The sequence below is a fragment of the Nicotiana tomentosiformis genome, chromosome 10 (assembly GCF_000390325.3).
Source record: "Nicotiana tomentosiformis chromosome 10, ASM39032v3, whole genome shotgun sequence".
Classification (NCBI taxonomy): Eukaryota; Viridiplantae; Streptophyta; class Magnoliopsida; order Solanales; family Solanaceae; genus Nicotiana; species Nicotiana tomentosiformis.
In genome coordinates, this window is record NC_090821.1 from 29,331,730 (window position 1) to 29,403,818 (window position 72,089).

General features: G+C 39.8%; 2 protein-coding genes and 1 long non-coding RNA gene across 3 annotated transcripts; all 3 read right to left on the reverse strand.

Annotated features, from left to right (window-relative positions):
• Window positions 1-23,570: 23,570 nt before the first annotated feature.
• Window positions 23,571-25,691, reverse strand: LOC138900630 (uncharacterized). Its single transcript, XM_070187733.1, has one exon. It carries the CDS (start codon window positions 24,728-24,730, stop codon window positions 23,702-23,704), a length of 1,029 nt encoding a protein of 342 aa, XP_070043834.1. The 5' UTR covers window positions 24,731-25,691; the 3' UTR covers window positions 23,571-23,701.
• Window positions 25,692-27,620: 1,929 nt separating this feature from the next.
• On the reverse strand, window positions 27,621-48,376 carry LOC108945431 (uncharacterized). The gene is made up of 7 exons (XR_001969571.3): window positions 48,318-48,376; window positions 48,097-48,248; window positions 47,771-47,883; window positions 47,551-47,623; window positions 36,296-36,390; window positions 35,567-35,919; window positions 27,621-27,858 (listed from the first exon to the last, which is right to left on the reverse strand). It is a non-coding gene; the product is annotated as an uncharacterized lncRNA (long non-coding RNA).
• A 12,669-nt stretch (window positions 48,377-61,045) lies between these two features.
• LOC138899936 (uncharacterized) lies at window positions 61,046-61,624 on the reverse strand. Its single transcript, XM_070186637.1, has one exon. The coding sequence runs from the start codon at window positions 61,622-61,624 to the stop codon at window positions 61,046-61,048; it is 579 nt and encodes a 192-aa protein (XP_070042738.1).
• Window positions 61,625-72,089: the final 10,465 nt, after the last annotated feature.

Consider the following 72,089-nt stretch of genomic DNA (forward strand, 5'->3'; position numbering starts at 1 on the left):
TATGTTCGGTGAGTTACTCTTCTATGCTATAAGGGGTTGTGATTCGTTGGTTGTATGCACCCATGGTGCAATTCTATTGGGGCCTTATAGCGAAAATTTGCGCGAGATGAGTATTTGGGTGAGGCATGAGTGGTTGCGCATTGGTTATGTTCTTTCGGGTTTGTGTAGCATGGTGTCATTTTCTTCTCCATGGTTGTGGTAATGCACTTCAAGTACTTGATGCCGGATTGCGCGTGGTTATTGATTTTAAGCATGGTGGCTAAGGTATTTCATGTAGGTCAGTGTTTAGATGGGGTCGCGTATTGCGGCAGACTTATGTTAAGATATGATCCTTGTGTTAGATTCATGTGTTATGGTTCTACGGTGTGTGATGGGTTCTTAGCATTGCGTTGGGGTGGTACCCGTCGGGCTTACGGGACGATTCTCTTGTTTGAGACATTTTCGTGATTGAGTACAATTGGAAGGTTACTTATTGGTGCACGGATTGCATGGGTTGTGGCTTTAGATAGTATTGGTGTGGCATGTCAATAGAGTAGCTGGTAATTGATAAGATGAAGTCATCGGATCTAGGATGGGTGCTATAAGATTTGATTGTGGCATATTTAGAAGGATAATATCGAAAGTCGGCTTAGGAGTTTGCTAGAGTTCTTGTCGAAAGAGAGAGAGCTCCACGACTGTATATCTAGTGAATGGTTACGAGTCTCTGCGTGTTTCTTTCATCATCGGTGGTGTACGAAGCTTTTGGAATGGAGTCTTGTTTGATATGAGGTTTATTACCGGCATGGGGTTGTTTCGAGCAGCTACGGTGATTAGAAATCATTACTTCAATCATTTGAGCTATGTGGTATTTGAAGTTTTGAGAATTTGAACTATGGTTACAGCTTTTGGCACAGCTTGTTCAGACTTATACAGTGTGTAGGTTGCGGGATTCTGCCCTTATAAGAAATTTCGGATGTTAGAAATTGGATTCTAAGGCCTGTGGGCTAGGTAGAACTAATAAATTTCAATTATGTGGTGTTATCAGACCTATATGGGATAGGGTGACATGGGATCACCCCCGGGAACGTGCGTGGTTAGATGGAATAGTGATTTGGTGGCTTAGAAACAACTCTTGGCACGTTCGAGAACGAACATTTGTTTAAGAGGGGGAGGATGTAACGACCCGACCGGTCATTGCGAGAGTTATAGCCCCGTTTCCCCCATTTCTGCTTCTTTCTGTGTCCTTCAGTTATATTGTGTTATACCGGGTTAGTCGGTTCGGGTCCGTAGTGGTTTCGGAGTGGATTGAGACACTTGGTTTCTTAAGTAGAAGCTTAAGTTGGAAAAGTTAACTAGATGTTGACTTATATGTAAACGGTCTCGGATTGGAATTTTTAAGGTTTTGTTAGCTCCGTTAGGTGATTTTGGACTTAGGAGCGCGTCCGGAATGTGAATTGGAGGTCCGTAGTGGAATTAGGATTGAATTGGCAAAAGTTGGAAATTAGGCGATTAGGTCGGCAGGGAAAATTTGATATCGGGGTCGGAATGGATTTCTGGAAGTTGGAATAGGTTCGTGGTGTCATTTGTGACGGGTGTGTAAAAATTGAGGTCATTTGGACGTGGTTCGGTAGGTTTCGGCGTCGTTTGTGGAATTCGGAAGTTTAGAAGTTCTTAGGCTTGAATCTGAGGGTAATTTGGTATTTTGATGTTGTTTTGAGTAATTCGAAGACTCAACTAAGTTTGTATGTTGATATATGACTTGTTGGTATGGTTGGTTGAGGTCCCAAGGGGCTCGGGGTGATTCCGGGTGGTTAACGGATTGGTTGAAGTTGGAAAATGCAGCTGAAGCTGCTGCTACTGGTATTTCTGCACTTGCGGAGGGTGAGCTCATAGGTGCGAGGGCGCAGAAGCGCTTGGAGATGTCGCTGGTGCGGGAAAAGCTAAGGTGGGCTGGAAGCGCATGTGCGAGAAAGTTGTCGCATCTGCGAGGCCGCAAGTGCTAGACCTGGGACGCAGATACGGAAGGGAAGGATGTGACTGGCTTCGCAGATGTGGAGAATTATGCGCAGGTGCGAAAGTTTGGCCGCAGATGCGGAACCTGGGATCTTGAGTGAGTTCCGCACCTGCGATGGAAATTCCACAGGTGCGGCGTCGCAGAAGTGGAAAAAGGGGCCTCAAGTGCGATATTGCTGGGCAGAAAAGCCTCAGCTCGTGGTTTTGTCTTCATTTTCAAATTTTGGATTTGAGAAACTCGGGAGCGAGGCAATTTTTCGAAGGTTTTCAAGGAGCAACGTTGGGGTAAGTGATTCTAAACCATAATGGTATAAATTTCGTGAATCTATGGCTTGTTCATCATTAATTAGTAGGTTTTTGGAGTGAAAATAGGGGGTTAGGGCTTGGGATTTTGGAGAGTTTACATTAAGGATTTAAGGGACCAAATAGTGTCGGATTTGGATAAATTTTGTATGTATGGACTCGTGAGTGAATCGGCTATCTAGTTTTGTAAATTTTGTCGGATTTTGAGACGTGGGCTCGGGGGCCAGGTTTGAGCCAATTTCGGGTTTTGAGTCTAATTTTGGTATTTTTCATATGGAATTGATTCCTTTAGCCCATATTGATCATATTGTATTACTTGTAGCTAGATTCAGGACGTTCGGAGGCCGAATTGAGAGGCAAGGGCATTCCGGAGTAGGACTTTGCTTGAATTGAGGTAAGTAACGCTTTCAAACTCGGTTATGGGGGTTCGAAACCCAAAGTTATGTGTTATGTGATTGGTATTGAGGTGACGCACATGCCAAGTGACGGGCGTGCACCGTGAGAATTGTGACCTGGGTGATTCCATGGCACTATTTAGTGACTCTATCCTGTTGATATCCATGTTTTCATCATGTGATAGAGTAGTTGAACTGTAAATCATGCTAGATATCATGTTTAGGCTTTGTGCCGGTATTGTTTAGACCCGTAGCGGTCGTTTCTTGCTATCATCTCACTAGTTTCCATTTACTATTTCATAGTCAGTCATGATAATGCATTTTTATATCATACCTCGGTCTTAGTTAATTATTGATTCATCATATCATTGTTCCGAGTTGTTTCTATGACATTGTGAGCCCGTGGTGAGACTAGAGAGGTTGATGACTGAGTGAGGCCGAATTCCTGGTTATGAGAGATAATTATGGGATCGGGCTGCACGCCGCAGTGGTTATATTTATGATTATGATAGCGCTTGGGCTGTAGAAGCCCCTCCGGAGTTTGTAACATACCCCCACTGAGCGCGGTTGATATTATTGAGGGATGGATCCTCCCCGGACATGGATCTTGTCCGAAGTACTTGATACCTATAGATGGATCTTCTCCACAGGGCTGGATTGGACTTCCTCGGTACTGGGTGACTTATAGTCAGTGATGTATATGTTCTGGGATGGATCTTCCCTGAGCCATTTGGGCCATATACAGTACCGAGTGGTTGAGCATTCGAGAGTGTGTGCACATGAGGCTGACAGCATGGTGCATCACATACAGTGTGTGCATTGTCATGTTGAGATACCAGAGTTATATTCTTTACACTGTTCGATTCTGCTTCACTTTACTATTTGAATTGCCTATTTAATTTGAAAGCATGCATACGTTTTTGTTCAATTATTTCTATTCTATCTGTATCGGTTGAGTTCGTCACTACCTTTCAGTCTAAAGTTTGGACTTGTTACTTACTGAGTTGGTGTACTCACATTACCTCATGCACCTCGTGTGCAGATCCAGGTGATACCGGTCGTAGCGGCGGTTGCTGATTGAGGATCCTAGAGTTTTGGAGACTATCAAGGTAGTTGCACGGCGTTCGAGGGCCTCGACTCTCCTTTCTTTATCTTTCTCGTATTTTCAGCTTATATCTCTAGACACTGTAATAGACTGTATTTTTGATCAAGACGCTCATGTACTCAGTGACATCCTAGTTTTGGGTTGGATTGTATCACTTTGGGATTTTTATATGTTTTAAACAGTTTTTCTTAAATGTCAAATGCTTCCGTTAACGTTTTCAAACTTATTGTTATTGGCGTTTGGTTGTTGAGTTGAGGCTGGCCTAGTTCCACGATAGGCGCCATCACGACGGTTGATTTTGGGTCGTGGCAATTGGAGTCCTGCATTAAAAGTGAGTAGGGTTAAAAGTGAGAGCCCGTGTGTTAAAAGTAAGCAAGGGTTGAAACTAGAGTCCATAAGCATGGGTTAAAAATGGTTTTTATTTTAAAGATGCAACGGTAGGTATGTTGAAAATATATGATTGAAAGTGTGTCTCCACATGTAGTACTTAGACTATTTTTTTTTGGATAAGAATCTTCTTTATCATCAAATAGTTTATAACTTGATCTGAACCCGCCTTGAACATGTCTTTAATCTCGATCTGAACCATTGGTACAACCATTGAATCTAAACGGTTGGCTCTGATACCACTTGTTGGGATCGAAAATAACAAGCCGTCATGTGAAAGTTAATAAAGCAAACCTTGAAGACGATAAATCAGACGGCATAAAGAAGTATATTAAAAGAGACATAATACTTTAATATGATTTGGTCAATTGACCAATATATGATTAAACTAATATAAAGAAAAAATCTATGGAGAGAAAAATCTCCCCCTAAATAAAGCTCTTTTAAGGACTACATTGTGGATGCTATTGTGTTCTTGTGCATGAAGGAGAGATTCTCAATTTATAAAGGTCACAACCTTTTCCTACAAGTAAGGAATTTGTTAAATATAGAAATGATTTATATTTTCCTTTAAGAAAAAGTAAAAATCAATTATGGTAAACTCTTTTCCATTCCTTCAAGAAAAAGTAAAATTTAATATGGTTAGAAAATCAAGGCAAACTCTAATAGGATGTCCTAAGTGTCTGTGAATTAGGTCTGGGGGATCTATAATTGGACATGTTGTGAAAGGATTGAGTCAATTAAGGTAGTAAGGCCTTGTGGTTCACATCCTGCCAATTGTCTGTCCCATACTGCAGTCCTGCATAACAAAAGAATCATCAATAAAATATATACTATAGTGGAGGGTACGAGTCAAACGACAAACAGATGCAAGATTAATATGGCAACCAGCGACATAAGGAACACAATCTAAAGTGACAGGGGATTAGCTTGTAGAACTACTTTGGCTTTTGTTTGGACTTCATTGACTAAAGTAAAATTGGGAAGAGACTATGAATAAACAATATTTGACAAAAGGGACTTATTACCAGAAATATGATCAAAGGTTCCTCAGTCATGACCAACGGTCTAAGAGTTGTAGATGGGAAATACAAGTAATGGATTTACCAGCAATAAAAGTATCAACAATAGAGACTACTTATGGAGGTGTTTGCTTACTTGCTCGATACTAGAGGAATTCATTATACTCTCTTTCTAATAAATAAAATCCCTAGTTACCTGCAGTGTCGCTCTGAGCAATATGAGCATTTTTAGGTGGCGACCATGCAAAGAGTAACACACCTCACGAGTATGTCCAAGCTTATTATAATAAGAACACTTGGGCCGTGATCTTCCAAAACAACCTCCTCCTCGTCTATTCTCCATAGTCTGAGATGTTCGATTTTCCACTATCTGGGATGCGAGAACTGATGAGTTAGTAGTTAGTGGCGAGACCACTGTGTGACTGGGTGGCGCAGCAAGGCGAAGCAATTGTGAAAATAGTTTATCAACTGTAGGAACACTCGTACTAGCTAAAATCTGGTCACACCGAATAAAGGTCATTAGAAAGTCCAACAAGTGTAAGAACCAGTATTTTGAATAGCATGAGATGACAAATAGCGATGAGGGCCCGCTTCACTGAGGCGAGAGGCGAGAAGTGAAGCGCTCGCCTTTTTTATGTGAAGCAAAAATTTATATAAAAAAATAAAATATTAAATTTGCATATATATAGAGGACAATATCACTAGCGGACTGGGCTGTTATAGATGGTATCAGAGCCACTCTTATGTTAGCCTTGCCGATGGTGGGTCAGAGTTCAACTGAGTTTAGGCAAATTCCAGTTAGGCGAGGCAAACCTCAATGATGAGTCTAGGCGAATCCCATGCGGTGGGGCAAGCCTCAGCGAGGAAGCTATAAGTTAATAAACCTTAGACCCTAGTGACGCGTTTTAAACCCGTGAGGGCCTAGGCCCAGAGAGGACAATATCACTAGCGGGTTGGGCTGTTAAAGATATATATATATATATATATAGCAATAATATATTAAAAAATATATCAATTAAAAACTCAGGTTTGAAGAATTTCTCTGCCTCTGCCCGTGAAGGAATTGAAAACAGAGCAAAAAAAAAAATAAGAGAAGACGAAAAAGGAAGGAAGAAAGGAAGAAAGAAAGAAAAAGAAGAGAAGAAGAAAAAGGAAGAAAGAAAGAGAGGAGAAAGAAATAAAAGTGCAGAAACTCAAAGAAGAAAGGAGGAGAAGAAAGAAGAAAAGAGATGAAGAGAAGCATACTTGATGAACAAACTTGAAGAAGAAAAAAGAATCGCTGATGTGACTGGAACTTGAAGAAGAAAGAAGAAGAAATTGATGAAGCCCTAAATTTTTTCTTTTAATCGCTGGTCTGCTGCGTTTTTCTTTTCTCTTTTCCAAAAAGCGACGCTACATGGTGCCTCTCGCTACACAGGCAGAGGCGCTCGCCTTTTTGAAATCGCCACGCAATAGAGGCAAATAGCGTTGGAGGCTCGCATAGCATCGCTTCACGCTATTAGCATTGAGGCGAGCGCTATTTATAATACTGGTAAGAACTAGAAACATCTTCTATCATTGCTCCCGTTATTTTTCAATACTAGCGGTAAGTGGCATCAACTTCTCAAATTCCTCCATGACTGCTTGCAGCTTTTTCAAATAAGTAGACATATCCAATTCTTGTTTCTTTACGTTAGTCATTCGAGATATTATATCATAAAAATGGGATATCATTAGTGGATAAAGTACGAGCCTTCTCCCGAATTGAATAAAAAGTTTAGAATGGACGAAACAAGCGCATTATCTTGGGATCAATAGATCGCCACAAGAGACTAGACAATTGTGTATCAATTTTCTTCCAGTGTGCTTGGACCTTTTCATCTCCATCATTCACCTTTTTGGTTGGTGATCTTGAACACCTTGACTCTTGCACCAAAACTCAATCGAGGAAGCCAAAGTTAAGTAGTTTAAACTTCTTAACCAAAAAGCCCAAGTTAAGTAGTTTAAACTTCTTAACCAAAAGGCCCAAGTTAATTAGTTTAAACTTCACATTAATTATTCCAAAGTAATCATCACACTTGACTTTCCAGAGCCCGCATTTTTAGAACCAAAAACATCAACTCCAAAGGACATGGTTGTACCAAATAGCAAAGAACAAGTACGAACAACAATAATCTCACCAAAAAAGTGAAGAGAAAAGGCCGAAATCTGGAAATCGCAGGAATCTGAAAAAATAGTTGTCAGAGAAATAGAAAATTGGTCGGAATTTAATTTAAACTGGATGGAAAGGCTTAGAATTGCCTCGCGAGCCAACTGTATTGAAGATTCGTTATCGGAAAATGGCCAGAAGGGGTCTCACACGCCAACGCGTGAGAAAGAATCTCGCAGGAAAATTTTCTTCCGCCAGCGCGTGTAGGCGTGTGAGGAGGTTTCTACCGGAGATATTTTTATGGGTTGGTGTTGGAGGCGTGTGAGGAGGTTTCTACTGGACAACCTTAAGTTGCTAAAAAAATTGCATGGCGACAAATCTTTCTCCCCGATGTTGCTGGATCGATGTTCTTTCACTTCCGCCCTGATACCATGTGATAATTGCACGGAAAAATTATATTATTGATATTAATTTATTATAATACAAGTATCCCTACTTATATAGGGTGTGTACATATACCTAAAACCTTTACTATCAATGTGGGATACTTATACAAACAACACACTCTATACATGAACTAACTCTAAGGTCCTAAATTTGAAATTTTAAGGTACACCTAGAATCCCAAGGATTCATATTCAAATTCCACCCAAAGACCTTAACTTTGGGTTGGCTTTACCTCAATTGTTTTGAAGTCTTCCAAATACTGGCGGGTTTCTTTTCAATCTTTATCCAGTATTTGTTTGCCATCATAAACTAGACAATCCATAACTTATTTCACTTGATTTATAGGGCTCATTCTGAGATTTGTAATAGAACTATGACTTATAGAGTTAGAAGTTACCTTGATTCTCATAAGAGCTTGGGTTTAGTTTAGATTTCATCAAACAACCTTAAATGGGAGATACTGGCGGGTTTCTTTTCAATCTTTATCCAGTATTTATTTTTCATTACAAACTAGACACTCCATAACCTATTTCACCTGATTTACAGGGCTCATGCTGAGATTTGTAATAAAACTATGACTTCTAGAGTTAGAAGTTACCTTGATTCTTATAAGAGCTTGGGTTTAGTTTAGATTTCATCAAATAACCTTCAATGGGAGATAGGTACCAAATTCGTTTGTACATTAAGGTTCTTTATGTTGTTCGGACTCTCAAAAAATATCGTCGGGTGTCTGTCGAATCCTCCAAAAATAGTACATTTTTGGAGGAACCGACACGAGTATGGAAGCATTTTGGAAAGTTCGCGTAATGTAGAAGGTTTAGTTTTATCCCACCGAATACCCTAAAAGATTCATTTTGTATGGAGAATCTGACACATCAGTTGCAACAAAGGTTTTGCATCGTGCTACTATAAGTTTTTCTCGGGTTTGCGCGCCTTTGATAAAATTATTATAATTCTACGTAGAAAAGCTCAAATGAAAACCTGTTTGAACCATTTGAAACTAGACTTAGAGGGTTATAATTTTGCTTCAGGAATCATGACCAAATCACTTCTACATTGAGGCTGTGCAACTTAGGAGTCGGGTTATCTTTTATCCTTTTGAATCTTTTGTTCTTCAACCTTCCTCACTCTTAAATAATATTATATGACCACTACATTCCCATTACAAGTTTATAAGATGCTATAGCTAAGACATGTTAAGAGATTATAGGGTGTTGCATTATGAGGCTAAACCTCTAGTGCATATATTCTACTTAATCCAATTTATCCTAAAATAAAATCCTACTCTTCAGATTACTTCTCCATACTTCTAACTTTTAGTTCACTAAAAAGTACCTTTTCAGGGTTTTAATTGTTGTCGTGGTGTATGATGATCTTGGTCTAAACTGTTTCTCATGATCAACTATGAATTTTTAATATTGTATCGCATGGAAACTTAAATGTGGGTGCCTTGGGTTTGGGATATTATATCAACAGAGGTCATCTAATTGATTTTAAACTATTCATCTGATTGATTTTAAACTATTCTGCTAATGGACTATTAGTGTTGAGATATTGAGAGAGATTCTATTTATATTTAGAAATTTGATCACCCACGATATTCCCCGAGAAATCATTAATCAGAATATTAATTGGTTCCAATTAAAAACATCTTTTTAGTAGGTTCAAAAAATGCTTAGGCACGGGAATCGAGGTGAGTCAGTTAAGCCTAACTTATTCATCGACGGTCGTTTTCGTTATAACTTTCCTTGGGGATTCATAGTTTTTTGATAATTATTTTTAGTGATTAATTAAAAACTAAGTAATATATAATAAGATTTACTTTAGCGGGGTTCGAAATATTTTAATATAGTAGAAACCATAACTTTGGGCGGATACACGGTACGAGTGTGTTGAACAAAGTAAGTACAAGATGCGCACAATGTACTTAAGTAAAAAAAAGACTTTACTTTAGATCTGCCATTTATTACATTTGGCATCGGAAGCAAGAGGTAATACATTTAAGAAGTGAAGATGAAGGAGCACCTGTCCCAACTTTTCTGTTCTCAAAAATTAAATGAATATGGTAGATTCTTCAACATCTTGCAGTACAAGGACAAAGGAGATCAGTGATTATTTTGCCAGAAAATAATTTTAATAAAGGTAGGAATGAGACAACAACTAAAATAAAGAGACTCATCAACAAGAGAGGTCGTGTTTCTCAACCAGTCTTAGCTATTCAAGAGGCCATAATCCCAGAACTCTATTCTTCCTTGGCTGAAAAAATTTGCAAAAGCAAGTGGCCAGCGAACTCTCAGAATTTGGGTATTGAGCAGAATAAAAGAGGGTACATAAAAGTTTCAGGATCATCTGCCTTGACGGACAAAGATCTGTTGAACATATGCTTGGTAAAGGTTTGTGCGCAAAATTTCAAATCTTCTCACTGCTACTGATGTTAGAAAATGGGTTGTTATTAGTAATTGGTACAGGGCTGTAGGAGTTTATGACATGAATGGTCCAGTTTCTCTTTGCGTTCCGACTAGAAGGCTGGCATAACACATTATAGTAGGCGGCTGGAGGTGGCAAGAAGCAAATCTGGAGTTGAGCTGATGATCACTGTCTCCAATTTGCATACTAGAAAATGTAAACTCGACTGGTAATGGATTAGAGTGATGGGTCTTCATCTACATCTATGGACTTAGAAGATTATGAAGGGAATAGGTGATCAGTGTGGGACTTGGTTGGAGACAGAGGAGGAGACTGGTCTAAAAGACCATTTGAGATGGGCTCGTTCAAAGTGGGAGGGGACCCAATCTCGATTGCTGGTGTGATAGATCTGGAACATAACAATTTTGTTTTCTCTCTACCGATTTGGTCTGAGATACCGGCTAGGATAAGATAAATTGAGATTGAGGAGAAGATGGAGAAATTTGATAAGTAGTTGGCATTGTAGCAATCACATAGGAGCTGATAGTGATTCAAATTATACGAGTAAGTCACGTGAGGTGGAAGAGTCTAATAGATGCGAAGATAATAAAGATAAAAGAGGGGGAAAATCTAAAAATTATGTAGGGGCGGACTTGGGTCTTGAAATAATTGTAGACCCAAAAGATAATAATAAAGGTAAAGAGGCTAGTGTGGCTCCTATAGATGAATTAGGCCTAGTTTTAGTGCCCAATAAGATAGATTCGCATAAGGTGGGGTACACAAGTAGAGGGGGAGAAGAATGAGAGGGGGACAACTCAAAAACATATGATGGGGAGGTTCTGGCCTTGAAATTATTTCAGGCCCAAAGGAAAATGATAAAGATAAGGAGATATGTGTGGTTCCTATGGATAAATTAGGCCTAGTCTTAGTGTCCAATAAGAAAAAGAACAAAAACCCAACCATTGAGAAAGATCTGGAGAAGACTACTTTAATATTGGAAGTATTGGGCCCAAGCTTTGAGCCCAAAATCTCCAATATAAATAAAACACACACCTTCGAAACTCTTAAAAGTCGTTTGGTATGATGGATAAGAAAATATAATACTGGCACTGTATGGTAGGCGGTGTAGGTCTCCGGTGCGTTGGTTTGAGCTGGGTGAGGCTATATTATTGGGTACAGACTTGGTTCAGGATGCTCTGGAGAAGGTTAAGATGATTCAGGATAGAATACGCTCAGCCCAGTCCAGACAAAAGAGTTACGCGGATCGGAAGGTTCGCAATATTGCATTTATGGTTGGAGAGAGTGTCTTACTCCGGGTTTCACATATGAAGGGTGTTATGAGGTTCGGAAAGAAGGGCAAGCTGAGCCCGAGTTTTATCGGTCCATTTGAGGTATTGCAGCGTATTGGGAAGGTTACTTATGAGCTTGCCTTGCCTCCCAGTCTAGCAGGAGTTCATCCAGTATTCCATGTTTCTTTGCTACGGAAGTATCACGGCGATCCGTCTCACGTATTGGATTTCAGCTCAGTCCAATTGGACAAGAATTTATCTTATGTTGAGGAGTCGGTGGAGATCTTGGATAGGCAGGTTTGAAAGCTGAGGTCAAAGAATATTGCTTCTGTGAAGGTTCAGTGGAGGGGCCAGCCAGTCGAGGAGGCGACTTGGGAGACCGAGCCTAATATGCGCAGCCGTTATCCTCATCTTTTCACCACTTCAGGTATGTCTCTATGATCGTTCGAGGATGAACGATTATTTTAAGAGGGGGAGGATGTAATAACTCGGTCGGTCATTTTGAGTGTATTAGCCCCGATCCCCTATTTACTATTTTCCCCGTATCTGCTTTTGCTTATGTGACTTGCTGGGAAGTTTTATTTTTGGTTTCGGAGTGTTTTGGGACAATTAGTCCCTAAAACGGAAGCTTAAGTCATAGAATTTTTACTGTAGTCGGAAGTGTGTGAAGACGACTCCGGAATGGAGTTTCGTCGATTCTGTTAACTCTGTTGGGTGATTTTGGACTTAGAAGCGTGTCCGAACTGTGAATTTGAGGTCTGTAGCTAATTTAGGTTTGAAATGGTGAAAGTCAAATTTTTTGGGAAGTTTGACCGGGAGGGTTGACTTTTTGATATCAGGGTCGGATTCCGATTCCGGAAGAATAGGTCCGTAATGTTGAATATGACTTGTGTGCAAAATTTGAGATCAATCGGACGTGGTTTGGTAGGTTTCGGTGTCGTTTGCGGAATTTGAAAGTTTAAAAGTTCTTTAGGCTTGAATCCCGGTGTAATCGGTGTTTTGATGTTGTTTTGAGTGATTCGAAGGTTTGACTAAGTTCGTATTGTATTATATGACTTGTTGGCATGTTTGGTTGATTTCCCGGGTGTCTCGGGGGGAATTCGAGAGGTTTCGGACTTGGTTTGGATATGAAAGGGGCAGCTGAAGTGCTGCTGTTGTTTGTGTAATCGCGCCTACGGAGTGGGAACCGCACGTGCGAGCTCGCAGAAGCGGGGATGGGACCGCAGAAGCGGCCAAGGAGGAGTTGAGCAGAAGCCGCAGGTGCAATGATTTTCCCGTGCCTGCGATGGCCGCAGGTGCGAGTTTTAGCCGCAGATGCGATCGGTTTCCGCACCTGCGATAGGCGCAGATGCGACAATGGGTCCGCAGATGCGAAAAGTCTGGGCAGAAGGTTTAAAAAGTAAGGGTTCGCGATTTTAGTCTTATTTCACCATTTGAGACTCAGACTTAAGCGATTTTGGATAAGCTTTTCCAGGGGATTATTGAGGTAAGCTTCTTGTACTCATTTTTTGATCATAAATCTTGATTCCCTACTGATTTCTCCACCTAATTAGCGAGATTTTGAAGTGCAATTTGGGGGTTTAGGGCTTGAGAATTGGAGAATGGATTTTGGCGATTTGGAGGACCAAATAATGTCGAATTTTGATGAATTTAGTATGGTTAGACTCATGAGTGAATGGGCTTTCGGGTTTTGTAACTTTTATCGGATTTCGAGACGTGGACTCGGGGGTCGGGTTTGAGCTAATTTCAGATTTTGGCTTATAATTTTGTATTTTGCTTGTGGAATTTATTCTTTTAGCCTATATTAATTATATCGTACTACTTGTGGCTAGATTCGGAGTATTTGGAGATTGATTCGAGGGGCAAAGGCATTGCGGAGTAGAATTTTACGCGGTTTGACTTAAGTAACAGTTTTAAATCTGGTCTTGAGGGTATGAAACCCCAAATTATTGGATTATGTGAGTATTTTTGGAGGTGACGCACATGCTAGGTGACGGGCATGTGGGCGTGCACCGTAGGAATTGGGACTAGGTCCATTCCATGAAATTGTAAAGTTGAATAACTTGTTGCTAGCTATATGCTCTCCCTGTGTTATAAAAATTTGGCTGCAAATCATGTTAGAAATCATGCTTAGGCTATGTGATGGTACTGTTAGGACCCGCAGAGGTCACGTACTTATTGAATTACTTGTTGATTGTTGTCTTGTACTCAGTCATGGTTTTACTTGCATATCATATCTCAGCCTCTTCTTGATTCTTGTTGATACACTATGTTATATTTGTTTGGGCCAATCTTTGTGATTTCCGAGAGCCCGAGAGATTAGAGAGGTTGATGACTGAGTGAGGCCGAGGGTGTGTCTATGTGGTATTGATACTGTGGCATGTGAGTTATCCGTGCAGCACGTGAGTTGTTCATGCGGTTTTACATATTGATACTATAGCACGTGAGTTGTCCGTGAAGCACGTGAGTTGTCCGTGCAGTTTCACATATTGATACTATGGCACGTGAGTTGTCCATGAAACACGTGAGTTGTCCGTGCAGTTCCACATATTTATACTATAGCATGTGAGTTGTCCGTGCAGCACGTGAGTTGTCCGTGCGGATATAGCGCTTGGGCTAAAGGAGCCCCTCCGGAGTCTGCACACCCACAGTGAGCGCAGGTCCCTATTGAGTATGAGTACTGAGGGCTGAGAGCCAAGTGATTGAGATGTTGTGACGAGTTGAGTGACTGTTGCCCTGAGAGGCTGTACTTACTTTTTCATTTGTTGATGCACTTAGTTGCTATCTGTCATTGTCGTGAAATTTCTGAAAGATTCTATATCCGAATTTACCTGCACTGTAACTGTATAAAACTTATTTGATTTGAACTGCCGTATTTGAAAGCATGTCTATTCTTTGCTGGAATTATTGAAAATGGACTGTATTTGTATAGCTCGTCACTACCTTCTCTGTTCCTTATTTATTTCTGTTACTTGTTGAGTTGATTGTACCCATGCTACACCCTGCACTTCGTGTGCAGATCCAGGTGTGTTTGATCATGGAGGTCGTTGAGTTCGTGCGCGATCGAGTACCGGAGACTACGAGGTAGCTGCCGGCATCCGCAGACCTTGTCTCTCCTTATATGTTTTCTTTCTTTCCTGTATTGATACTTAGACACTGTTTTTATTAGACTGGATATTTAGATGCTCATGACATTGTGACACCCCGATGTTTGGGTTCCGCATTTTATTTTGAATTCAACTCCGGTTTTTGTAAACATTTCTAGTATGAAAAAGCTTTGAATTATCCTTTTTATGAAATATTGAAGTATTTTGAAAAGTCGGCTTGCCTAGTACCATCGATAGGCGTCATCACGACAGGTTAGAGTATTGGATCGTGACAGTATTTTATCGATCTCTGCGAATCCCGGTAGAGATTGAATCACCTTAGCAGCGGTTGAATTATTCGTACAATAGTCTTCCTACTGGGGGGGGTGGAGGCTCACAAAAGAAGTCTCTCGCCACAACTAAGCCGTCAACAGCAAACTCGGAAAAGTCTTGCCCTCCTAATGCTACAACTACTAAATCAATCTTTCTTAACTACTAAAGCAATCTTCCTCAATTACTAGAGCAATCTTCCTCAACTACTAAAGCAATCTTCCTCAAGTATTAAAGTAATTCGAGACTGTACACTCAAAGATAAACCAACCGTATCCCCATATTTTGGGGGAAGAAACTATAAGAGACTTAGAAAGAAGAAGACATTTTATTACACGAGAGTTTTTACAAGAAAACTAGGTTAGACATAAGATAGGTTGGACATACGATGATCTCCAACTACTACAAAGGATCATATTTATAGGAGATGGAAAGCTAGTACATGTACTACCTTTATTTAATTACATAGAGCAAGTGGCATAAAAAAAGTACAACAAACATAAAAATTCTTACAATGTAAGATTCTTATTTGGCTAATGGACAAAGCATAAAGGCATGATCATGAACTAAAAAACAAATTGAATGGCCTTGGATTTTGGTTTTTGGTTTGGACAAGACATGGATGATGACAAAAGGACCCATGAATAGCATTTGCATGGCATTGGGTTTGGGTAAATATATGACTTGACATGGATGACTTTTCTTTGATTACATGAGACACCCTTGAATAGTACTTGTATGGCCTAGAACTTGAGAAAATTTATGGCTTGACATGAATGACTTTTCTTTGGTGAAATGAGGGGCCCTTGAATAGTTCTTGCATGGCATAGAACTTTGGGAACTTTATAGCAAGTAACATTTGGTGGGTTAAAGTGACTAAAAGGTGAAAGACTTAAGCAGATTGTTTTGCTTTTCCATGGTAATTTCTTATGGGGTAGAGTGATGAAAAGGGAAAAGAAGATGTGCATACTTTTATTTTTTCAAATGGGTACATAAGAGGTGAAAATGATTTAAGACACTTGTGTAAATTTTTATTTTTAGGGAAAAGGGGAATTATGGAAGGGTAGTTGGATAAAAAGGTTTAGAAGACTTATGCAAATTATTTTTTGGCTCATGATTACGCATTATGCTTGTCTTTAACTCTTCTAGCCTTCGCTTTTCAGCTCTTTTGAAATATCTCTTTATATGCATATGATCTTCCATAACCCTTGCTCTTTAACATGTCCTCTTCTGCGACGGAGTATTGTTTTCCCCATTTAAAATAAACTTAGCAATTTTTGCTGGATTAATTTTATATAGGTCTTGTGAGTCTACAAGCAGCGCCATGTATTCTTTGAACTCTGCTTTAATATTTTCCTAAAGAGGGTAGGTGGAAGAATAATTGTAATTCTCTTCTTCTCCTGGCTATATCACCTTTGGAATGTGTCTGTTCTGCTGAAAAATCATCTTTTGGGCTTCAGCAAACTTTGTTTCCCTTGCTTGAATTGTGTCTAGATAATGATAGCAAAGAGAAACTGTAGGGATCACATGAATGGAGCTTTGGACAATGTCAAATGTCCTGTGAAATATAAATATTTTGGCTCTACTAGAATTACAATGATGAACTCAATATTTTTGAGGTTTGAACCACAATAAAAATATTTTTAGGTAGGGCTCAAAATTTTCAAAATCCCGAAAGTCACCACATTTAAATTCCATAAGAATGTAGTATTGATGACATCGATACCAAAATAACCATAAAAGCTCCTTTGGAGAATTCCTAGTATGTGCTATGAAAACTCTGGCAATATGGCTACTCCTGATGGATAATGCCTGCTCTGAAAACTTGGAGTTCATAAAAATTCTTGCTTCCAAGTAAGATGAACGGATCAAGAGGATCCAAAAAATTTAATCGCTCCGACGGGTGATGTGATGACATTGATAAGGAACTTGGCCACGGGGTCTCTGAAAACATGAACATTTGGCTTGTCGACCTCTTCTTCCTGTGTCTGATACCACAAGGGGTGGAACCTTTTTGAAACCTTTTGGAAAATTCACATGGCCTTAAAAGAAAATCAGCAAGAAAATTATATTTTCCTTTCAAGTGCTTGGCCTGAAATTTATAGGGAGAGAACTACTGAGCCATTCTGAGAATTTGTGGATTCGTATTGATCTTTGGATTCAACTGGATCATCCTGGGAAAAGCTTTTATATCTATCTCAATAAGAAACTATGAGTGAATTAGGAAACAATTGAACTTTTTAATCCCATTTTTCACTGCAAGAATCTCATTGAAAGTGGAATGATAATGTTGTTCAGCATCCTTGAATCTTCCACTGATATTCATTGCTGGTATCTGCCTGCAATATTGTTTTCCATTGGAGGGAATGTGCAAAGATTTGACACTTTAGGATATCTCTTTTATTTTGTTATCTGCATCACTTTGCTCCTTGTCCCATCGTTGGGCATTCTTCTTCAACATTTTTGTGAGAGGAGAAATATATATGGAAATATTTTTTTTTATTTTTCTAATCATATGAAAGAAAGATTGCTCATGTCAAGAGCCAAGGAAGAAGTTCAAAAGGTTCAAATTACCAAAATTCTCAGGCGACAAGTCCAAGTTCAGAAGGAAAATAAAATACTTCAGAAGAAGAAGGCCGGGCAATGCAAGGAGAAATAGTGCCTATATTATTTGTAATAAACTAGGACATTTTGCGCGGAACTGCCCGCAGTCCAAAAAGTCTATTAGGCTTCTCTCTAAAATTGCAGATTACACAGGCGTTCATTTCAGTGAGGATGACACGACGACCTTGAATCAGAGTTTCACTTGAAGATGAGCTCACATAACAGACTCTCTTTTCCCTAGATGTTTATGAGGAATATGGTGATGATCAATACCAAATTTCAGAACCAAGGCCAAAGGTAAAAGAGGAGATTCACAGTATCACGGTGATTCCGGAAGCAGAAATCAAGGTGTATGCATCCAAGTGGGACAAACTAACATATGTCATAGCTTTCTTTTACACGGGAGCAGCCTCCTCGCTCATTAATCTTGCGGACTTTCCAGATAAGTATTGGGTGACGTACTTCAAGAAGTTCAACACATCCTCAAATGAAATTCTGGCCACAACTGTCATTACCAAGCACCCGATCACTATCGAATTCTTCCCAGGACTGAAGTACAGGACCAAATTGATTGGGTTAGATGTCCTAAGCAAGGATTTGATTATTGGTTTTGACATTTATAGAGTTTTTTTAGGACAAACTCCAAATCAAAGCCAATGGAATAGCATTCAAAAATCAATTCAAGCCATAATGTGCAGTCCAAGATTGTTCCAGCTCATAGAAGAAGATCAAGTACGGGAAAATGAAGCACAAATCACACAGTACTCCTGTGTAGAATCTCACACTGAATTCTTAACCAACTGTGACAATCCTTTATGGAAAAATGAAGAGTTCTTCATCAAGTTGCCTTTCAAGAAAAATGAGAATATCAATTCTACAAAGGCAAGTCACTCTGGTATGAATCCCGACTACCTTCAGCTTGCAAAAAAAGAGTGCCAAGAAATAGTGAATTTTGATCTCATTGAGCTATTAAATTCACAATGGGCGTGCAAAGCATTTTATGTTAACAAAAGAGACGAGCAAATAAGAGGTAATCTGAGATTGGTAATTAATTACCAACCACTCAATCATTTTCTTTTGGATGATAAATTTCCTATCCCGAACAATCACCCTTTTCTCCCAACTTGCCAAGGCAAAATATTTTTCTAAGTTTGATCTCAAATTAAGATTTTGGTAGTTGGGAATCCACCCGGATGATAGGGAAAAAAATTTACATTCCCGATCACCATTTTAAGTGAAGATCATGCCTTTCGATTTAAAAACTGCTCCATCTTTGTTTCAAAAGGCCATGATAAAAATATTTCAGCCCATCCTCCACACATCACTTGTTTAGATTGATGATATTTTTCTATTCAGTGATACTCGGGAGGAGCACATTAGTTTGCTCAATCATTTTGCTTCTTTAAGTGCGAAAAATGGCATCATGCTTTCAGCCGAAAAAATAATTTTTGCAAAAGTAATACAATTGAGTTTTTTGTCATACATTTACCCATGGAGAATACACTCTAGGTCGTCACATTTCTCAGGAACTTCTCAAGTTCCCCGATATTGGTTTCATGTCGAAGCAAATCCAGTAATTTTTGGGAATAATAATGTCACGACCCAAACCCATGGGCCATGACGAGTGCCCGAGCCTACCTATCGAACACCCCTAAGCATACGTCTAAGATAAAACATGAAATAAGTGTAGGAAATGCATAACGTCTGGTAGCAAACTACTTAATTGTGTGAATAACATACGCAAGAAAATGTGCCCAAAAGATATATGTATGTATATATACGGAATACGGTAGGGCGAGCCGATAAGGCCATATACTATCCAACTATACATGACTATCTACAGACCTCTAATAGAGTGTACATCTATATAAAGGATGGGACTGGGCCACATCATACCCATATATGTATACAAGCATATCGTACCAAAACCTAAAAGAAGCTCCGAATCAAATAGATCACGCCAGCTCTCGCTGAGCAGGATCCTAAGAAGGGAAATCGTTAGCCTGTTTACCTACACCTACGGGCATGAAACGCAGGCCCCAGGAAATAGGTGCGTCAGTACGAATAATGTATTAAGTATGTAAGGCATGAAAATTAGTATAAAATACATAAAGGAAACATGGAGTAGAGGAATCCGCGTGTAAGTCTAAATAACTTTGTGAGTCCTGAAATATTATAAAGTCATGCATGTGCGTATAAATGTCGTATCATGCATAGATATATCTATACATAACATCATCAAGCCTCTGAGGGCATCCCATCATATCATCTCCGCCTCTGTGGGCGAAATCATCAATATATACCAACTGATCAGGTGGTGGTGCGTATATAACGCCGTAACCTTTTTTCATATCCCATATACATATAATATACGCATATATAACGTCATCTGGTAATGGGTCAATGTACATGTATAAATGAATGAAATGCATAAGAAGTAAGTTAATAAGATTTTTCGGAATGTCATAAGATCAATATACCTTCGGATAAACTTTATCAACTTACGTATTTTCTGAGACTCATGAATATAGGACACATGGGGAATCAATAACATAGGCACCCCTAGTACTTCTATAAATAGAGTCATTTATGAAAGTTGCTCGTTTTCTCATTTCGGTGTATCATATAGATCATACCAAAATGAAAGAAGGGATAGCCTTAACATACCTCAGCTGATTCTCTTGGCAATTCCGCTAACACACGTCAATCGCGATAAAACACGTAACGATGGATCGAAGTAGGGAAAAATTCGTATGATGTTCTTGAGAAAGATTGTACCGTGCTCCCTTAGAATTTGCAACTCACGCTGCTATAGCATTGTAGGGGTTTATAAGAATTCCTTTTTGAGAATTTCCATCCGTTACTAGCAAGCATATACATTTCCCTTTAATAATATAGGGAGGTGTCTTTATCATAGTGGGTGTGGGCCCCACTTTATAAGATGACTTAGCCAAAGAATTACCTAAATATTCCACCTAGCCACATAACTTACCTAGTAATATTTGGCTTGATTAAGAGCCCCTACTTGCTGCCACATTGGGAGGTATTAAGCTTATCCACAATTTTCTAATTAGCTTATTAATCTCCCACTAAACTAATAATTAACCAGTTACCCATATAATTAAGAATTATCTCAAATTACTTAAAATACTAATCACTTTTAACACACTTTATATACTTTACTATCATGATCATGGGGTACATTGTATGGCACTAGTCCATAAATACAGGGTATTATAGCTTGGACCGTATTTTATCCCAAATTGTCAAACTTCAACGAAACTCATTTTCTTCGATTTGTTTACTCTCTAACATTCACGGCACTTACTTATCACCTGTTATAAATAGCATAAATACTTATAACCTCAAAAATAATCTCATTCCCGAGCCTACGTCGATTAACTTACGACGAAACTTTAATGTACGAAAACGCAAAATGTAACAAATAAATAATGTGAGAGATGTTATTCCTAATGTTTTCACATATATTTCTTCTCTCACAAAAATATTGAAGAAGAATGCCCAGCTATGGGGCAAAGAGCAAAGTGATGCAGTTAGAAAAATAAAAGAGGTGTCTCAAAGTGTCAAATCTTTGCACATTCCCTCCAATAGAAAGAAAATATTATAAACAGATGCCAGCAATAAATACTGGAGCGCGATTTTGTATGAGGAAGAAAATGGTGAGAGAAAATATGGCCAGGAGAGGAAGGAAGTTGGAATTATTATTCCACTCACCCCCATTGGAAACAGGCAACACTTAAGGAATACAAGGAAATGTTAAGACTCACCAGACCCCTATGACATTAATCCAGCTGAAATTGTGAAGATCAATTTAAATGGGGATACCGGTATTTCGTCACAGAAGAAGAAAGGTAAAAAAGTAGGAATTATAGAGGAAGATGATCTGCACGCAAAGAGATACTTCACAAGAGCTGCAAAAACGAAGGCTAGAAGGGTTAAAGACAAGCATAATGCGTAATCGTGAGCCAAGAAATAATTTGCATATGTCTTCTAAACCTTTTTAGCCAACAACCCTTCCATATTTCCCCTTTTCCCTAAAAATAAAAATTTGCACAAGTGTCTTAAACCATTTTCACCTCTTAAGTACCCATTTGAAAAAAAACTAAAAGTATGCACACCTTCTTTTCCCTTTTCACCAATCTACCCCACAACAAATTACCATGGAAAAACAAAAAAAAAACTTTCTCAACTTCTAGAGCAATCTTCATCAACTACTAGAGCAATCTTCAACAACTACTAAAGTATTTCGAGACTCAGCATCAAGAAAACTCATTAACTCGTGTACGGCTGTAGCATCAATCATTTGATCAATATTTAGGAATGGGAAAGAGTCTTTGGGGCACGCTTTATTCAAATCCTTATAGTCTACGTACATCCTGAATTTGTTATTCTTCTTAGGCACTACTACTACTACGATAACTAGTCAATCCGGGTACTTTACCACTCGAATTGAATTGATGTTATGTAATCGGGTTACCTCTTTCTTAAAGAACCTGTTTCTGATCTCTGCTATCGGTCGTTTCTTTTGGATTACTAGAGGTAAGTTTGGATCCAGACTCAGTTTGTGGACAGCCATCTCCAATGGAATACATGGAATATCTGAATGTGACCAAACAAAGCAATCAACGTTAGATTTAAGAAAATCTATAGGTTTTAACCTGAGTTCGGGACTTAACCCTGTTCCTAAATGGAATTCCTTTCCAAAAACTCTTCGAACAAAGCCACTTGCTCGAGCTCTTCTGCAGTTGACTTGGTTGCATCCATCTCCTTTGGTGCCTAAAAAGATCTTGGCACCTGATATAATTCTGATGACTCCTCGTCTTTATCATGTTCAGTTGGAAAGGGAGAAGGCACCGGATCCTGTAATTGCTATTTGTTGGTTTCTTTGCCCTTGTTGCTGGAAACAGTTACTGCTTTCATATCCCTTGCATCCGGTTGATCTCCTCTTATATGCTTGATCCCTTTTGGTGTCGGAAACATCAATAATTTATGGTAGGTTGAAGGCACGGTCTTCATTTCATGTATCCACAGCCTCCTGAGGATTACATTATAACCCATGTCGACATCTACCACTTCGAACAAGGTAGTCTTCGTTACACCTTCGACATGGGTGGCAACAAAATTTCTCCTCGGGTTGTCACACTTGTTAGATTGAAGCCAGCTAGGAGCTTTGCCGCCGGAATTATATTTTCGATTAACTTCGCTTGCTCCAGGACTATCCATTGTATGATGTTGGCTAAACTTCCTGGATCAACCAAAACACGCTTAATTTTGAAACCTAAAATATTAAGATAAATTACAAGAGCATCATTGTGCGGTAGAAGAAGTCCATCAGCATCTTCTTCCGTGAAGGTGATGTAATCTTCTTAGAATTCTCGGATCGTCTTGCCATGAGTCACTGATATCTCCGTCTTCTTTTCTGCCAAAAATGTCACCCTATTGACTTCATTTCCTCTGAATATCATGTTGATTTTCATCCCGGGTGACCCCGCTGTCAGTTTTGATGGCTTTGCATTATCCAGGCTTCTCACATAGTTGTTCGTGGCACGGTCGCTTAAGAACTCTCTTAGGTGACCAATCTTCAGCAACGTTGCCACTTCTTCTCGAAGATGTCGGCAATCCCCAGTCCTATGGCCGTGAGTCCTATAGAATTCACACCATAGATTAGGATCTCTTTGGCTAGGATCCAACCGGATTGGTTTCGGGAACCTAGCTTCTTTAGTATTTCTCATGGCCGACACCATTCATCCAAAATGGTGAGCATCCTTGTATAACTGCTACGGCCTACCAAATAACAGATGACATGCATCCATGTCTACCACATTGCACTACACTTCATCTTTGTACTTCCCAATTGAGAGAGAAACTATGCATCTTTCTATTACTTGGATATTTCCTACTGTTTTGATCCATCCAATGTTGTAAGGATTTGGATGTTTCCCCAGTAGTAACTATAGCTTCTCAATAATACTTTTTTCAGTGATTTTCTTTTTACTACCACCATCAATTATCAAGTTACAAATATTGTCGTTGATTGTACACCTGGCGTGAAAGAGTACGTGGTGCTGAGTCATCTCTTCCTTCTTTGGGACTAGCATCATCTTTCGAACTACATAGATATGTCTTTCATCAAAATCCTCGCCATCACTGTCACCATCAGGCCCACATATCAATTCATCACCCTCCTCACCATCTTCTATGTGTTCTCCCCGCTATACTATGTTGATTCCTTCCTCTGTGGACAATAACTAGAGTTATGCCAGTTTGATGACAACCGTAGCACTTTCCAGTAGTTGGTCTAGCATATAGATTCACCTGTGTTTGCTTGTGTGCTTCATTCACTGGTCTTTTTCCAACAACTCTATCATTAGCAAATTTTTTTTGCTTGTTTCTGGGAATTATAGGTGGGTGCATCCTAGTCAAAGTCGTTGGTGCGAACGAAAAGCGATTCTTCCTGCTCCAATCTCCCTTCTTCTCTTGCATCATCAGCTCTTCCTTTAATGCCATATTTTGTGCTTCGGCAACATTTGCCAACATCTGTACACCAATCTTTTCCTGGATTGTGGGCTTTAATCTATTGATATATCTAGCTACTTGTTGGCTATCAAACTCTATCAGATTGTTGCGTTCAGCAAGCCTCATGAATTTAGTGGTATAATCATGCACAGATCTGTCACCTTGGCTGCACCATTGATACTGTAGAAAAAAATATTGCTCATAATCTGGGGGCAAAAATCGAACCTTTAGCAGTTTCTTCATTCGATACCAAGTACGAACTTGACCCTTTCCTACACGACGTCTTGTGTCATGTAGACGTTCCCACCAGGAAAATGCTGCACCCTTTAACCTATAGGCTACTAGTTTGACCCTATGCTCCTCAGGAATCTCCATATAGTCAAAGAATCTATCCACTTCTGTAATCCAATCCATGAACCCCTCAATATTCAGATTGCCAGCAAAAGTAGGAAGATCTACCTTTAGGCGAAACTCCTCATTTCGAGGAAATCGTTGTGCAGCTTGACGTTGCTGATTTCCTCTCCCCCTGTTGAACGACTCAAGATCTTCTTCTTCGTCATCCTCCGTGTCTTCTAGAATGGCTTGTCGTTGACATGGACGGACAATGTCACGTCCTTCCACATGTGATGCTTGGGCAAATTCCCCAGCTTCACCTCTTGGCCTCCTACTTGTATTATGAAAATCTATACGTAAATTCATCTCGTCTAATCTACGATCAAGATATTCCCGCAGCGAGCGAAACTTCTCTTGGAAGATCAAGGAAGTAGTAGTAATAGTAGTTACTTCATTTCCTTGATCATCTCCTCCTACCTAGTTGTCACGGGATCTTCCAGTTACTCTGTCAGCCATAGGAAAAGCGTTGGCTCTGATATCAATTGTTGGGCTAAAATGACCCAAAGATACTCGTAACGTGGTATGATAATATCCGCTTTGAGCCAAACCCGCACGGATTTTCTCAAAAAGCCTCACCCCATTAAGAAATCCATACACGTTATATGTTGGCTTCCAATCTAGTCAACTACCAATGTGGGACTTTGTTCGCACAGTACCCAACAATCTCTCACTCGAACTAAGTTCCACGTGGCTCACTATCACGATTCACGGTTCTCCCCCTTGAACTAAGTTCCATGTGGCCCATTGCCACAATCAACGAGTCAATTTTTGAGATTAACTGTGTGCCACCCACATCGTTAGAATATTTATGGCGACCAAAACCACAACTAGCTTCTTATTGTAAGCGCGTATCCAAACCGAGTCTCGCATCATCACTCTGTCATCGCCATACCCGTCCCGCTGAACCTGGGCTCGGATACGAGAAGTAATGTAGGACGTATAAACAAGAAAACAATTAGATGAATAGAAGACTATTTCATGAATAGTCTTATCAAAGAAATCTTGCTCACGACAAAGCCAACAGAAAGAAGCAAGTATTTAGAGTAATCTTAAGGAGAAAACTGTTATTCTCTTCAAGATGATTTACAATGAGTTCTAAAGTGCTATTTATAGGCCACCTCTAATACTAGAATCTTCTTATTATTAAAATCAAATGCAATAAAAACTAAGATCCACAAAATCCTTTCAACCAAGATTATTGCAATACCAATCAAGAGGTAATCTTTTAGAATCTCAAATGGAAATCATTGGATCTGATTCTCTGCCTGATTTATATGATTCTTTGCCTGATTTTCTACTCGGTAGTATCTCAAAATTCTCTACACAAATCAATGTTAGAAAGATGGTCTATTTCATACCTACTCAACACGTGCATATCTCTTTTAGAATAAGATAGCTTAGGTACCAATTCCCAAACATCCCCATGATTAAAATAGAAGTTCACTTTATCATCATTCTTCAGATACATCCTCTGTTTTAAAAGGTGTTTTTGGGGCGAGCCCCGGGACGATGGTATGGGGCGAAAGTCTCAAGAGGCGTACGCCTCGTATTGCGGGGCGTACGCCCAGGCGTTTGGGGCGTACACCCGGGCGTTCGGGGCCCGTTTTTTTAGTAAGGAGTAAGCCCCAAAGACTTTTTCAAATTAAAACAAAATTTGTTAAATCAGTCCTTTATATAATATCCAAATTCTCAAAAGTCAGTTTGATAATTACTCAAAAGGTTTAAAAAGGAACTCAAAAGTATTAAATTTAAAAGTAAAGACCCTTTCTATTGATTTAAACCTTAATTCATGGTTTTTTTAATTTTTTATCTTGTCCGCTAGTCTGCTTATATCTCCCAAAAGTAACGAATATTTAATTTTTTTTACAAATACAAAGAGAACTACATTCTTTTTCATAGGAGCAAATTCAAAGTTCAAATTGTAGGTTAATCATCCTTTTTGTTCCTCCATATAGAAAACTTTATTCTTTGACTCAAATTACTTGTACTTGTAAGTAACGTATAATAGATTGTTTTGATTAGTTTTTTGTGGGGATGGAGCACACATATATATAGTTTTCTTCAATATTTATGCAATTTTACATGTTTATAAATATTTGTTGTCATTATATTATTTTATAAAATATTAAAAACTAAATACATATGGGGCTTACGCCCCACGCCTCGGGGCTTATGACCCACTGAGTCATATGTAAAACGTCTCGCCTTACGCCCACGCCTTTTAAAACACCGGATACATCCACATGCAATAACAAAAAATAAGGGAATAAGGGATCACATCAGCAGTATCCAAGGCATAAAGTCTAAATATATCAAGCAATAAAGAAAAAATGAAACCCCCTATAACAGATATACAAATCCCAAAAAACCCATACTTCTTACATATCGGACAAAGAGGACATGGACAACCACAAACAAGAGTGAAAAACAAATCTATAAATGTACAGAAAATAAATCAGATAACATATTAAACCCCAAGAAAGAGACAATAGTTGCAGGTTCCCAAATATTAACAAACCCTATAATTTTTAAACTTCAAGTTGTAAACACAACATTAATCGAAGAAAGATTGCAAAATAATGCTAAAAATGAAAGATTCTTCAGTTTCGTCCACCAAATCAAAGCGACCAACTAACCTTACCGGATCCCTAAAATTGCCATCTGAACCACCTCAGACCAATCGAGAAGAGAAATGGTAAGAGAGGAGTTTGGTTGGTGGGGTTAAGGGTTATTTTTACGGCAGTAGCAAAAAACAAGGTCGAATTTGGTTAATGGGGCGAATATTATACTCAAATTTGGTTGAACAAGAGAGCCGCATGGCCCAGTTAAAAAAATTATAACGCATCAATTTTGTGGCCCACATGTTGCACCGTTAAAACGTGGTAGCTTTAGGTTTAAAAATAATGTCGCGTGTATTTTTAGTCCAATATATGGACGAAGGGTAAATATAAACTATTTTCAAACGATAGGGATAATTTTGATTTTTTTCGATCATCAATTGTCAAGGTTGACGTTTTTTGAGATCGTAGAGTACGGGTATTAATACCTGTTTGATTTGGATTATGAAATCTACTAGATTCTACTTTTAACTATCTAAATAAGTTAATTAATCACTTATCTTGAGGCAATAGACAGCGCTCCAAAAGTTGATTTGTTTTCATGACAATCAAAACACTGACCGATGAAACTAACTTAATAAACACATACAATAAGCAAATTAATCTAAAATCATTCTAAATATATTTAATTACTTGCAGCTACTCCCTCGTCAATGTATCCGATAGTTCAAAGGCAAGCTAATACATACTGATTGGATACAGCAAAATCATTTGATCCACTATTGCACAATCTCCTCGCCCGAAGGGTTTTTGCGGCATCGTAAGGTCCCAAAGAGTCCATGAAGCAAGACCTCTCTTCTTCTGTGTCCTTTTTTCCTGTTAATATTTTTGTTTACCCTTAAAATTGGATAATAATTAAACTTATAATGTGGTTCTAATGACACGTAATTTCACTTAATACCAATTGATAAATATAAAGATTAATAACAGAAATGAACTATAAAGTAAAGCAAACCAGTGTTAGAATGGAACTCAATCCTCGAGTTTGGATACCCTCGAACAGGTTGATGCAAGAACAATTAAAATATAACAAGCTGATGAACAATAGTATAAATGAGAAAGAGAATTATATTGCTTTGATATATGTGAACAATGTGTGTTACAAATGATTAGAACCCCGCTTTAAATAGTAGAGGAATTCCACTTATGGTATAATTCTAATTACATAAGAAAATCCCATGATTAGCTAATTAACCGTTTCTGATTTGATCTGTTCCGAGATTTACGCCATGATCCTCGACCAGTCACGGATATCTCGCCTTTCTGTTATTGTGCTATCTTCGATCTTGCTCGATATTTGTATCATTTGGCCTCGATTGCTACTAGCCTCGATCTCGACAGGTACCTCGATTCTGAACTCGGTACCTTATCCTCGTGATTTGTTCTGTTACGAGGCCGTCCTTCGATGCAACCTCCCGGTCTCGGTTAATTATAAAATCGGGTGGGTCCGGTTTTAACCATATACATATAGTCCCCTCATTTTTGGAGTGAAATCACAAGAAACGAATTGAGCCTTCGATTTTCTATCTCGACCTGTCATGACGACATCCTCGTGACGTAAGCGATGGGAGTGACCGAAACGTCCCGTCGGTACAGTTCCCCAAGTCATTAATGAGTGTCAGTTGGTGGTCGGCCACTAGTTCCTTTGAACCATCGCCGTGAATCCAATAAATAGACCCATTTCTCATTGATTCAGACTTTACTTTCACTTCCTTCTAATCACCAAAGCTTTTACATCTCTTAAGTTCTTCCCTTCTACAAATCTTCAGGTTTTGCTGTTAATTATTTCTCAAACGTCTAGTCCTATTATCTTCCTCTTCTTCAAACTTACACAAAAATGGCAAAAACATCGAAAACGGTACCACAAAAAGAAGTCGCTTCATCTTCTCAACCGGCCGGCGGGAAAACGCCGGTGGAACCCCGTCTTGAGTAATGCATTCCTGGGGGTTGCACGCTAAACTCTGATTTCAAAACCGATAAAGCCTCGTCGATTCCTAGTCGATGCGAGCCAATGTCGAGGTATATATGCTCGATAACTGAGGGATACCTTAAGCAGGTAAAGAAAGACTGCAACTGGGAGGGCAAAGAGGTGGTGATCTCGACCCCCGAAGAAGACATCACCACCCATGTGGAAGAGTTTCTTAAGTGTTTACACTTACCCTTTCACACTGAACCCCCTCGACCCCGTCATCATTGATTTTTGCCGTCAATATCAAATAACCCTAGGACAAATCTATCATTCCTTTTGGCGAATTGTTATTCTATTCGATTCTTCATGAGCAAAGTCGAGGGGCTCCTTTTCACCCTCAATCACCTTATCATATTGTATAGCCCTCGCCTCTATCAAGGTGGATTAATAAAACTCCAACGTCGGGCTACTTTGTGCTATTCTCAAGCATAGACGAAGATAAGGATCGAGGCTAGATGGACCTGTTCGTTCGAGTGAGGACTTCCGATCTAATCCCAGCCGAAAAGTTGCCATTTCCTGAGAAATGGAACATGAATTGTAAGTACCGTCTCACTGTTAGCTTCCATGTATTATTTGTTCCTTTGTCTTTTCTCATTGATGTCTTTTTCCATGATGTAGCGGTCGCTTGGATGCCCCGTGCGATTCCCGACCTCGAGATCTGGGTTCGGAACCTGTCCTCGACCTCTACATACGCCGAGCGCTCATGGTAAGCCCATTTTTTGTGTATTCGATGATTTGATTAAGATGCCCTTCTTCTACTTATTCAATTTTATCCTGTACAGGCCTGGGCAAGGATGCGGTCATGAGGCCCCCATCTGGTGAGGAGGAGACTTCGACCCCGGTTCTGAAGCTGGCGAAGGATAAGAAGAGGAAAAGGACCTCAACCTCCGAGGATCCAAAGCCTAAGAAGAATCTGGTTCGTAAGCCGAAGAAAGACACTGTTGCCCTGCCTGCGGATGTGATTCAACGGCTAAGGGAGGAAGATGAATAAGATGAAGATGATGGCTCGGAGCTGGTGGCCCGAGTGAAGAAAACCATCGAGGCCCCAAAGACCGCTGAGTCGGTGGTGGTTGAGGAGATTCCGCCTCGAGCTGAGGGGGTCTTGGAAAAGGACTCGGGCAAAGTCCCCGAGTCATTGAAGATCGAAGATGCCTCCCGCAGAGATGAGAAAAAAGTGGGTATGTCTGAAGGGCCCAGCTCCGAGGCCCTTCGCAGCGAGGAGAACACCCCAAGTGGCTCACTTGGGGCAATAGATATTGGAGACTCGCCGATTCTCCCTGCATTTTCCGAGGAGGCAATTCGAGAGGCCCAAGCTACGAGGACTCCCGAAGTAGACGGGGCCCATGGAGGGGAGGACCCCTTAAGTGGTTACTTTATCAGGGTCGAGGATGCTACGGACCTGAGTGAAGCATCAAGTCTACTCGATAAGGCTCAACAAGCCTTGAATCGGGTGAGTCTCAACTCCCTTTGTCGATATTATACTTAGTTTATTTCTTCTCTTCCTGTCTAATTTCCTTCTTTTTTTTTGTATATGCTTTGGCACTCCATCAGGAGGCATTTTCAAAGTCCCGAGCAGAGCTGAGCCGATGTGAGGCCGACCTCTGCATTCGATCTTCTCGAACCTCGAAGATTCTGTTGACTTGGTTTACTACAAGCAGGGAGTCACATTTGGCCTCGATGACATCTGCTCCCAAACCTTTAGCTAGCTTGAGACCTGTAATTATGGCCTCATACTCGGCCTCATTGTTAGTTAACTTGTAAGTTTTGATAGTTTGTCTAATTGTATTACCCGTGGGCAGCTTCAAAACGATGCCTAGCCCGGACCCCTTCACGTTCGAAGCGCCGTCTGTGAAGAGGGTCCACACCCTGATGATGTACCCGACTTTAATAATAGTTCCTTTTCGACCTCGAGTACGAGTGCTGGCGTAAAGTCGTCCACGAAGTCCGCTAAGATTTGAGACTCGATGGCCGTTCGAGGTCGATACTCAATATCGTACCCACTGATCTTGACGTCCCATTTGTCCAATCGGCCCGAAAGTTCAGGCTTATGCAAAATATTGCGAAGGGGATAAGTAGTCACCACATAGATCGGGTGACACTGAAAATATGGTTTTAATTTCCTAGAGGCGCTTATTAGGGCAAGTGCTAATTTTTCTAAGTGTGGGTACAGGGTCTGGGCCTCACCTAAAGTTTGACTAACATAGTAAACAAAAAATTGCATACCTTGCTCTTCTCGAATTAGGACTCCACTTACCGCGATTTCCGACACTGCTAAGTACAAGTAGAGTTGCTCGTCCGCTTTCGGAGTATGAAGCAGTGGCGGGCTCGAGAGGTATTGCTTTAATTCTTTAAATACTTGTTGGTATTCTGGGGTCCATGCAAAATTGTTCTTCTTTTTGAGCAGTGAGAAGAACCTTTGACTTCTATCTGAAGACCTCGAGATGAATTGGCCTAGGGCGGCTATGCGCCCTGTTAATCTTTGTACGACCTTAACATTGTGCACGACTATGATTTCTTCGATTTCCTTGATCTTATCGGGGTTGATTTCGATCCCCCGATTTGATACCATAAAGACGAGGAACTTGCCCGAGCCAACCCCGAATGCATATTTCTCCGGGTTGAGTTTCATGTAGTATTTCCTTAGTATATCGAAGGTCTCCTGCAAATGTGTCAAATGGTCCTATGCTCACAGGGACTTCACTAGCATATCGACAATATAAACCTCCATTGATTTACCTATTTGTTCTTCGAACATTCGATTTACTAAGCGTTGATAAGTTGCACCAGTATTTTTTAGTCCAAACGGCATTACATTATAACAATAGGTGTCGTACTTAGTGATGAACAAAGTCTTTTCCTGATCCTTCGGGTTCATTTGTATTTGATTGAGCCCGGAGTAGGCATCGAGAAAACTAAGGATCTCGTGGCCGGCCATGGCATCGATCATGCGATCGATATTCGGCAGAGGAAAAGAGTCTTTAGGACATGCTTTGTTTAGATCTTTATAGTCTACGCACATTCTAAGTTTATTTCCCTTTTTAGGGACTACAACTATGTTTGCTAACCATTCAGGATATTTTACTTCCCGAATGGATCCTATTTTGAGAAGTTTGGCTACCTCGCCCTTGATGAATGTATGTTTTATCTCGGACTGGGGCCTTTTCTTTTGTTTTACCAGGCAAAACTTCGGGTTCAAGCTCAGTCGAAGTGTAGTGATCTTCGGCGGGATCCCTGTCATATCTAGGTGGGCCCAAGAAAATCAATCCATATTATTGATAAGAAATTTAATGAGTTTTTCCCTGAGCTCGGGGGTTAACCCCGTACCCAGGTATACCTTTTGATCTGGTAGATGCTCGATCAGTATGACTTGCTCCAACTCTTCGACTGCCGATTTGGTGGCGTCGGAATCCTCGGGGATTATGAAGGATCGAGGGGTCCAGTAGTCATCGTCCTCGTCTGTTCCCTACTTCTCCGACTGAGTTGAGGCTGGTGGTTGTGGTTGTTATTTAGCTTCCTGTTTTCCTTTGGACTCTGATCCGTTTGTTGACGAAAGCGCCGATACATGTATTACTTCGTCGGCCGCGAACATCTCTTTGGCAGCATGTTGTTCCCCATACACCATTTTTACTTCATCCGGTGTTGGGAACTTCAGCATTTGGTGAAGGGTTGAGGGGACCGCCCTCACATTGTGAATCTAGGGTCTTTTGAGCAGTGCGTTGTATCTCATATCGCCCTCGATCACATGGAACTTTGTTTCTTGAATAGTTCTAGCTACATTTACTGGTAGGATGACTTCATCTTTAGTTGTTTCACTCGCCATGTTGAAGCCATTGAGAATCCGAGCTGCGGGTACGATCTGATCTTGTAGGCCGAGCTGCTCCACGACCCTCGATCGAATAATATTGGCCGAGCTTCCTGGATCAATTAAAACACGTTTAACTTGAATTTTATTCATAAGGATAGAGATTACCAAAGCATCATTGTGGGGTTGTGAGATCCCTTCTGCTTCCTCATCATTGATTGATAAAGTGCCTTCTGGCACATAGTCTCGAGTTCGTCTTTCCTTGGTGATTGATACTTTACTACATTTGAACACAGGCTCTTATGGAATATCGACCCCACCAACGATCATGTGAATCACGTGATGTGGTTCTTCCTGCTCGTTTTTCCTATTTGCATCCCTGTCTCTGAAATGGTTTTTAGCTCGGTCGCTCAAGAATTCTCGAAGGTGACCCTCGTTGAATAGACGGGCCACCTCCTCCCTTAGTTGTCTGCAGTCTTTGGTTCTATGACCATGTGTACCATGGTATTTGCATATTTGATTGGTGTTTCTTTGGGATGGATCGGTTTGTAGGAGTCTGGGCCATCTAGTATCTTTGATTCTCCCAATGACTAACACAATACCTGATGTGTCGATGCTGAAGTTGTATTCTGATAATCGTGGTGCTTTTGTGGGATCGGCATGTTTATCGAAGCCACTTTTGCTCATGAGCCCTCAAGGTCTCTGTCCTCGATCGTTCCTTCAATTATTTCGGATGGGATTGCGTCCTGGGCCGCTGTTTCTATGATCTGCATTGTATGGTTGATACTGATCTCTGTTCGACTGGGGTTCTCTGTCGATATCCCTTTGAGTTCTGCCGACGGGCCTGTTTGGATAAACAGAACCGGAAGGGGTCCCCAATTGATCATTCTCGACTCTGATCTTTAACTAGTACCGATTATGTACATCGGCCCAGGTTACTGCTGGATATTCAATTAAATTCTGCTTTAGTTATTGTAATGCCACCGAACTTCGTTCGTTCAAACCTTGAGTAAAGGCTTGAACAATCCAATCGTCTGTGATCGGTGGTAGTTCCATGCGTTCCATCTGGAACCGAGTTACAAATTCCCTCAATATTTTGTTGTCTTTTTGTTTCACCTTGAAGAGGTCCGACTTCCTAGTCGTAACCTTTATTGCTCCGGCATGTATCTTTACGAAGGAATCTGCAAGCATGGCGAAGGAATCGATGGAATTAGACGGCAAATTGTGGTACCATATCATTGCTCCTTTCGACAAGGTTTCTCCAAATTTCTTCAGTAGAACAGATTCAATCTCATCGTCTTCCAAGTCATTCCCTTTTATTGCGCATGTATAAGAAGTGACATGCTCATTAGGGTCGGTGGTCCCATTATACTTAGGAATTTCTGGCATTCGGAATTTCTTCGGAATGGGTTTCGGAGCCGCACTTGGAGAGAAAGGCTTATGTACGAATTTCTTTGAATCCATACTCTTTAGAATCGGCGGTGCCCTAGGTATTTGGTCAACCCGAGAGTTGTATGTCTCTACTTTCTTGTCATTTGTCTCGATTTTTGTTTCTCCCGATTCAATCTGTTTAGTGAGCTCCTCGAGCATTTTCATAATGGCGGGGTCAGTCCCCGATTCATTGGCGTTCGACCTTTTCAGCACAGGCTCGGTCCTGTGGACGACTTCTGGTTCGATCCTACTCGGTGTTCGGTGCTGATTTTGTAGTTGTGCTATAGCGGCTTGCTGAGCCTGTAACATTTTGAATATCAATTGGAGGCTAACTCTACCATCTTCTCTGCCCTGCGTACCTCGACCACTTGATAGAACTTCCCTGCGTATGCTACCTTCGGGATCAACGACCAAATTTGTATTTAGGGCGACATGTGAACTGACATCGACGGGATTTGCAATTGGTGCTCCCTCGAGGTCAGCCTGAGACGCCTCGATCCCTGGGGCGGCTATATTGTCATTTTTTCCGTGAAATCTAGGGTCGTTGTCACCATGTGTAGGCGTTGCTTGTGAGTTTGACATGTTTATCCTGAAAACAAAGATTCTTACGAGAACAAGTGTAAACCAGTGTGTGTTATCGGAATCAGTATTAAGCAATCACTATTATCCTTGGCCCCACGGTGGGCGCCAAACTGTTTACCCTTAAAATTGGATAACAATTAAACTTATAATGTGGTTCTAAGGACATGTAATTTTACTTAATACCAATTGATAAATATGAAGATTAGTAACAGAAATGAACTATAAAGTAAAGCAAATTAGTGTTAGAATGGAACTCAGCCCTCGAGTTTGGATACCCTCGAACTGGTTGATGCAAGAACAATTAAAATATAACAAGCTGATGAACAATAGTATAAACGAGAAAGAGAATTATATTGCTTTGATATCTGTGAATAATGTGTGTTACAAATGATTAGAACCCCTTTTAAATAGTAGAGAAATTCCACTTATGATATAATTCTAATTACAGAAGGAAACCCCATGATTAGCTAATTAACCGTTTCTGGTTTGGTCTGTTCCGAAATTTATGCCATGATCCTCGACCAGTCACAGATATCTCGCCATTCTGTTATTGTGCTATTTTCGATCTTGCTCGATGTCTGTCTCATTTGGCTTCAATCGCTACTAGCCTCGATCTCGACAGGTATCTCGATTCTGAACTCGGTACCTTATCCTCATGATTTGTTCCGTTACGAGGTCGTCCTTCGATGCAACCTCCCGGTCTCGATCAAATAGTAAAATCGGGTGGGCCTGGTTTTAACCGTATACAATTTCCGTAAGCCTCATTTACACCACGCTAGCACCTTTATATTCTACTGTTGCTTTCAATGATGCCTTTGACTAATGGTTGTAATCAAAACTTAAAATTGGACAGATAGATTTCAAGGTCACATAGACACACTGGATAACAAAATAAAATTTACATTTTCTATTCATCGGACTATCCGAAACAACAATTCACAAGAGAAACCAGAAGCTGTCATGCCATAGATGTAACCCGAACCGAGTGATCTGCAGATCCAGTCAAAAAGATGGGCGACGTCGGATGCCAGTCTACTGTTGTTATAGATGCACTGTGAGGAAGACTTCTCATCCCATATGCATGACCGCGGACCTAAGACAATTAAGAGGAATTATTTATAGTCAAAAAATCTTTAAACTGAAGTAAACCAGCAAGGCAAGAAATAACAGTAGCTGGAAATGAAGAGGGGGCATAGCAAGGACCGATGAAACTACATATTATCAGACTGCTCCTAGGCCTTCTGACACCATATGTGCAGTGCTATTCCCAACAGTACTTGTTAAATACTCATAAACAACTATTAAAAGAGAGATCCAATTGGTTTACTGATGGGACAATTCAGTGACCCCCACAAGTGATCTCCATTTTCAGATAGGCCAACCTATAGAGCTTATGAACAGATAGTTAAGCTCTGAGACAATCAAGGCAAAGGGACCTAAACACATCATTCAGTGTGAAACAAATTTACCTGGTAAATAGGCGCTCTCAGGGAGTTGGATGTCACCAGAAGTCTTCTTCCATCAGCATCGAGAGCCATTTCATGCTTATAGTGTAACTAGTTTACTAATTAATACAATATTTTTGCAAACCAATGACTGATGGACTTATTCAACCGATACTATCGTCATTGCAAAGGACAATCATACTAAAGAACTGCTATCGAGTCAATTTGAAAAGTAATGTTCAAATGAATCCAATTAATACAATCTTATAATTATATCAAGTATTCAACTTGAAAATAGTTCCTCTTTTTATATTTAAAAAAACATAATTTAAATGTGAATTTGAAAAACGTCGGTTATGGTTGTAAATGTTCTAGTCTTACAGTTTTTACTTTTTTTAAAAGAAATTGTAGCCTCGTCCTTTTTACAACAGCTAGCATACATATCAAAAAATTATTGCCGAATGAGAGTAATATTTTGCAGAAGTTGTACATAGATTCGGTTAATGTATGCCATCTTTGGATGTTTAGTAGATCACTATCACGGTGTACAGCTACAAAGAAGTAGTAGTTGTTTGTGCGAGAGATAATAGTTGCTGAAATAAATAATGTATGTAAATCATAATTTCATACATGTACCTTTTTTCTAATTTAAAATTATGAGTCATTCATATGTGAATTTGACCAAAAATATATTAGTTGAATTGTATAAGTATATTCGATTATGAAATATAGCACGATAATGTATCAGATGTTAGTTGTTTGATGTTTTAGTATTTTATGAAAAATATAAAACTCTATTGTATCAAGAAAAATAATATCTTAGTTTTCAAGTTTATTCGTATATAATTGAAAAAGAACTTGACAAACGGAAAGACATGAGAATAAATAATATTACAACGTGTGGGTCATGAGCAACACAAAATTTGAAAGAAAAAAAATATAAACTTCAACTAAAAGGAAATAGAGTCATAAAATGCGAATAGAATTAAAGACAGTTAATTGGAATGAATAAACATCTTCAATGTGATTTTGATAGAGTCAAATTAAAAAATACAATAGAAAATTAAAAAGTCACGCTCAGGTAAAAATGCTAACTACGGCCTTGAAAGGATTCAACGGTAATATGGCCATGGAAGAGATCACAAATTATAAGATAAAATTGACACAAAAAAAAGCAGATCTTCTAGTATTACAGGAAAACTAACAAAATTTCACATCCACCTCGGGTATGAGAAGTTGAAAAGGAAAGAAAGACATCTTTTTTCTCCAACTATACATTAACCCATACACAAAACATACCAGAACCTAAATGGAACATGAATCGGACATGATAAATGAAGATACATATGACTAATAGTGTTTACCCGAAAAATCGGATAACATTAAATTTATGTATGGTTCTAAGGATACGTGATATCCTTTGATACAAATCGTATAGAGAGATAGCAATACGAATATTCTTGATTACGAAAATGAGAATAATGAATCAGAAAGAATGAATAAAATGAAGTAAAACAAGCACAAGGAGATATCTTTTGTTACAGTGTATTCAGTATGTCCATAGCTTACAAGGATCCCCTTTTATAGTAGATGGTCATTACTTTATTTATAACAAAAAATAATAAAATAAAGCATATAATGGAGGACCCATGATAATTTGTGTTTTCCTCGATTCCCGCCAAGATTCTCTCTCTTGGTGCGGTTGCAACGACTCTTGTCAGTGAGCTCGATACTGGCTCGAACTCGTTACTGGGTCGAGCCCTTCGGTCTTGGCTCGAGTTCGACCTTCGGGATGGGCGTCGCGCATTTCCGACCTCGAAGCAATGCCTTGCGGATCGATTTGGTCACGGGCTCGATAAGGTTATCGAGCCGACTCCTCGAGCAGCCTTCGGACTCGAGGCTCGTTAGTACTGTCTTCGGAGCTCACTCCCAAAATCCCACTCCGATTTCTTACCACTTGAACTCGATCGAACGTAGGAAGGCCGAAATCTATTTCGACCATATACAAATGGATTTTTTGGGGAAACAGATTTTTGACAGAAACAATAGAAATGTGATAGAGTGATCGGATAATTTGGATGTGTGCTTTTATAGAGTGATACAAAGAATATAAAAGGACTGTACAAAAAAAATTCCTTCTACTGTAGAAGATGAAAGAACATAACTGAAATGTAGTTAAGAAAATTATGAAAAAAGTAGGGAGAGACGTTTTTCATAATAATTATGATGAGAAACGTTTTTGTGAAGTAATTAAAGGAGAATATGAATTGCCTCAACCCTAATTGGATTCATTGAATTGAGTGTTTGAAGTATTAAAGTACCACTGTTCCACTTCTAAATCTGTGATTAACATATCATGTAAAAGTTAATTACTTAATTAAATATTTATTTTTCTCTAGGGACAAAATTGTATCTCAAATTTTAAAGAATATTATTGTAAATTAACTTTGAACATAGGAGCTTTCTAGTTTTAGTATAATATATGATGAATTCTGAAGGTTACATAATCTGCAACAGGGGAAGAATATATGTCAAGAGTCTTATTCTACAACAACACAGGGAAAGAGAACATCTTTCAACTTAGAGAACAATTTAATGGGGAAAAGAAGAAATTTTAACAGATATTACCCTGCTACTTGATAGAAAGTATATTCAAGCACAATGCAGTCCGTACGAGCAAAAAGATTCATGTTTATTTCTTTTACTCTTTCCACAGTTAGTATACAGTTCGAAGGTCCAAACAACTTATTTATGCAGTTTTATAGAAAACAAAGAATTTATGGCTGAATCATCCCACAGAGCTAGTATGAACAGTTTGAAGGAGACTTCATGTCAACCTAACCATGTCGTTCTCTTCATTGCCTATTGAATAGAGAGAATTGATCTTTACTCATCAAAACCTTCATAAAGTGTCCTAGCACCATGCCAAAATGAGATGGATATGAGTTTTCATTGCTTGCCAATGAAACCTACCAACTATCCGTACATCCTTCACAAGCACCACCCGATTCCCCTTAAGGTAAATGTCACTATCCTAAAAGTTTTAAAGCCTGCATTATGATGAGCGTAGACGAGTTAGCTGCTTTGACAATAGTAACTCTCAGTGCATGACCAGTTTTTTAGTAAAATGACATAACTCCACCCACAACTATACAATTATCCATGCAAGTGGAGAAGCCTTTGAAGAAAGGTACTTGTGAGAAATAATGAAAAAAATTATATTATTGATGTCTTAAGTGTTTTTACTATAGCCCTACTCATATATAATGTTTACATAGTACTATATAGCTAGTTTTATGGTAACTATCTAACACTCCTCCTTAAGTTGGTGCATATAAATCATATGTACCGAGCTTATTACAAATATAACTAATATGGGGACCAGTAAAGGACTTGATGAAAATATCTACAAGCTGATCACTCGACTTCACAAACTTTGTAACAATATCTCCTGAGAGTATCTTTTCTTTTACAAAGTGACAATCTATTTCAATATGTTTAGTCCTTGTTAGATAGTTATGTGTAAATAGTCCTAATCTCATATGTAGTAGGAGTAGAATATGTATTATATATCGCGTTCATTGTATCATTGTTAATAGGTCAATAATATGATTTTCCTGTGTATTATTTCTCACAAGGTATCACAGCGTGAGTGAGACACATCTGGGAAAGTCGGACAGTCGCCGCGAGTCAATTTCCAGCGACTTTATAGTGAAGATTTATGGCAAATAAATTTCTCTTGGCATTTTGCAAAAACCAACATCACCATAAGGTCCCCCAACCCCGACGACCAAACCCTAACAAAAATCTCCGGCAGCCGATAGCTCACGCACCGTTCGGATGTCAGATTTTCTGGCGAGAGATACTATATGCGTCGGCATATGGAAATCTCCCATCAATTCCGAGCCAACCCATACTATTTTCTTTTTAATCCGATCACTTTAAAACTTTTTCGGAAACTACAGTCCTTTTTTCCCAGCAGAAACGGTGTTCTGGAATTTTCTAGTTATTTTCCTGACTAGTTGAAGCTGGTTATTGATTTGGTCGATTAGAACTCACTTCAATCCAATAATGTCTTTCAATTTAGATGTTCTTGGCTCCAAAAATAGTGGAGCTGGAAATTTAACCTTTATGATTATTTGTGAACCCTTACTTGGGAGATCAAATTATTTGTCTTGGGCTTCGTCTGTTAAGTTATGGTGTAAAGGTCAAGGTGTTCAAGATCACTTAACCAAAAAGGATAGTGAGGGAGATGAAAAGGCCAAAGCGCAGTGGGAAAAGATTGATGCTCAGCTATGTAGTATCTAGTGGCGATCTATTGATTCCAAGTTGATGCCTTTGTTTCGTCCGTTCCAGACATGTCATTTAGTATGGGAAAAATCTCGTACTTTATACACTAATGACATATCTCGTTTCTATGATGTGATATCGCGAATGACAAATTTGAAGAAATAGGAATTGGATATATCTACTTACCTGGGACAAGTACAGGCAGTCATGGAGGAATTTGAGAAGTTGATGCCACTTTCTGCTAGTGTTGAAAAGCAATAAGACCAACGACAAACGATGTTTCTAGTTCTTACGATCGCTGAACTCCTAATGACCTTGATTCAGTACGTGACCAGATCTTGGCTAGTCCGACTGTCCCACCCGTTGATGAACTATTCTCTCAATTACTTTGCCTTACTACAGTGCCCAGACACATAGTGATCTCATCATAGACAATTGACTCCTCTGTTCTCGCCTCCCAGACAGTGGAAAATCGGGTATCTCAGACTATGGATAATAGATGAGGAAGAGGTCGTTTTGGAAGGTCTCGACCCAACTGTTCTTATTGTAATAGGCCTGGACACACTCGTGTGGTGTGTTACTCTTTGCATGGTCGACCACCTAAAAATGCTCAACAACAACAAGAACCCGGTAAAATCCCACAGGTAAGGGATCTGGGGATGGTAGTGTATACGCAGACCTTACCCTACCCGGATAGAGTAGAAAGACTGTTTTCGATAGACCCTCGACTCAAGAAACGAAAAAGACAAAAAAGACAATATATCAGTACCATCAACAGAACCCGTAGAAATAATAACAGCATTATAAGAACCAAAAAATAGTTGAAACGCAATAACAATAACCAGTAAAGAAAAACGGGAGAATAGTGTGAACACAATATTAACCACTAGCAATCTAAGACAAACCCTATCAGTCTATCCTCACACCCGGAACGAAGTAAAACAATGCTCAACTAGATCCTAACCTACAACCCTAATGCTCGATCTCTACACCTTCCTATCAAGGCCATGTCCTTGGATATCTGAAGCCACGCCATGTCCTGCCTGATCACCTCTCCCAATACTTCTTAGGCCGCCCTCTACCTCTTCTCGTTCCCTTCAAAGCCAACCGCTCACACCTTCTTACCGGGGCATCAGGGCTTCTCCTAAGCACATGCCCAAACCATTTGAGTCTCACTTCCCGCATCTTGTCATCTATAGGAGTCACGCCCACCTTCTCCAGAATATCTTCATTCCTACTCTTATCCATCCTAGTGTGCCTACATATTCACCTCAACATCCTCATTTCTGCTACTTTCATCTTCTGTATATGTGAGTTCTTAACCGGCCAATACTCTACCCCATACAACATGGCCGGTCTAACCACCGCTCTATAAAACTTACCTTTGCATATCAATGGCACTTTCTTGTCACACAGGAATCCAGATGCTAACCTCTATTTCATCCAGCCCACCCATATACGGTGTGTGACGTCCTCATCAATCTCCCCGTCCTCTTGGATAACCGACCCTATGTACTTGAAATTGCCTCTCTTGGGGATAACCTGTGATCCAAGCCTGACGTACATGCCTGCTTCCCTCGACTCGGCGCTGAAGTTGCACTCCAAGCATTTTATCTTTGTCCTGCTCAACTTGAAACCTAAAAATGATCATGTTGCCCAAACCAAAACTGCAGGTAACCAGAGGTTTTCTTTATCTGAAGGGAAATATAATGAGTTCATTTATTATCGAGCAAGTAAGCAGACACCTCCACAAGTAGCCTCTGTTGCTCAGATTAATACTTTTGTTGTTGGTAATTCCTTTGCTTGTGTTTCCCAGTCTACTACTCTTGGACGGTGGGTCATGGACTCAGGCGCCTCTGATTATATTTCTGGTAATAGGTCACTTTTGTCAAATATTATTTATTCACAGTTTCTTCCCAATGTTACTTTAGCCAATGGAATACAAACAAAAGCAAAAGGAGTTGGACAAGCTAATCCCTTATCCTCTGTCACTTTAGATTCTGTCCTTTATGTCCTTAGTTGTCCTTTTAATCTTGCATCGATTAGTCGGTTGACTCGTGCCCTCCATTGTGGTATAAATTTATCGATGACTCTTTTGTTATGTAGGACCGCAGTACGGGACAGACGATTAGCACAGGGCGTGAATCACAAGGCCTTTACTACCTTGACACACTCAATCCTTCCACAACATATCCAGTTATAGATCATCTAGACCTAATTCACAAACGTTTAAGAAATCCAAGCTTATCCAAGCTTCAAAAGATGGTCTAGTTTATCTAGTTTGTCTAAATTAGATTGTGAGTTGTGTCAACTTGGGAAACATACCCGAGCCACCTTTTCGCGTAAGTTGAGAGTCGTGTAGAGTTTGTTTTTTCTTTAGTTCATTCTATTATATGGGGTCCTAGTAGAGTTAGTTCAATCTTAGGTTTTTTTTATTATGTTAGTTTCATTGATGATTACTTAAGATATAATTGGATTTCGTAATGAAAGATCGTTCTGAGTTATTTTTTATATTCTAGAGTTTTTGTGCTGAAATAAAAAGTCAGTTTGGCATCTCTGTTTGTAGTGATAATGCCTTAGAATACTTATCTTCTCGATTTCAGTAGTTTATGACTTCTCAAGGAATAATTCATCAGACATCTTGTCTGTATACCCCTCAGCAGAATAGGGTAGAGGAGAGAAAGAATAGACACCTCATTGAGACTACTCGCACATTTCTAATTGAATCTCATGTTCCGCTGTATTTTTTGGGCGATGCAGTTCTCACAGCTTGTTATCTAATTAATCGGATGCTTCATCTTCCATCCATAGTCAGATTCTATATTCAGTATTGTTTCCTCAGTTACCCTTATACTCTCTTCCCTCTTGTGTGTTTGGGACCATATGTTTCATTCATAACTTAGCTCCCGAAAAAGATAAGTTAGCTCCTCGTGCTCTCAAGTGTATCTTCCTTGGTTATTCTTGAGTTCAAAAAGGATATCGTTGCTACTCACCCGATCTTCGTAGGTAACTTATGTCAGCTGCTATGTCACCTTTTTTGTGTCTCGACCTAACTTTACCTCTTCTAATCACCTTGATATATCAGAGGTCTTACCTATACCGACGCTAAAGGAGTTTACTATAACTCCTTCTAATACTTCCGCCATAAAGGTCTTACCCATACCGACCATTGAGGAATCTAGTGTTGCTCCTTCTAGATCCCGGGCCACAGGAACACCACTTTTAACTTATCATCGGCATTCGCGTCCAGCATCAGGCCCAGCTGATTCACGTCCTGCCCTTGACCCTGCTCCTACTGCGGACTTGTCTCCTCCTAGTCCACCTGGAAAGGTATACCGAAGACACTTAATCTTAATCCCCATTATGTCAGTTTAATTTATCATCGTCTGTCATCACCCATTATGCTTTTGTATCTTCTTTATCCTCTATTTCCATCCCTAAGCTTACAGGTGAAGCATTGTCTCATCCAGGATGGCGACAAGCTATGGCTGACGAAATGTGTGCTTTACATACGAGTGGTACTTGGGAGCTTGTCCTCTTCTTTCAAGTAAATCTACTGTTGGTTGTCGTTGGGTTTATGTAGTCAAAGTTGGTCTGGATGTCCAGGTTGATAGACATAAGGCTTGTCTTGTTGCCAAAGGATATAGTCAGATTTTTGGGTTCGATTACAGTGATATTTTCTCTCATGTGGCTAAAATAACATTTGTCCGCCCTTTTCTATACATGGTTGTTTTCGCCATTGGCCTCTCTATCAATTGGACATTAAAAATATTTTTCTTCATGGTGACCTTGAGGATGAAGTTTATATGGAGTAACCACCTGATTTTGTTGCTCGGGGGGAGTCTAGTGGCCTTGTATGTCTCTTGCGCCGGTCACTTTATGGTCTAAAGCAGTCTTCTCGAGCCTGGTTTGGTAAGTTCATCACAGTTATCCAGGAGTTTGACATAACTCGTAGTGAAGCTAATCACTATGTGTTTTATCGACATTCTGCTTCAGATCTTTGTATTAATCTGGTTGTTTATGTTGCCGATATTATTATTACCGACAATGATCAGGATCGTATTACTAAGTTAAAGCAACATCTTTTTTAGCACTTTCAGACTAAGGATCTGGGCAGGTTAAAGTATTTTCTAGGTATTGAGGTCACTAAGTCTAGCTCAGGTGTGATCTCACAACGGAAGTATACCTTAAATATTCTTGAGGAGACAGGAATGACAGGTCGTAGACCTATTGATACTCAGATAAATCCAAATTCTAAACTTCTGCTATCACGGTAACCTCTTAAAGATCTCGCAAGATATATGCGGCCGATTGGTAAATTAAATTACCTCACAGCGACTAGATATGATATTTCCGTTCCTATGAGTGTTGTGAGTCAGTTTATGATTCTCCCTGTGTTTGTCATTGGGATGCAGTTGTCCGTATTTTTCGGTATATAAAATCAGCTCCAGGCAAAGGATTATTGTTTGGGGATCGAGGCCATGAACTGGGTACTCAGATGCTGATTGGGCAGGATCATCTTCTGATAGGCGTTCTACATTTGGATATTGTGTTTTAGTAGGAGGTAATTTTGGAGTCTTGGAAGAGCAAGAAACAGAATATAGTTGCTAGATCTAGTGCAAAAGTAGAATATCAAGCAATGGCTATGGAAAAATTGCAACTGTTGAGGGAGCAATATTGAGCAATGGCTATTGAGCAATGATAGGTCCATTGTTTTTATCCCTAAGTCTATTGGTGAGGCACTATCTCATCTAGGATTGCGACAAGCTATGGTTCATGAGATATCTGCTTTACATGCAAGTGGTACTTAGGAGCTTGTTCCTCTTCCTTCAGGTAAATCTACTGTTGATTGTTGTTGGGTTTATGTGGTCAAAGACGGCCCGGATGGCTAAGTTGATCTGCTTAAGGCTCGTCTGGTAGCAAAAAGATATACTCATATATTTGGGCTTGATTATAGTGACACTTTATGGTACGGGCATGTGAAGATGAGAGTTGTTGATGCTCCCGTGAGGAGTTGTGAGAGATTGGCTTGGTGGGCATGAGGATAGGTAGAGGTAGGCCTAAGAAGTATTGGGGTGAGGTGATTAGGCAGGACATGACGAAACTTTAGCTTACTGAGAACTTGACCTTAGATAGGAGGGTGTGGAGGTTGAGGTTTAGGGTAGAAGGTTAGGGGGTAATTGGGTGTATTCCTTTGTCATCCTAGTGGCAGTAGTATTAGTCTTGTAGTCTTTTTTTTTCTTTTTTTCCTGTTCGTAGAGCTATATTTCTGCCTCTTATTTCTTTCGCTTCAGTTATTTACTATATCGCTGTTGTTTATATATCGATGTTGTTACTTCCTATTGCTACTGCTCCTTTTCATTTTGTCCTTGAGTCGAGGGTCTTCGAAAATAGCATCTCTAACTCCACGAGGTAGGGGTAAGGTCTGCGTACACACTACCCTCCCAAGACCCCACTTGTGGGATTATAATGGGTATGTTGTTGTTGATTATAGTGACACTTTCTCTCCCGTGGCTAAAGTAGTATTTGTTTGCCTTTATATGTCCATGGTTGTTGTTCGTCATTGGCCTCTTTATCAATTGGACATTAAGAATGCCTTTACCTATGATGATCTTGAGGATGAAGTCTATATGGAGCAACCACCTAGTTTTGTTGCTCAGTGGGGAGTCTACTACTCTTCTATTTTGATTACACAGGTCACTCATAGTTTGAAATAATCTACTCAATCCAGTTTGGTAAGTTCAGCACAGTTATTTAGGAGTTCGGCATGACTCGTACTGAAGTTGATCATTCTATATTTTATCGGCATTCTACTCCTAATCTGTGTATTTATCTGGTGGTTTATGTTGATAATATTGCTATTACTGGAAATGATCAAGATGGTATTACAAATCTGAAGCAACATCTCTTTCAGCACTTCCAGACTAAGGATCTAGGTAGATTGAAGTACTTTCTAGGTATTAAGGTCGCTCAGTTTAGCTCAGATATTGTTATTTCACAAAAAAATATACTTTAGATATTCTTGAGGAGAAAGGAATGATGGCCTGTATACCTGTTGGCACTCCCAAGGATCTGAATGCTAAGCTTCTGCCAGGACAGGATGAGCCTCTTAGCGATCCTTCAAGATATAGACGATTGGTTGGAAAATTGAATTACTTCACACTGACTAGACCTGACATTTTATTTCCTATGAGTGTTATAAGTCTCGTAATCTTCGGTATATAAAATCAACTCCAGGCAAAGGATTACGATTTGAGGATCGCAACCACGAGCATATTATTGGATACACAGATGCTGATCGGTCAGGATCACCTTCTAATATACGTTCTATATTTGGATATTGTATTTTAGTAGAAGGTAATTTGGTCTCTTGAAAAAGCAAGAAATAGAATATAGTTGCTCGATCGAGCGCATAAGCAGAATATTGAGTCATAGTTATGACAACATGTGAGCTAGTTTGAATCAAAGAGTTCCTCAAAGAATTAAAATTTAAAGAAATCAGCCAAATAAAATTTGTGTATGATAATCAAGTTTTCCTTCATATTGCATCAAATCCAATGTTCCATACGAGGACTAGATTGACTTTCGCCTCATCAGAGAGAAGATTCTCTCAGGAGATATTATTACAAAGTTTGTGAAGTCAAATGATCAACTTGTAGATATTTTTACCAAGTCCTTCAAGGGTTCTCGTATTAATATGTAAGAAGCTTAGTACATATAATTTATATGCACCAGCTTGAGGAAAATATTAGAGTTATTTCATGTAAATATAATCCCACATGGAATAGGAGTAATGTATATATTGTGTATTGTTATAAATAGGAGTTCTTGTACTATAGTCTAAACACATCAATTATATATTTTTTTCGTGTCATTGTTTCTCACAAATACCATGTGAGATGCACATACATGAGGCTAGGGCTAGAAAAACCTTGCTAGTTAAGTGGAATTGTCATACAAGAATGAAAAACCAAAACTAAAGGATTAACATAATCCTATTTACCTATTGCAATCTCTTGACCAAAGTACTTTGCCTTGATTCTGCAAACTCCACTCAAATATCTGCTTCACAAGCTACTGAGTTAGATTCTTCACAATGCAGCTAACAAAGCAAAGCTTTCAGCAAGGAGATAACTGTACATATATGGAGAAGCACTCAAATGCATAAAATAAAAATAAAGTGGATTTGGTGACTGCTGAATAGCTTGCCTTTCCATCTATACCCAAAGTGAAAATGCTTTTCTCATCAGAACCAAACAAAACAAAACTAATTGCAGAATCATGTGCCGGCCATCCGGTAATTTTCAAGCTAGCAGACACATCTATCACTTTGTTAAGGTTATGCTGGCTATGGAGGCCAGCGAAGTTATGAAAGCATCTCAACTAACTGAATAGGTTCCTTCCCTAAACACCACTACTCACAATCATCCAGAGAGAAATAGGCAGAGACAACGCAAAATAAATTTAAAGGCTTCTAATGCAAGTTATAAGAAAGGACATCGACACATTATATTCACTAGTTCAGATAAGGATACCAAACATGTGTATCATTCCATCAGTAACTGCAGCAGTTAAAAGTTTTCCATTGTACTTGAAGCATACTAAAGTAATTATAGGTGGATCTTCACTAAGAGGAAGGACCGTCTTCAATAAAGTTTGAAGAAAGTTAGGCTTGAGAATCCTCTTGCTAAAAGGGAAAGAAATAGTATTAAAAATTCAGCATTGGATACAATTGGGACCCATAATATGAACATACTATAGCCTTCCACGTTCTCATGTTCCAGACAGTTAAAGAAGCACATCCCAATTTGCCAATATCACTTGAACCACGCCTACAAAACTGTCATTTAGGATCGGTTCTTGAGGCTAACAAGGACTACCAAATACATCTTAATTAAGCATATCAGAACTCACATAGGTCCCCTAAAAATTGTTTAACCAGATTAAATGAATAAATTACAAAGTAAAACAAGTGAATGTTTTAACTGAAAAAAGAATCTTGCTTCCATTAGCAGAATAGTTTTTTTTAGAAAGGTAACAGGTATTTACAATTGCAAAAGGCATTGCTCATCTTACAAGGCTTCAAAAAATTTAAAAAAAGTTTCTATATCCTCTACATAATTTTCTTTACACCAGAAAAGAAAGGACAAAAAGCACTTCATCTTGATTTTCTGTTTAGATCAAGAACTGTCTTCAAAACACCTAGCGATCCTTTCTTGCCATACAGTCCACCAAATGCAGGTAGGAACCACATTCCACCATTTCTTTTGTCTGATACTACCTGCAACATTCTTTTAGCTCCCCAACAGATCCTTTGTATCTCTAGGCATTACACAATTGATCCCAGCCAAGAACAAAAACCATTGCCATAAGATACAAGTGACCCTACGATGAAGGAATAAATGGCTATTGTTTTCTACTTGCTCTCGACACAAGAAACACCTGGAGGTCAACAAAATCCCTATTTTATGGAGGTTTTCATGTGTCAAATATGCTTTCCTAGCCACCAACTAAGTGAAACAGACAACTTTTAATGGAGCATTGACTTTCCAGATGGAGTTACAAGGCCAATCAGAATCTGTGTGAGAAGAATCTGACAAGAGATGATAAGCAGACATTACCGGGAACTTCTTGTTGTTGCTCCCATTCCATTGTAGTGAATCATACATATTGCTAACACCATGAAAAACCTTTAGTGTCTTTGGAATACCAACCACCCTCTCAATATCCCAATAATTCAATAATCTTCTGAAAATAAGATTCCAACCTTGTTGACTCCATGCATCTTCAATGGTAGCTGTAGGTGAAGAGGCTAAACTGAACAGGTCTGGATATGTCTCTAAGAGGACCATGTCCTACCCAATTATCATTCCGGAAATCTTTTTCAACTACAAAAATTCAGTATCTTCCCTGAATTAGTGAATTAGACAGGATTCCTCTGTCCAAAATAAAAAGTGGTGGGTCGATTTTCAGAAATATGTTCCTGCTATTACCAACTCTGAAACCAGTATTCATAACAAATTCCTCCCAGTATTTTCTGATTGCTTTCCAAATGCTAACCCCAAAAGAAGAACTTACTCATTTAGTACTGCAATATCCCTGCTACCCATATTTTTACGTAATCATCTTCCACCATGAAGCTTTGACTTGTGTGTTTTATCTCCATAGCCACTTCCATAGAAGGTTTTTCTTATGCAATCTTAAATTTCTAATACCCACGCTACCAATTCTTTTGCTAGAGATCAAAAACTTCCATCTAACAAGATGAAAGCATCTATTCTCCTTGTTTCCTTCCATATGAAATTCCTTCTAAGCGAGTCCAACCTTTTTTCCACTTTAGGAGGTAAAGGAGAAAGTGACATGACATAGGTAGGCAGTGAATCCAAAATGCTATTTACCAGAATTATCCTTTCCCCACAGGATAAATATTGAGTCTTCCATCTTGCTAATCTCTTCTCAAACTTATCTATCACTCTATTCCGTATTTCCATGAACTTATTTTTTGCCCCAGAGAAAGGCCAAGGTATACTGTAGGTAAAGAACCTATTTCACATCCTAAAATGCCAGCCGAAATTTGATCTTTCTCCACTTCATTGATTGGAAACAACAGACCAGGCCCCAGGCAACCTCAAACAAGGTGAGAATCAATCTCACATACCTCAATTGATCCACTTCAGCATCACAGAATAACAAAGTGTCATCAGTATACAATAACTGAGGGATTTTCATGTTATCTTCCCAATGATTTGCCTGAAAACCTCTTATCCACCCATTTAGATTAGCCACCTTCAACATGTAGTTAAGACCTTCCATTACTATGATAAAAAAGAAAGGAGAAAGGGATCCCCTTGCCTAAGACCCATTTGAGAAGGAAAAAATCTTTCAGGAGGTCCATTAATCAGAATAGAAAATCAGAGTAGAAAATCTCATTGTGCTTGTGCAAAAAGAGATCCAGTTGAGCCAATTCCTGCCAAAACCCATGCCTTTTAGAATCTGAATGAGGAAAGCCCAATTAACATGATCATATGCTTTCTCTATATCTAATTTGCATAAAATCCCTGGAATCTTCTTCTTCAATCTTGTATTTACAACTTCATTGGCTATAGGAGCTGCATCCATAATTTGTCTACTTTTTATGAAAATCATTTGTTGTTCATCTACCAGCTTGTCCACCAGCGTTTTAACCTTTCAGTTAGCATCTTGAAAGTTATCTTATAGATACTACTAATCAAACTACTTGGTCTAAATCCTTCAAACCCCTGGCTCCATTCCTCTTAGGTATTAGTGCCACATAAGTAGCATTAGAACATTTTTCAAAATATTCTTGAAAAGCATTAAAACATTTTTCAAAACAGTAAAACTTTTTTTCAAAATAAGATGTGGGAAGCTAGACTGAGATAGTACGGACATGTAAAGAGGAGGAGTGTAGATGTCCCAGTGAGGAGGTGTATAAGGTTGGACATGATGAGGCTGAGGAGAGGTAGAGGTAGGCCTAGGAAGTATTGGGGATTATTAGGCATGACATGGTGCAACTTCAACTTACTGAGGACATTACCGTTGATAGGAGAGGGTAAAGGTTGGGAATTAAGGTAGAAGATTAGTAGATAGGCGGGAGTGTCTCATTTTCATGTCGGTAACATTAGTATTAATCTCTTATTTTCATACCTTCTTATCCGTAGGTTTATTTTACCTTATGTTGCTCCTTTCGCTTCAATTATTCTATCACCATATCTCCTTATCACCTTATCGTGTTGATGTTACTACGTGTTGTATCTGCATCTTTTGTTTTTACCTTGAGCCGGTAGTCTATCGAAAACAGCCGCTCTACCTTTACAAGGTAAAGATAAGGTCTACATACACTCTACCCCCAGTACCCGCCTTGTGGGATTACACTAGATTTTTTGTTATTGTTGTTGTATTCTTGAAAATGAAAATTTCCAAGGTCAGCATAATATCCTCTTTCAATATCTCCCAGCAAGATTGGATAAACCCCATGGAATACCCATCAGGCCTAGGTGCTTTGTCAGTGGAATGCATTCTGATGCTCTTTATCACTTCTATCTCCTCGAGAGGTCTCTCTAGCCAGCTTTGCTCTTCTTCAGATACTTTGGGCTCTAAGATTCTACTATTGTGTATAAAACTTGAAAAAAAGTTAGGATCTCATCTTTGATATCATTTGCATCAACTATATCTTCCCTGTTAACCTCCAGGCTATCAATGGTGTTGTATATCTTGTATACATTTATCATTCTATGAAAAAATTTGGTATTCTTGTCCCCTTTCAGCCATAGGACCCATGATCTCTATCTCCAAGCAGTTTTCTCAAGTTCTGCTTGTTAGATAGTTATGTGAATACCTGTAACTAGTCCTAGTCCTATATGTAATAGGAGTAGGTTATGTATACTTATAAATAGGGCTCATTGTAAAATAGTTAATACATCAATAATACTCTCTCCATTTTAATTTATGTGAACCTATTTGTCTAGGCACGGAGTTTAAGAAAAGAGAGAAAACTTTTGAACTTGTGGTGTAAAATGAGGCACATATATTTTGTGTGGCTATAAATCATTGTATAAAGGTAAATTATTTCCAAATAAGAAAAGGGGTCATTTTTTTTGGAACGGACTAAAAAGGAAATAGGTTCACATAAATTGAAACAGAAGGAGTATATATTTTTCTCCGTGCTTTCTCACATGGTATCAGAGAAATAGTATGATATTTATCGCTATGCATAATTCCATAGACTCCGGAAGAAAATAAAAATCAGTCAGCCAGTCTTTTTTCCAGCAAATCAAGGTTGTCCATAAGAAAGTTCATATCCGTCGGTATTGTGCAAAAAAATAACACCACCAACAGGTAGATCAGCTTTCGGCGACCAACCCATAAAAATTTCTCCGGCAGACCCCCCTCCCACGAACCCTCACGCACCGCCGACAGAATATTTTCCAGCGAGAATCCGACGTCACGCGCCGGTGCATGAGGCTTCTACCAACCATTTTTTGGTGACGACTCTTCAGGATAGTATATTCCCCTTGCAATTACGCGCCTACCCATCCAATTTAGACCAAATTCTAACCACTTTTATATTTTTTCAGCATAAACAAAAATTTTGAGATGAGTTTTTCTTTTCTAGGGGTATTTTTTAGAACCTATTTGTTAGTGTGGAACTCGGTTGAAGCTTTTAAAGCTAGTCTCACTATTTTAAAATTTCTCCAGCAACACTTTTGCAGCAAATTCTTGATTTTGTCATTGAGATCTGCCTTAAATCATTATAATGTCATTCGTATCAGAAGCCTTTGACTTATAATATATTGGATCCAATGCATTGAATCCAATCCAGATGGTTTCTTTATTGAAATATATAGAGTTCCTTAAGTACAAAGCATGTAAATAGACATCTTATGAGATTTCTACTGTTGTTCAAACAAGTAATAACGTTACTTGTGTCTCTCAATTTTCTTCTCCCAACAACTGGGCGATCGATTCAGGAGCATCTGACCATATTTCTGGTAATAAATCTACTTTCATTATGATTTTCTATTCTCAATCTCTTCCAACGGTCACAATAGTCAATGTGTCTCAAACCGTGGCAACTGGAATAGGTCAAGCAAGTCCACTTCCGTCTTTACCTTTAAATTCAGTTTTTTATGTTCCTGGTAGTCCTTTTAATCTCATAGTCATTAGTCGCTTAGCCAATCACTTAAATATTCTGTTTTATTTCAGGATGACCTTATCCTTACATAGGAACGCAATACGGGATGGATCATTAGTTTAGGGAGTGAATCAAATGGACTTTATTACCTTATCCTTGCTAAATCACACGAACCCACATCAACAGCTTGTTCTTTAACTGATTCACCTAGTTTATTACAAAAACGGTAAGGACATCCCAGATTATCAAAACTTCAGAAAATGGATTTGTCTTACTTGTCCACTCTAGAGTGTGAATCATGTAAGCTCGGTAAGCATACTCGCTCCCATTTCCCTCGGCGTCCTGATAATCGAGCAGAGTTACCTTTCACATTAGTCTATTCAGATGTTTGGGGTCCTAGTCGGGTCAGTTCTACCTTGGGATTCTGCTACTTTGTTCATTGATGATTATTCCAGGTGCACTTGGATATTCTTGATGAAAAATCGATCTGAGTTGTTTTCTATTTTCAAACCTTTCATGCGGAAATCCAAAATTAATTTGGGGTTTCTATCCGCACATTTCGTAATGATAATGCCCCAGAGTATTTGTCTTCTCCATTTCAGTAGTTTATGAACTCTCATGAGATCATTCATCAATCATCTTGTCCATACACATCTCAATAAAATGGGGTAGCGAAATGGAAGAATAGACATCTCATTGAGACAGCTCATACCCTACTCATACAATCTCATATTCCGTTGCGTTTTTTGGGGGATGCAGTTCTCACATTTGTTATTTTATTAATCGTATGCCATCCTCAGTTATCCAGAATCAAGTTCTATTCTCTATGTTATTTCCTCATGCACCCTTGTTCTCTAACACCTCGTGTCTTTGGGAGTACATGTTTTGTATATAACCTTACTCCAGGAAAAGATAAGGGGTATCGATGCTATACATCTGGCCTCCAGCACTGCCTAAAGTCTGTTGATGTTACCGTCTTTGAAACTCAACCATATTACTCAGTCCTAGATGGTCACTTAGACATCTATGAGGTGTTACCAGTTCCATCTTTTAGAGATTCAGTCATTATTTCCACTTCACCTTCCTCCACGGCTCCATCACATATAGCCCCTAACTCTAGCTCCAGCCTCACCACTTATAGCTCCTCCTACATCTTCAACCACAAAAGACTTACACATACCAACCGTTGAGAAATCTAGTATTGCTCCTCCTAGATCCCCAGCCATAGGAACACTGTTCTTAACTTATCATTGTCATCCACGCCCAGTATCAGGCCCGGTTGAGTCACGTCCTGCACCTAACCCTGCTCCTACTACAGACTTGTCTCCTCTTAGTCAGCCGATTGCACTTCAGAAAAGGTAGACGGACCACACTTAATCCTAATCCTCATTATATCGGTTTAAGTTATCATCATCTATCATTACCCCATTATGCTTTTGTATCTTCTTTTTCCTCTGTTTCCATCCCTATGTCTACAAGGGAAGCACTGTCTCATCCAGGATGGCGGCAAGATATGGTTAATGAGATGTGTGTTTTGCATACGAGTGGTACTTGGGAGATTGTTCCTCTCCCTTCAAGTAAATCTACTGTTGGTTGTCGTTGGGTTTATGCAGTCAAAGTTGGTCCGGATGGACAGGTTAATAGACTTAAGGCCTGTCTTGTTGCCAAATAATATACTCAGATATTTAGACTCGATTATAATGATACTTTCTCTACCATTGCTAAAGTAGCGTCAGTCCGCCTTTTCCTTGAGGATGAAGTTTATATTGAGTAACTACTTGGTTTTGTGGCTTTTGGGGAGTCGAGTGGTCTTGTATGTCGCTTGCGTCGGTCACTTTCTGATCTAAAGCAGTCTCCTCGAGTCTCGTTTGGTAAATTCAGCATAGTTATCGAGGAGTTTGGAATGACTCATAGTGAAGCTGATCACACTGTATTTTATTGGCATTCGGCTTCAAATCTTTATTTTTATCTAGCCATTTATGTTGACGGTATTGTTATTACCAACAATGATCAGGATAGTATTACTAAGTTGAAGCAAAATCTCTTTTAGCATTTTCAGACTAAGACTAAGGATCTGAGCAGATTAAAGTGTTTTCTAGGTATTGAGGTCACTCAGTCTAGCGTAGGTATTGTGATCTCGCAACGGAAGTATGCCTTAGACATTCTTGAGGAGACTAGAATGACAGATTATAGACCTGTCAACACTCCAATGGATCCAAATTCTAAACTTCTGCCAGGACAGGGAGGGGGTGCCTCTCAGTGATCCCACAAGATATAGGCAGTTGGTTGGTAAATTAAATTACCTCACAGTGACTAGACCTGACATTTCCTTTCTGGTGAGTGTTGTGAGTTAGTTTATGGATTCTCCCAGTGATAGTTATTGTGATGCAGTTGTCCGCATTCTTCGGTATATAAAATCAGCTCCAGGCAAAGGATTATTGTTTGAGGATCAAGGCCGTGAGCAGATCATTGGATACTCAGATGCTGATTAGGCAAGATCACCTTCTGATAGACGTTCTATGTCTGGATATTGTCTTAGTAGGAGGTAATTTGATGTCTTGGAGAAACCGATTGTGGTTGTTCGGTATAGTACAGAAGTAGAATATCGAGTAATGGCTATGGCAACATTTGAGCTATTTTGGGTCAAATAGTTGCTCAAGGAGTTGAACTTTTGTGAGATCAGCGAAATATAATTTGTGTGTGATAACCAAGCTGCTCTTCACATTGCATCGAATCCAGTGTTCTATGAGAGAATTAAACACAATGAGATTGACTGTCACTTTGTCAGAGAAAAGATACTCTCAGAAAATATTGCTACAAAGTTTGTGAAGTCGAATGATCAGCTTGCAGACATTTTCACAAAGTCCCTCACTGGGCCTCGTATTAGTTACATCTGTAACAAGCTCGGTACATATGATTTGTGTGCACCAACTTGAGGGGGAGTGTTAGATAGTTATGCAAGTATATGAAATTAGTCCTAGTCCTATATGTAATAGGAGTAGTTTATGTCTACTTATAATAGGGCTCATTGTAATATAGTTAATACATCAATAATATATTTTTTCTCGTGCTTTCTCACACTGCTATTTCTTCAAACTTTATTGATAAATTTGCCTTTAAGAGAAATTCATCATCAGTGAGGCTTCTTTGCTCTTGTATCCTATCCAAATTAGCTACTTGATTTAGGATTTCACTCTTTTCTTTTCAAGACTTCCATAACTAAGCCATTCCTTAAGCTTAATTTAAGCAGCTTCAACTTAGTAGCAAAGATGAAATAAGGTCTGCGAGTCGTGAAAGAGTCCCACTAGCCTTTAACCATTTCCTTGAAACCATCAATCTCCAACCACAAATTCTCAAATTTGAAGTCAGATTTTTTGTTAACCCAATCTCCATATTATAACTAAATAAGGTAGTGGTCAGAAATAATTTTTGGCCAACTTGAACCACTTAATCTTGATGAATTTCTCATCCCAGTCAGTAGAAAAAAAATCTACCAATTCTAGAGGTAACCCGTTGATTATTCCCCATATTCCATATGAAATTTTCCAAGTTAAAGAAGGATCAACCAATTCCAATTCATTAATGATCTCTGAAAATTCTGTCATGGCTCTTGAATGTCTGTGATTATTACTCCTTTCATCAGAATATCTGGTAATGTTGAAATTGTCACATACCGCCCATGGCCCATTACAAATGCCTCTGACCCCTGCTAACTCCCATCATAGTTTTCTTCTGTATCGCAATTCGACCCATATACCCCTGTAAGAAACTATGAGAAGTTATGAACAATTACAATTAACTTGCAAATAATTGATTACCCCCGGTACACACCAGTTCTCCTTCAACCGTCCTTCTATTCCACATAATGAGAATACCCCCTCTCATACCACTTGATTCTAGACATACATAATCCACCCATCTATTGCCCCAGAGTAGAGTTAAATAGTTACTCAAATCACCTTATAGTTTAGTCTCCTGAAGAACTATTACATCAACTTTCCATTTGAAAATGAGTGAGTTAACAGTTCTTCTCTTCTCCCTAATATTCAATCCCCTCACATTTCAAGAGATAGTGTTTAGCTTCATTGATCAACCCTACATAACTGCAAACTAAATCTCTATCCTTGTACAACATAAAAATCAGCTCGTCTAGTTCCTTTAGTCCCCTCGGTTTAGGAGAGGAGAGCTTAGATGTAGTCACCACCCTTTTTCCCTTTCTTCTTCCATCAATCGTCATAAACACGAATAAAGCATCTGATTTGCACCGTTGGAAATCAACCCCAAACTTGTTACTGTGTTTTAATACATTCAGATGAACCCACAGAGATGCCTCCAACTCTGCCTTTTGAATTTGAATATCTAAAGGAAAAACCTTCTTCATTTGCTCAGTAAAAATAATTATTCAATTTTCTGTCTCCACTTGATGGTTATGCAAAGCTCCACTTTCTTCATAGGGTTTTTGACCCACCAGTAATTCCCCCACATACATGTCTTCCATCTCAACATATCTCTGCTCTTCAGTAGCTTCACTAGAACCTACGATATCAAGAGATGAGTGGTTTTAATCTCTACTAGCATTGGATATGGTCTCTCTTTAGTGCTTGCAATCGTATCTTCTAACAGGAAACTAAGGGATCGTTTGGTTTGAAGACAAGTTATGTTTGGATTAGTTATACTGGAATTAGTTATCCTGGTATTATTTCCTGTTAACTTTTTAGTATGTTGTATTAATCCTGGGATTGTCAATTTTACTGCTTTATCCTTGGATAACTTATCTTGGGACTACTACTCTACCCTCTGACAGGTATAAGTTATCCTGGTACTACTTTTAATCATGAAATAAACTGCGTACCCCAGTCAGAAATGATAGATATCGGTACGCCATGAAGCTTGACGATTCCGGGATATATACTCGAGCCAGCTGCTCGGAAGAATAGGTAGTCATCACATGTATAAAATTAGCTGACTTGGTTAGCCGGTCCACAATCACCCAAACTGCATCAAACTTCCGCTAAGTCCGTGGAAGCCCAACAATGAAATCCATAGTGATCCGCTCCCATTTCCACTCCGGAATCTCTGACTTCTAAAGCAACCCACCTGGTCGGTGATGCTCATACTTCACTTGCTGGCAATTTAGGCACCGAGCTACATACTCCACTATGTCCTTCTTCATTCTCCTCCACCAGTAATGCTGTCTCAAGTCCTGATACATCTTCGCGGAACCCGAATGAATAAAATACCGTGAACTGTGAGCCTCCTGAAGAATCAGCTCACGCAAACCATCTACATTGGGCACACATAGCCTTCCCTGCATCCTCAATGCACCATCATCGCCAATAGTGATTTCCTTAGCATCACCGTGCTGGACTGTGTCCTTAAGGACAAGTAGATGGGGTCATCATACTGATGCTCCCTCATATGCTTATAAAGAGAAGACCGAGTGACCACACAAGCCAATACTTGACTCGGCTAAGAAACATCCAATCTAACAAACTGGCTGGCTAAGGCCTGGACATCCAATGCCAATGGCCTCTCTGCTGCTGGAAGATATGCTAAGCTCCCTAAACTCTCCGCCCGGCGACTCAAGGCATCGGCCACCACATTGGCCTTCCCGGGATGGTATAAAATGGTGATATCATAGTTCTTAAGAAGCTCCAACCACATCCGCTGACGCAAGTTAAGATCCTTCTATTTGAACAGATGCTGCAAACTCCAATGATTAGTGTAAATCTCACAATGGACCTCGTACAAATAGTGCCGCCAAATCTTCAAGGCGTGAACAATAGCTGCTAACTCAAGGTCGTGGACAAGATAATTCTTCTCATGAGGCTTCAACAGCATAAGCAATCACTCTACCCTCCTACATCAGAACACACCCAATACTGATCCACGAGGCATCACAATACACTGTGTATGAACCAGAAGCTGATGGCAGAACTAGAGTTAGAGCCGTGGTCAAAGCATTCTTGAGCTTCTGAAAGCTCTCCTCACACTCTTCCGACCACCTGAAAGGAGCACCCTTTTGGGTCAATTTAGTCAAGGGCGATGCAATAGATGAGAAGCCCACCACAAAACGGCAGTAATAACCAGCCAAACCGAGAAAACTCCGAATCTCCGTGGCTAAGGACAGTCTGGGCCAACTCTGAACCGCCTCTATCTTCTTCGGGTCTACCTGAATACCCTCATTGGAGACCAAGTGTCCCAAGAACGCCACTGAACCGAGCCAAAACTCACACTTGGAGAAGTTTGCATAAAGTTTCTCCTCCCTTAATCGCGGTAACACAATCCTCAGATGCTGAGCATGTTCCTCCTGGCTAAGAAAGTACACCAGGATGTCATCAATGAATACAATAATGAACGAGTCAAGATAAGGCTGAAACAAACTGTTCATCAAATGCATGAACATTGCTGGGGCGTTGGTAAGCCCAAAATACATCACAAGGAACTCATAATGGCCATATCTGGTTCAAAAAGCTGTCTTAAGAATATCTGATTCCCGAATCTTAAGCTGGTAATACCTTGACCTCAAATCAATCTTGGAGAACACCCTCGCTCCCTGAAGCTGGTCAAATAGATCATTAATACGTGGCAAAGGATACTTGTTCTTGACTCTGACCTTGTTCAACTGCCTGTAATTAATGCACATCCTCATAGTACCATCCTTCTTCTTTACAAATAGAACCGGTTCACCCCAAGGTGACACGCTAGGCTGAATAAACCCCTTATCAAGGAGTTTCTGAAGCTGTTCCTTTAACTCCTTCAACTCTGCCGGTGCCATATGATACGGTGGAATAGAAATGGGCTGAGTGCCCGGCACCAAATCAATACCGAAATTAATATCCCTGTTGGGTGGCATGCCCGGCAAGTCTGCATGAAACACATCCGGGAAATCTCGCACCACAGGGACAGAGTTAATAGTAGGGACCTCTGCACTAATATCCCTCACAAAAGCCAAATAAGATAGACAACCTTTCTCAACCATCCACTGAGCCTTCAAGTATGAAATCATTCTACTGGGAACATAGTCTATAGAACTGCTCCACTCAACTCTCGGCAACCCCGGCATCGCCAACGTCACGGTCTTCGCGTGACAATCTAGAACAACATGACATGGAGACAACCAATCCATACCCAATATCACATCAAAATCGACCATACTAAGCAGCAAAAGATCTACTATGGTCTCCAGACTCCCAATAGTAACCACACATGAATGATATACACAGTCCACAATAATAGTATCGCCCACCGGAGTAGATACATGAACAGATGAAACTAGAGACTCACGAGGCATATCTAGAAAAAGAGCGAAATACGAAGACACATATGAATAAGTGGAACCAGGGTCAAATAATACAAAGGCATCTCTGTGGAAAACCGAGACAATACCTGTAATCACAGCATCTGAAGCAATGTCATCTGGTCTGGCAGGAAGAGCACAGAAACGGGCATGGCCACCCCCTGATCGGCCTCGCCCTCTCGGGTGACCCCTAGCTAACTGAGCCTCACCTCGAGCTGGCTGGACGGGTGGTGGAGCTGCTGGTGCTGGTGCCATCGGCCGAGTACTCTACTGTGGAGCGCCGCTCAATAACCTAGGGCAAACTCTCTTAATGTGACCAAAATCTCTTCACTCGAACCTGTGCTGATGAGGCATAATGAGAACTCTGCACTGGTAGTGCACTGAATGAAGATTGACCTTGCTGATAGCTGTGTGAACCATGGCCAGGTGATGCACCACGGTGAACTGGGCGAGCCATTTAAGAATATCTGAAAGGACAACCCCTACCATGGTGGAACTGCCCCTAGAAGGAACACCGCTGAAGCTACCCTGGCTACGAGGACTCTTGTCCTCCCCTCTCGACCCGCTCCTGGCTGCGAACCATATCAATCTGATGGGCAATAATGACAAGATCATCAAAAGTAAAACCAGACACTCTCTCTCTAGTCATAAGCAATCGCAGCTGAAAAGTGAGGCCATCTATGAACCTCCTGATCCTCTCCCTGTCTGTGGGAACCAACCAGATAGCATGACAGACCAACTCTGAAAATTTCATCTCATACTTCATCATGGACATATCATCATGACGAAGCTGCTCAAACTGTTTGTGCAGCTCCTCTCTGCGGGACTGAGACATGAACTTCTCTAGACAGAGAACGGAGAACTGCTGCCAGGTAAGGGGTGCTGCGCTGACCGGCTTACGCCTCTCGTAAGCCTCCCACCAACTGAATGCAGCCCCAGAGATCTGAAAGGTAGTGAACGAGACCCCACCTGTCTCCAGAATAGCCGCCATACGGAGTATTCTCTGACACCTGTCCAAGAAACCCTGTGCATCCTCTCCCTCTAGACCACAGAAAGATGGAGGCTGGAGCCTCCCATACCTCTCCAATCTATGCTGCTCATCCTCAAGCATAGCAGGTACAACATAATCCTGAGCAGCGGCAACCGGCTAGGCTGGTGGTGCCCCCGGTGTCTGGAATCCCTGTACCACGTGCTTTGGTGTGCGGGTGGTAGGAGTCTGAGCACCTCCCCCAGCTTGAGAAGTGGCTGCTGCGGCTAGAACAGAGACCTCCTGAGCAAGACTAGTACACGCGGTCAGAACTGAGCTAAGGCCTCCTGAAGGCCTGGAATCACAATGGGCACGTGTGGTGTCTGAGCTGGTCCCATAGGCTCATCCACAACTAGAGCCTGCTCCTGAACTGGGGCAACTGGCGGATCTGCAGGTGCTTCCCTAGCTGCGGTGCGAGCTGCACCTCTTTTCCTACCGCAGCCTTTACCGCGACCTCGGCCTCTCGCGGCCTTGACTGTTGGTACCAGTGGCTGTCCATCATGCCCTGTAGTACGCGTCCTCACCAACTGTGAGAGAATTAGAAAAATAGAAATTTAGTCACCAGAATCAACAGATTCGCACGACAAGAATTCAAGAATGTGAAGTTTTTGCTAAGGGTTCTGCAGCCTCTCGAAGATAAGTATAGATGTCTCCGTACCGATCTGCAAGACTCTACTCATGACTCGTGAGACCTATGTATCCTAGGCTCTAATACCAACTTGTCACGAGCCAACACTCTAACCTGTCGTGATGGCGCCTATCGATGGTACTAGGAAAGCCGACCTTTCAAAATACTTCAATATTTTATAAAAAGGATAATTCAAAGCTTTTTCATACTATAAATATTTACAAAAACCGGAGTTTAATTCAAAATAAAATGGGGAAAGATAGCCCCAAACATCGGGGTGTCACCAAGTCATGAGTATGTAGATATCCAGTCTAATAAAAATAGTGTTTAAGTATCAATACAGGAAAGAAAGAAAACATAGAAGGAGAGACAAAGTCTGCGGATGCCGGCAGCTACCTCGTAGTCTCCGGTACTCGATCGCGCACGAAATCAACGACTTCCGTGATCAAACACACCTCGATCTGCACATGAAGTGTAGGGTGTAGCATGAGTACAACCAACTCAGCAAGTAACAGAAATAAATAAGGAACTGATAAGATAGTGAAGAGCTATACAAATACAGTTCATTTTCAATAATTCCAGCAAAGAATAGACATACTTTCAAATCCGGCAGTTCAAATCAAATATGTTTTAAACAGTTACGGTGCAGGTAAATCCGGATATAGAATCTTTCAAAAATTCCACGACAATGACAGATAGAAACTAAGTGCATCAACAAATAAAAAAGCAAGTACAACCTCTCAGGGTAACAATCACTCAACTCGTCACAACAGCTCAATCACTCGGCTATCAGCCCTCAGTACTCGCACTCAATAGGTACTTGCGCTCACTGGGGGAGTACAAACTCCGGAGGGGCTCCTTTTAGCCCACGCACTATATCCACACGGACAACTCACGTGCTGCATGGACAACTCATGTGCTGCACGGACAACTCACGTGCTATAGTATCAATATGTGGAACCGCACGGACAACTCACGTGCCGCATGGACAACTCACATGCCGCACGAACAACTCACGTGCCATAATATCCATATATGGAACAACACGGACAACTCACGTGCTGCACGGACAACTCACGTGCTACGCGGACAACTCACATGCCAAAGTATCAATATGTGGAAACGCACGGACAACTCACATGCCACAGTATCAATACCACATAGACACACCCTCGGCCTCACTCAGTCATCAACCTCTCTAATCTCTTGGGCTCTCGGAAATCACGAAGATTGGCCCAAACAAATATAACATAGTGTATCAACAAGAATCAAGAAGAGGCTGAGATATGATATGCAAGTAAAACTATGACTGAGTACAAGACAACAATCAACAAGTAATTCAATAAGTACGTGACCTCTGCGGGTCCTAACAGTACCATCACATAGCCTAAGCATGACTTCTAACATGATTTGCAGCCAAATTTCTACAACACAGGGAGAGCATATAGCTAGCAACAAGTTATTCAACTTTACAATTTCATGGAATGGACCTAGTCCCAATTTCTACGGTGCACGCCCACATGCCCGTCACCTAGCATGTGCGTCACCTCCAAAAATACTCACATAATCCAATAATTCGGGGTTTCATACCCTCAAGACCAGATTTAAAACTGTTACTTAAGTCAAACCGCGCAAAATCCTACTCTGCAATGCCTTTGCCCCTCGAATCAATCTCCAAACACTCCGAATCTAGCCACAAGCAGTACGATATAATTAATATAGGCTAAAAGAATCAATTCCACATGAAAACACGAAATTATAAGCCAAAATCCGAAATCAGCTCAAACCCGGCCTATGGGCCCACGTCTTGAAATCCGATAAAAGGCACAAAACCCAAAAGGCCATTCATTCCCGAGTCTAACCATACTATATTCATCAAAATCTGACATCATTTGGTCCTCCAAATCTCCAAAATCTACTCTCCAATTCTCAAGCCCTAAACCCCCAAATTTCACTTCAAAATCTTACTAATTAGGTGGGGAAATTAGTAGGGAATCAAGATTTATGATAAAAAATGAGTACAAGAAGCTTACATCAATAATCCCCTCGAAAATCTTCTCCACAATCGCCTAAGTCCGAGTCTCAAATGGTGAAATAAGACTAAAATCGCGAACCCTTGCTTTTTTAACCTTCTGCCCAGATTTTACGCATCTGCGGACACACTGTCTCATCTGCGCCTATCGCAGCTACGGAAACCCATCGCATCTGCGGCTAAAACTCGCACGTGCGCCCAACTGCCCGCTTTTGCAACCATTGCCGGTGCGGGAAAATCTTCGCACCTGCGGCTTCTGCTCAACTCTTCCATTGCTGCTTTTGCGGTCCCATCCCCGCTTCTGCTAGCTCGCACCTGCGGTTCCCATTCCGCAGGTGCGATTACACCAGCAACAACAACACTTTAGCTGCCCCTTTCAAATCCAAACCAAGTCGGCAACCTCCTAAATCCCGGAATCCACCCGAGGTCCTCGGGACCTCAACCAAACATGCCAACAAGTCATATAACCCAATACGAACATAGTCGAACCTACAAATCACTCAAAACAACATCAAAATAGTGATTACACCCGGATTCAAGCCTAAAGAACTTCTAAATTTCCAAATTCCGCAAACGACACCGAAACCTACCAAACCACGTCCGATTGACCTCAAATTTTTCAAAAAAGTCATATTCAACATTACGGACCTATTCCAACTTCCATAATCAGAATCCAACCCCGATATCAAAAAGTCACCCCCCAGTTTAACTTTCCAAAAAAATTAACTTTCGCCATTTCAAGCCTAAATTAGTTACAGACCTCAAATTCGCAGTCCGGACATGCTCCTAAGTCCAAAATCACCCAACGAAGCTAATGAAACCGACAAAACTTCATTCCAGAGTCGTCTTCATACACTTTTGACTACGGTAAAAATCCTGAGACTTAAGCTTTCGTTTTAGGAACTAAGTGTCACAAAACACTCCGAAACCAAAAACAAGACCTCCCGGTAAGACACATAAGCAGAAACAGATACGGAAAACATTATAAATAAGGGATCGGGGCTAATACACTCAAAACGACCGGCCGGATCGTTACAAATACTAGAGTAGAGATTGAATTACTAGAATAGAGATTGGATTACCTTTGTTGGGATTGGATTACCTCAGTAGAGATTGGATCACCTTAGCTGTAGTTGAATTATTTGGACAAAAGTCATCCTACAAGGGGGGTGCTGGAGGCTCACAAAAGGCATCCCTCGCCACAACTAGGCCGCCAACAGCGAAATCGTAAAATTTTTGCACTCCTAATGCAACAACTACTAAAACGATCTTTCTCAACTACTAAAGCAAACTTCCTCAACTACTAGAGTAATCTTCCTCAACTAATAGAGAAATCTTCTTCAACTACTAAAGTATTTTGAGACTCTCCACTCAAATATAAATCAGCCATATCCCCATATTTTAGAGGAAGAAAGTATAAGAGACTTAGCTAGAAGAAGACAGTTTATTACACAAGAGTTTTTACAAGACCGCACTTGTGAAAAACTACTGGGTTTGTTGTTGTTGTTGTTGAAGAGTTTTTATAAGAGAACTAGGTTGTATATAAGATAGGTTGGACATAAGATGATCTCCAACTACTACCAAGGCTCCTATTTATAGTAGATGAAAAGTTAGTACATATACTACTCTTATTTATTTACATAATACAAGTGGCATAAAACATGTACGACAAACATAAAAAGTCTTACAATGTAAGACACTTATTTGGCTAATAGATAAAGCATAAAGGCGTGATCATGAACTAAAAAAAAATTGCATGGCCTTAGGTTTTGGTTTTTGGTTTGGACATGACTTTTCATTGATGACAAAATGGGTCTGTGAATAGTATTTTTATGGTATTGAGTTTGGGTAAATTTATGTCTTGACATGGATGACTTTTATTTGATGACACGAGGGACCCTTGAATAGTATTTGCATGGCATATAACTTGGGGAATTTTATGGCTTTACATGAATGACTTTTCTTTGATGACATGAGGGGCCCTTGAATAATACTTGCATGGCATAGAACTTTGGGAACTTATGGCAAGACATGGGTAGGCAACTTTATTGATACATTTTTACATTTTTATGGTAACCTTTGGTGGGTTAAAGTGACTAAAAGGTGAAAGACTTGTGCAGATTGTTTTGCTTTTCCATGGTAAGTTCTTGTGGGGTAGAGTGGTGAAAAGGGAAAAGAAGGTGTGCATGCTTTTATTTTTTCAAATGGGTACTTAAGAGGTGAAAATGGTTTAAGACATTTGTGTAAATTTTTATTTTTAGGGAAAAGGGGAATTATGAAAGGGTAGTTGGCTAAAAAGGTTTAGAAGCCTTATGCAAATTATTTTTTGGCTCATGATTATGCATTATGCTTGTCTTTAACCCTTCTAACCTTCGCTTTTCCTATGGTTGACAGAGCAACTAAAAGATCCCTTTACAATTATATAGGAGGAGATGATCAAGGAAATCAAGTAACTACTATTACTGCTACTTCCTTGACCTTTCAAGAAGAGTTTCGCGTGCAGCGGGAATATCTTGATCGTGTATTAGAAGAAATGAATCTACGTATAGATTTTCTTAATACAAGCACGAGGCCAAGGGGTGAAGCTGGGGAATTTGCCCAAGCATCACATGTTGAAGAATGTGACAATGTTCGTCCGCGTCAACGACAAGCCATTTTAGAAGACACGGAGGATGAAGAAGAAGATATTTATTTGTTCAACAGGGGTAGAGGAAATCAGCAATGTCAAGATGCACAACGATTTCCTCGGGATGAGGAGTTTCGCCTATAGGTAGATCTTCCTACTTTTGATGGCAATCTGAATATTAAGGGGTTTATGGATTGGATTGCAGAAGTGGATAGATTCTTTGACTATATGGAGATTCCCGAGGAGCATAGGGTCAAACTAGTAGCCTACAGGTTAAAGGGTACAACATTTTCCTAGTGGGAACGTCTACATGACACAAGACGTCATGAAGGAAAGGGTCAAGTTCGTACTTGGTATCAAATTTAGAAACTGCTCAAGGGTCGATTTTTGTCCCCAGATTATGAGCAATATTTCTTTCTACAATATCAATGGTGCAGCCAAAGTGACAGATCTGTGTATGATTATACTACTAAATTAATGAGGCTGGCTGAACGCAACAATCTGATGGAGTTTAATAGCCAACAAGTAGCTAGATATATCAATGGATTAAATCTTGCAATCCAGGAAAAGATTGGTGTATAGATGTTGGCAAATGTTGCCGAAGCACGAAATATGGCATTAAAGGCAGAGATGATGATGCAAGAGAAGAAGGGAGATTGGAGCAGGAAGAATTGCTTTTCTTTTGCACCAACGACTGTTGACTAGGATGCACCCACCTATAATTCCCAGAAACAAGCAGAAAACATTTGCTAATGATAGAGCTGTTGGGAAAAGACCAGTGAATGGAGCACACAAGCAAACACATGTGAATCCATATGCTAGACCAACTACTAGAAAGTGCTACAGTTGTCATCAAACTGGGCATAACTCTAGTGATTGTCCACAGAGGAAGGAAATCAACATAATTGAGCGGGGATAACACATAGAAGATGGTGAAGAGGGTGATGAATTGATATGTGGGCATGATGGTGATAATGATGGCAAGGATTTTGATGAAAGACATATATATGTAGTTTTAAAGATGATACTAGTCCCAAAGAAGGAAGAGATGACTCAGCGCCACTTACTCTTTCACACCAGGTGTACAATCAACGACAATATTTGTGACTTGATAATTGATGGTGGTAGTAAAAAGAATATCACTGGAGAGAGTATAGATGCTACAATTACCAGTGGAGAAACATCAAAATCCTTACAACATTGGATGGATCAAAACAGTAGGAAATATCCAAGTAACAGAAAGATGCAGAGTTTCTTTCTCAATTGGGAAGTACAAAGATGAAGTGTACTGCAATGTGGTAGACATAGATGCATGTCATCTGTTATTTGGTAGGCCATAGAAGTTTGACAAGGATGCTCACCATTTTGGATGAATGGTGTCGACAATGAGGAATATTAAAGAAGCTAGGTTCCCGCAACCAATCCTTTCGGATCCTAGCCAAAGAGATCCTAATCTATGGTGTGAATTCCATGGGACTCATGGCTATAGGACTTGGGACTGCCGACATCTTTGAGAAGAAGTGGCAATGTTGCTGAAGAATGAAAACCTTAGAGAGTTCTTAAGAGACCGCGCCAAGAACAACTATGGGAGAAATTGCATAATGTAGACCATCAAAACCGGTAGCAGGGCCACCCCGGATGACAATCAACATAATCTTCGAAGGAAATAAAGTCAATAGGGTTACATTTTTTGCAGCAAAGAAGATGATGATATCGTTTACTCATGGCAAGAGCATCTGAGAAGTCTCAAAAGATGACGTCATCTTCACGGAGGAAGATGCTGATGGACTTTTTCTACCGCACAATGATGCTCTTGTAATTTCTCTTAATATTTTAGATTTCAAAACTAAGCGTGTTTTGGCTGATCCAAGAAGTTCCACCAATATCATGCAATGGAGAGTCCTGGAGCAAGCGAAGTTAATCGGAATCATAATTACGGAGATAAAGCTCCTAGCTGGCTTCAATCTAATAAGTGTGACAACCCGAGAAAAAATTCTGTTGTCACCCATGTCAAAGGTGCAATGAAGATTACCCTGTTCGAAGTGGTATATGGTGATATGTGTTATAATGTAATCCTCGGGAGGCCGTGGATACATGAAATGAAGGCCGTGCCTTCAACCTACCATCAACTGTTGAAGTTTCTGACACTAGAAGGGATCAAGAAGATCAAAGGTGATCAACCAACTGCAAGGCAGATGAATGCAGTGACCATTTCCAGCATCAATGGAAAAGAAACCAGCAAATAGTTATTACAGGAACCGGTGCCTTCTCCCTTTCCAATTGAAGATGATAAAGATGAGGAGTCATCAGAATTATATCAGGTGCCGAGGTATTTTCAGGTACCAAAGGAGACGGATGCAACCAAGTCAACCGCTGAAGATATCGAGCAAGTTGCTTTGTTCGAAGAATTTTTGGAAAGGAAATTCTATTTAGGAACAGGGTTGAGTCCCGAACTAAGGTTAAAACTTATAGATTTTCTTAAATCTAAAGTTGATTGCTTTGCTTGGTCGCATTCAGATATGACATGTATTTGATTGGAGATGGCGGTCCACAAGCTGAGTCTGGATCCAAACTTGCCTTTAGTAAGGCAGAAGCAACTACCGATAGTAGAGGTCAGAAACAGGTTTGTTAAGGAAGAGGTAACCCGATTACTTAACATCAATTCAATTCGAGAGGTAAAGTACCCGGATTGACTAGCTATCATAGTAGTACTGCCTAAGAAGAATAACAAATTCAAGATGTGCGTAAACTATAAATATTTGAATAAGGCGTGCCCCAAAGACTCTTTTCCATTCCCAAACATTGATCAAATGATTGGAGCTAAGGCCGGGAACGAGTTTATGAGTTTTCTTGATGCTGAGCCTCGAAATACTCTAGTAGTTGACAAAGATTGCACTAGTAGTTGAGGAAGATTGCTCTAGTAGTTGAGCAAGATTTTTTTTCCATGGTAATTTCTTGTAGGGTAGAGTGGTGAAAAGGGAAAAGAAGGTGTGCGTACTTTTATTTTTTCAAATGGGTACTTAAGAGGTGAAAATGGTTTAAGACACTTGTGCAGATTTTTATTTTTAGGGAAAATGGGAATTATGGAAGGGTAGTTGGCTAAAATAGTTTAGAAGACTTATGCAAATTATTTCTTGGCTCGTGATTACACAGTATGCTTATCTTTAACCCTTCTAGTCTTCGCTTTTCAGCTCTTGTGAATTATCTCTTTCTGTGCGGATGATCTTCCTCTATAATTCCTGCTCTTTTACTTTTCTTCTTCTACGACGAAGTACCTGTATCCCCATTTAAATTGATCTTCGCAATTTCTGCTCGATCAATGTCATAGGGGTTTGGTGAATCTTCGACAATTTCCCTTTATTCCTTAAGTGTTGCCTTAAAAATTTGACAATAGGGGTGAGTGGAAGAATAATTTCAACTTCCTTCCTCTCCTGGCCATATTTCCTCCGGAAGGTACTTATTTTTCTGAAAAATGAGCCTATGAGCTTCGGCGTACTCCTTTTCCATTGCTAGAATTGTGATTGGATAATGAAACCAAAAGGATACCATATGCATTACCTTGATAGTTCTTTTGATCATACTGAATGGCATGTGGAACATGAATATTTTGACTCCACGAGAATGAAAATGATGAAACCAATAATTTTGAGGATTGAACGACAACAAAAATATTTTTAGGAAAGGATCTAGATTGTCAAAGTCTCAGAAATCATGGCAGTTGAATTCCATGAGAATGTTGTATTGATGACAAAGATACCAAAAGAACTATAAGAGCTCCTGTGAAAAATTCTTGGCACGCGGTATGAACATCTGGCAAAATAGATATTCCGGATTAACACCAAAAAGTGCTAGTATGGAACCTCCATAGTTTTAAAAAACCTGGAGTTCATAAAATACCCTCTGCCCTAATAGGATGGACGGATCAAGAGGATCCGAAAAATAAAATAACTCCGACAGATGATGTAATGATGAAGAACCTGGTCGTGGCACATGTGAGAACATAATAATTTGAACTGCTGATTTATTCTTCTTCTTGTGCTTTTATTTTTGAAACCTTTTTGAACATTCACCTGGCCTTAAAAGGAAATTAGCAAGAAAATTATCTTTTTCTTTCAAGTGATTGACCTAAAACTCGTAGGGAGAGAACCACTGAGCCCTTATGAGAATTTGCCAACTCGGAATGATCTTTGGATTCAGCTAGAGCATCATGCGAAAAGCTTTCATATCCATCTCAATAAGAAACTCTGAGTGAATTAGGAAACAATTGAACTTTTTAATCCCCTTTTTCACTGCAAAAATCTCCTTGAAAGTGGAATGATAGTGTTGTTCAATATCCCATGGGCAATAACATGTGAAAGGATCCTTGAACCACCACACATTTTTAGCTTTGATGTCAAAGTGCACAGTCCAGTCATGGTTGGACATTATTCTATCTATCCGTTCAGAGAAATAGTCTGGATCATATCCATAGGGAGAGTGGTACTTGGGTTGTATCATATGGAAAGAAAAGGTAGTCCTCTTTGGCTTTTTAAGGTGAGAGTGGTCAATACTAATCAAGACACTTTGATCATTTTTTCTCACAATGGTTGACTCAGTGGATGTTAGGGGTTCTGGGGGCTCTCTCAATTTTTCATAATTTGTCACCCATGAATCTGGAAGAATTTTTACAAGTTCTTTTGAACTTTGTCTAGGGATCAGGGTGCATTGGGTAAATTCTTTTTGTGGCATCAACATTGATAAGCAAAGCATTACCATCACCTGTGAGAGAGAGATCCATGTCATGATTCTGAAGTCTCCATGTAATCTGATAGTGAAGAGTTGCTTGAATGGAATCCTTGGCAAGCGGGGCTTCTATGATCTGGACTTGAATCTTCAATACCTCTGTGAGATATGGTTCATATTGAGACATATTGAAATTCAGGAACATAGTCACAAATGTTGTTCCTGCATTTAGAATAACTTCAGTTTGTGCGAAGATTAGCATGTTGGTATTCAAGATACCTAGTATCAAGGAGAGAAATCCTTGCAACATCTAGTAAAAGGCATGAAAAACTTCGAAGACAACTTTTTGAAATAAAGTGTCAGTCCTTGGATAGAGATATCATTGACAAATATTTTCAGAAAATGGCAAAAATCATTTTTTGAGCTGGGTGGGGATATCAATCTAAAACAAGAATTTGTTTCATCCCTACCAATCATGTTGGCTAGTCAAACCATGACCATCAAAGAAGATTAATACCAGTCAATAACTGCTCCTAATATT

Excerpts from the sequence above, each read along its gene's own strand:
- LOC138900630 (XM_070187733.1), bottom strand. The coding sequence starts at position 24,730 with ATGAATTTACGTATAGATTTTCATAATACAAGTAGGAGGCCAAGAGGT.
- LOC138899936 (XM_070186637.1), bottom strand. The coding sequence starts at position 61,624 with ATGCTTGAGGATGAGCAGCATAGATTGGAGAGGTATGGGAGGCTCCAG.